The sequence below is a fragment of the Cryptomeria japonica genome, chromosome 3 (genome assembly GCF_030272615.1).
Source record: "Cryptomeria japonica chromosome 3, Sugi_1.0, whole genome shotgun sequence".
Lineage (NCBI taxonomy): Eukaryota > Viridiplantae > Streptophyta > Pinopsida > Cupressales > Cupressaceae > Cryptomeria > Cryptomeria japonica.
This window is the reverse complement of record NC_081407.1, coordinates 687,187,075-687,259,163: the sequence shown is the minus strand read 5'-3', so window position 1 is coordinate 687,259,163 and position 72,089 is coordinate 687,187,075. Positions and strand designations below refer to the sequence as shown.

Here is a 72,089-nt window from a genome sequence, read left to right as displayed (position 1 = left end):
TTGTTGTTGTTATCATTGAATTTGATGAATCTTTTGTTTGGTTTGAACTTTGCAAATGGTGGTTGAGCACTATCTCCCTTATCACTCAGATACATGGAAGGAGTTTGCTCCAATTGACTCACATTCAGTTGACAATTGTGAAGTACTGCACACAACTGTAGAAAGGAAGTAAACTCAGTTAAGAGAAGTTTATCCCTAATTTCCCTTTTTAAATTATCAATAAAATTTCTTTGAATATCTTGATTAGGCATAGGAAAAGAAAACTAAGAATACAAATGCTTATATCTACCAATAAAAATCAGTCACTTTTTCTTTAACACCTTGTTTACAATGCATCAAATTAGTCAAAGTAATTTTAGGACCAATGTTATTGTGAGATTGTTGAATAAAAGCATTAACCAATTGTTTAAAAGAGGTAATAGAATAAGGAGGCAAAGAACAATACCATTGCAAAGCTTTATCCCTTAATGTTCTAGTAAAAAATTCCGCTAACAATATTTGATCATGAGCAAAATCACTACATAAATTTTGGAATGAGTTAAGGGATCACCTTTTTCATTGTAAAGTTCCAACTGAGGGACTTCTACATGTTTGGGAGGGACAACTCTAATGTCATTGGATAATGGGCTCACTACATCAAATGTGAGCACATTATACTTAGATTGATTCATAGAAGCTATTTATTGTTGTAAGGAGGACACTAAATTATTGATGGTAGCTTCGGTAGAAGGATTGAAATTAAACATGTTGGATTGAGAGGGAGGAGTAACATTGTTGAATGAAGGAAGAGAATAAGGAGGTTGGACACTATGGTAGGTAGGTATTGAAGAAGATTAGGTAACAAATGGAAGACTAATAGGAGGATTGAAGAAATTATGATTGAAAGAGTTACCCCCTTGACTAACATTTATAGTTGGTGTAGGTGATTAGGTAACAAGGGGAACACTCATGTTAGGAGGAGTGAAAGAAGAGGGATTGCCCCCATGACTGACACTTGTAGGTATGACATTTTGTGTAGAGGTAGCTAGATGTTTGATGTAAAGTATGAATAATAGCCATAGGAGTTGTCAAAGGAATGGAATGATTAACTTGACAAGGAGGTTGTGCAAAATGTAGGGCTTCAGCACAACTCTTCATGGGCATAATATTAGAATCGGCAATATGAGAAATACCACGCAAGATATCAACACCATGTTTATCACTTTGAATCATTATTTTTAAACCTTCAATCAATGGGAGAAATTCACTTTATGGGTATTCTTGACTCATCCATTGTTGAGGATTGTCAAATTGATTACCCATCTTCGCCAATTGGTTAACGGATACCCTAGTTAGTGATTCATCCTCATCATGAGAATTATCAATAGGATAAATCAGGATATCTGTAGGATTGGAAAAACCGCCAATATCATTGAAAATTCTAGCCAAATTAGGCTCCATCTCCTCGGTAATTAAACCTTGGGTAGCCTTAATTCTACAACTTCTTCTTACAAGGATACTATAGGTAGGACTAATAGTAGTAAAACTCATGCACTAAGGGAGAGAAATTGGAAATTTGAATTTTGGAATCTAAGTTGCAAATTAATTGAATAATGCAAAATTCTAGAAAGAAATGATGCAATCTCCTACGAAATTGAAAATGAAAATTATCCACAAAAGACCGAATTTTAAAATTAGGGTCTATTGAAAATAACCTCTTAATTTCAAAATTGAAAATTGAGAGGGAAGATTTAAATTTAAAATTAGGGTTGTCCAAGACTAACCTCTTAATTTTAAAATTTTGAAATGTTGAAATATTGAAGAAATCAATTTAATTTGAAAAATTAGGGTGTATGTAATTAACCAATTAATTTTAAAAATTACTTTCTTTCGAGCTTAGGGTGACCTAAAATCAATAAAATTTCACAAATCTCTTGAATTGAACAGTAAAATACAGTCAAAACAGGCTCCCGAAATTTGGGGAGAAAAAGTTGCGGCCAGGTAGCTAGCTACTTGGTCTGAACACGTGGTCCGACCAACTTTTTACCAAATTTTCGGGGAAACAAAATATTGTGATTTTAATGTGAATTGCAAAAGGATATGGAAATTGGAGATGTCTAGATATGTGAAATCAAGCTTTGAAGGTCGAAATAGGACACACTTAGGATGTGCAATAAGATGATTAATTGAAAGAATGAAATGTAAAAAAGGGCACACTTAAGGTTAAGGGCCAACTTTTATGATGTTTAGAAGGACAAAAGAAATATTTGGATTTAACAAAACTGATTAAATGCTTAAAGGAAATTTGGAAATTGGACAAGATTAATTTAAATTAAACATTAGGGTTTGTTGCTTAAACTGGTTAATTTTAAAATTTGAAATTTGAAAATTTGAATTTTGCAAGGTGGGAATGTGAATTTGGAAATTGAAGCAAGAGATCAAATCTGAAAATTAATTCAAGATCTATACAATCCACAAGTTCAATTTGACAATTAAAAACTAGGGTTTTTTATCTAACCACTTAATTTTTGAATTTTTGTTGAAAATTGAACAAATAAAAGAAATTTTGAATTATAAAATTGAAGAGTACTCAGATCTTAAATAATTAATCCAATTTAGACAAATCACGAGCTCAATTTTGAATCTAAAAATTAGGGTTTTGTGAATTTAACCTCTGATTTTTTTTAAATTGCAAGGAAATTAAAGTTGTAAATGAAAATTTAAATTGTAAATTGCATAACATTTAGATTTGAAAATTAACATTCAAATTTGAAAAATAAAAATCAGAAGTAAGGATAATTCACGTCGGGTTCACCAAAATGTAAAGGGGAAAATTAGGTGACTTGGCAATTTGCAAGATAGAAGGAGAAATCACCAAATCACCTATTTTTCTCTCTGATGATGGGGAAATGCATTTACATTCAAAAGAGGGAAAAATCCACTAGATTCAGTCACAAATTAGATTAGGAGTGAATACTAAGTAGATTGACTGAAATTGAATGTGTTTGACCCTCTTTTGTAAATTGACTAGTTGAATTAAGATTAAGTGCAAGAAATGAGGTCAAATCTGAGAAAACAATGAGTTGTAAAGTCGATATTTCATCATGCGCCTGGATCTAAGAAGTATGAAATGATTCAGAATTGCTTTGTGAAAATTGTCAAAAGTAGGAGGGACTGTGTGTAGAGACAAGGGCGCCCCCCTCTTGGTCCTCTGAGATTCCCAATCTCCAAAAAGGGTTTTTTTGTCTCTATGTCTGAATCTTATCCCAAGAGTTACAGCTACGCACCTATTTTTCCGCACACAAAAGGAAGGGAAATGTGTTGGGGATAGGGACTTGCCTTTAGGTCAAACCCCAGTTTTGGAATTAACCAAGTGATTAAAATAAAGTAATCGAAATGACTGAAAGTAGAAATCCTCCTCTTTGAGGGGATGTGAATCGACTGAAAATAAAATGCTTATACCTCTTTGTGAAGTTTTGCTTGCCTTCACATGGAATTAGGACTTCATGAATTAGAATGATGATCTCCTCTTCAATGCTTGAAATCTTGATATTGTTGCTCCAAAGCTTGAAAGAAGACTAAAAATGCTCAATTTCTCTTGAATGTTTGAATGCTCGATGCTTGCACATGAATGTCATCTAATAATCAAATGAGAGTGGAAATCCCTCTTATATACTTTCCCGAAGGGAAAATAATTTAATTTTCCAACATGAGCCAACACAGAGGGGTTTTTCCCACTTAAGTTTGAGATAGGCCAGGGGGTCCAAAATAGGTCCCCATTAGGGAGGACCAGGGCACCATGCCCTAGTCCTGGTGAGGACCAGGGTGGCACGCCCTGGTCCTACCCTATTTTGGGACAGGATCAAGGTGGCAATGAGGTGCAACTTTGAGCTAGGTGTTATTTATAACTTGTATGAGCTTAATCAAGTCTCTGATCAAGCTAAGAGGTGCAAACATGAAGGCGAAGACCCAAATGCGATCAAAAATTGCAAGGGGTGCAATTTTAGGATGCTAAAAGTTGAAATTGGGAAAACAAGATCTATGCACTTTATATTGGTATAGATCTCGTTCTCGGATTTTATTAATAATATATCTTATTCTTATTCAAAGCTAGATCTTCCTTTTCTACTTTCAAGCTCATAACTTTTTTAAACAATATCCATTTTTTATGATTCTTGCAAAATTGGAGAGATATTTTAGACCTCTTCAAATCTATGCATGCACTTTTTACAAAACCTTCCCCAATTATATTTTATTTATTTTTTTGTGATTTCTCATGTTTGTCAATTACTTGGATGTTTTGACACTTGGAAAGGATTTGTTTGGATTAGATGACTTCATTTGATCTAATTTACATGCACACTAAGGTTATTCGTCTCTAATTATTACATTTGAGGAGCTATTATGAGTTTTTTTGTTCATCCTTCTATTGTTAGCCTGGCAAAGGATAATTATGTCTCGTCTTAGTGAAACGGTATAGAAGGCACATCTCGAGTGGTTAAATCTTCTACCTTATTTCTATGGACTCGTTATTGAACACATAAGAGTACTAAGAGGGGGGGTGAATTAGTACTTAACAATTTGTTTAATTTGATCAGCATCTATAGATGTAATCATCTAATTGCAAGAAGAGAGACATGGAGGCAAACAACCATAACACCAAATTTACATGAAAAACCCAACAAGGGAAAAAACACGATGATAAATTTGCTTGCATCTATTATCCAAATCCAATATCACAATTTAAAATAAACAAAAGTACAACTTTTTTAGGGCTACAACCCAAGGAAGAAAAAACTCCTTGAATTACAAATTTGTTTTAGAGTAACAACTCAAGGAAGCAACAACTCCCTAAAATATATTTTTTGGTACAAAAGGAATAATTTATATTGATGTATTTATTCCATAGGTTAGTCAACAATTATTTTTTCTCTACTTCATTGGTTGCTTCCAACTTACTGTCTTCAGCATTCACATCTGCTCATTATCAATACACACTCATACATTTCATCAACCTTGATCTTTTATACATGAATATTATGCAATCTTCAAAAGATAAACTAAGGCAACTTCAAGATAATGTATGGATGAGACGCATATTAATTTCACCAATCAGTGACATGATATGCCCTACACAAGTATTCAAAACATCAATTATATCAGTTGCAAATGAAACGTGTAGTGCACTACCAGCCAACCACAGAACACATATGTCAAGAGATATAATACTTTGCAATGAAAAACAATATTCAATTGGACCCAAAAAAATCTTAATAAAACCTCCATAAGTGGTGCAAAAACAAAGAAACGTGGTGCAAGCTCAAACAACCTTCGTTGTTGGCCCATCAACCATTAATCACCTAAAGAAACAATATTGAACATTTTACAGATCGAGAAACATGGATAACCTTCATGTTCTTCAAACCTTGAGCATCTATGAGGTATGTGGAGATTCTACATGCTCTCATAAACCTAAAATACACAATCTTATATTGGAACGAGTACATAACCACTTATACAGGTGAAAACATAGCATACCAATTCAACTGTATCACTTTGACACTTTGATTAACAGTGGAGCTTGAATATCTAACATACCTTAGACATTCTTGAAAACATCCTCAAAATTGCATGACCATGCCGATCAATATGGTGGAATGCAAAGCATTATGGCTTGTCCTCTGAGACCCTTTACTTTGTCTTAGCATAGTCTAATACACAATCATTTCTTTTTTTCTATGGAAGGCATAGTGACTTGAAAATTTGGGTATAACACCCTTTTAGCTTTACAAAATTAACTTCTGAACCACAAGACAATATCTTGCTATGCAAAATAATGTGGATGAGATTATTGTGCCTCTACCTTACAATATAAATTGTTAATCCCTTAGACAACTCTTATATACTTTGTCATTATGTCGGATACATCAAACTAATAGAGGATCACTGCAATTCTCTTCAAACATGTGTATTCATTTCCACATCTAACTTAGTCATCAAAATTGACTATCTTTGATATGGAACTCATCAAAACTCATCAATGATACACTTATACACAATATGGATATGAACTTCAAAAGATAAGGTACAGTTGTGTGCAATAAATACTTTCTCCTTGTCTTCCTCATCATTACAAAGTTGAGTTGCGCCATACTAATAGCATGTTGATATCATAACTGCATTTGGCATGTCATAGGTTGCCTGTACTAATATCCCCCTTAGTCACACAAGTATATGTGTATAGATGTATCATGGGTTGGAATCAATGAAAACACACTAATCTATATCTACAACACTAATACCTAAACTATCCACTCCAGGGGGTAGATCAACTTGGGGTAACATCATTAAGCATGTTGTAGGGTTGATTTGTTCTAGTGTTGATCTTGACATTGTGTAATGTAAAAAACATTAATTGTCCCCACACACTTTGGAATAGACTTTGGGAGATCCATGGAGGCCATCATTTTTCTCCATTCCCAAAGGATCTTGCAGCAGATTATCTCATTCCTCTTACAAATAAAAATTCCATGCCTTATTATGATGATATTGTAGAGAATCTTGACTATATCACATGTCTTACATGTCCTGATAGATCATAGGCTTGTCTCCTAGTTACTACTTCTCACATTGAGACCCAATAATCATCTTTTGTTGTTCTTGATCATCTTGGTATTGCCACTTACATGGATACCATTCATTCAACTCAATGGCACAACCATCTTCATCACTTCCAAACATAGCTACTTAGGATTCATATATTGCAAACATATCATTCGTGTTTATAGAATCTCATATTGCAAATTAGGAGGATTATTTTGAGGACATTCATCTTTTCTTTGTCGATAGCCACATCAATGTTGTTAGCCTGCCATCATCACAATCATTGGATCTTGTTCTACATTAGTCTTCATAGGTTTATAGATTGGTATTATCTTTTTTTGACATGAGAAATTTTGAGAAATTTTCAAAGGTACACATCATTTGGATTTAAATTCTTGATTCTTTATTTTATGAGAATGGTTTCTCTGATTACCTGTGCATTTATTTCTTCCTAAGAGGAGAAATATAATTTTTTTATGCTTTCATTATTAGCATAGAAGCTACTTATTTATATAAGGATTCATATCATAATTTTCTCTCTCCCATTGGGGAACATCTATTGTACATGTGTGATTGAAGTAGTCCTTAGGGGTTCACATTGAGTCCTCCTTGTATCCGTCTTTCACTACTGCAATTATTTCATTTTCCTCTTTTGGAGAGGATTTTTGCCCCATGTGGTTTTCTCGTTTTCTCTATTATGAGAGATTAGTTTGTTTGTATATGGGTACCATATTAAGTCTTGCAATTGGGAGCCATCCATGCATACATTATTGCACTTGACATTAGGTTTTTAGCTTCTCCCTAAGTTGATTTTAAGGGGGGGGTGTTGAAGTAATTTGGTAATCACCTTAAAAATATTTAATCAATCATTAGTTATGTAAGTGTAACACCCCACTAGGGAACCCCAAAGTATTAACAACTACTAACCCAAATACAAAGAAAATACTATTATTTTTAAAGGAAACATAATATATCATCCATCTTTTAACTCAATACAACACTAACTAAATGCATTACATAACATGGATGATTACAACAATGTTAAGCGAAAAAATTTATCACATCTCATAACAAAACTCTAAGGGTTCCCTAATTTCGCTACTAAGAAACACTAGATATCATTCATTAATCACATATATCATCATATAAAGGTCTATGCTAAGTTCATTTTAAATCACCAAATGAAAGATTCCTATGATAACATTCATAAAGAATAAGAACATAGATGTAATTCATACGTGCATAATCACTTACAAGAGATCCACTGATACAAGTGCATCTACTAAAATAGTCCTAATACAATTCTCTTTCCACTTGGAAAATTCATTTACAAATATCCTTTCTAATATGAATACAAATATACAATTACGCATTATTTACATTGCTTTTGAAAGATACATAACAATTACATTACAAAGGTGGAATAATATACATCTGAATATAGAACCACTAGTACACAAGATAAGATCCATCTATTTGCTCACAAACAAGAACTCTATAGACAAACCCCAATGGATGGTAAAACACTACTACCCGACCATGTGGAACCCAGAGATCCACCCCTCGTGTTGGAGATAGACACAAGGCCCAAAACAACAAGGAAGAAGGCTAGGGATAAAAGAACCAAACATAACCACAATCAAGATACACAAGATACCATTTCACAAGATAAAGAATTAAGGATAACAACCAAATAAACATCTAAAAATACTTCTAGAATTTTGGTTGTCCTCCCCTTCATCATCCCCGAGGAGCAAAAAGGTTTTGTTCCTGGTAGGCAGATTTTGGACTCTATCATTCTGGTGCATGAGAATATTCACTCCCTCAATGCTGCCAATAAAGAAGGATTTCTGATAAAGTTGGATATGGCGAAAGCTTATGATAGAGTGGATTGGCAAGTTCTTTTCAGAATCATGGAGGCTTTTGGATTTGATGAGAAGATAATCAAAATTATTAGAGAGTTGATCTCCACTCCTATGTTTTCAATTCTCATTAATGGATCTCCTACTAAATTCTTTAAGTCATCGAGGGAGATCCCATATCTCCTATTCTTTTCTCCATCTTGGCAGAGAGTATGAGCAAATTGATCCAAAAAATGAAAGTGAATAAAATTATCAAAGGTCTTCAACCTTCCTCTGCTAATGTTTTTTGTTCTCACCAACAGTTTGTTGATGATACTATCTTGATGGGATATTCTTCTATTGGGGAGGTTGTTGCCTTAAAAGGTGCTCTTAATTCTTATTCTTTGGCTACTGGCTAGCAAGTCAATTGGGACAAATCGTCTATATACTTCATGAACACTCCTATCATAAGACAACATAGAATTGCTAAAATTATTGGTTGCAAGGTGGAAATGCTCCCCTCCACTTATCTGGGTCTCCCCTTGGGATTAGCTCCCCCAAACTCCTTTAGAATATGTTAATTGACAAACTCAACAAAAAACTTGTTGGCTGGAAAGGATCCATCTTATCTTAGGCTGGAAAGTTGCAGCTTCTTCAAGCTACTCTCCAGAATCTCCCTATATATGCTCTCAGTCTATTTGGTATCCCGGCTAAATTTGTTGAAGCATTAGAAAGAATCCAGAAGAGATTTCTCTGGTCGGGGGTTGAAGAAAAAAAGAGACTATCCTTGGTTGCTTGGGACAAAGTGTGTAAACCAAAGAGCAAAGGAGGGCTTGGTACAAAAGCTCTAAAAAACTTTTAATAAAGCTCTCCTTGCTAAACAAATATGGAGAGCTTATGACATTAATAAATATTGGAACCAGATCTGGTTTGACAAATATATTCAAAATCAGCCTCTCTAGGATCTCCTCAACTCTGAAGAAATCCCTATTGGGTCCTTCATTTGGAATAGTATTATCAAATCCATAAAAGTGGCCAAAGCTAGAGCTAGATGGGTCCTTGGAAAAGGTGACAAAATAAGGTTCTGGGAGGATCCTTGGATGAACAATGAACCTCTCTTTGATCAAGTCAACAGTCAATTTATTAAGGAATGTTAAAGGAGGTTTGGGTCTATGGTGTGTGACCACTGGAAGGAGAACAAATGGGTTAGGCTTGATGTTATATATGTTGGATTTTCCCTGCTCCAGCAAGAGTTGTTGTCCTTTTCTATTAACAAAGATTATGATGATGTTTTCCTCTGGAAGAGTAATCCAAGAGGTGACTTTACAATTGCTTCTGCCTACAAAAACACTTTCACTCAGATCAGTAACCCTATATGGGGCAAAGTTTGGAGCAGAATTCTTATCCCTAAAGTCAATATGTTCCTTTGGCTTGCTACTCACAATAGGATCCTTACTATTGACAACTTGGTTTGAAGAGGTTTTTATGTTCCCTAACAGGTGTGAGCTATGTCAGAAAGAGGAAGAATCGGTTGATCATCTGTTCTTCAATTGCTCCTTCACTTGGGAAATCTGGAGTAAGTTTTGGGTGAATTGGAAAGTTGATTGGGTCATGCACAAGAGTCTCAAGGAAATTATTTGGCAATGGACCTTCCCCACCAAATTTCCTCTTATCAAGAACCTTTGGTCCCTGATCCTCCCCATGAGTTGCTGGGGAATCCGGAAAGAGAGAAATAACAGAATATTTAGGGAAGCTAAGTGCACCTCTCAAGTGGTCTTTGAAAAAGTTTGCAGGGCTATAAAAGAAAACATAAATATTCCTCACAGGAACAATAAACAATGGTCTTTTACTAATATGAATGAAATTGAAAAAGGCATCCTTACTGAATGGAACTTAATCCACAATGTTTGCAAATCTGACAATAAGACTAGGAGAGATAATATTGTTTGGCGATTTCCTGATCATGAATGGATAAAGGTGAATTTTGATGGGGCGGCTAAAGGCAACCCTAGGAAGTTTGGTGGTGGAGGAGTCATCGGAAATGCTCAAGGTGTTTGTATTGTTTCTCCTTTTGGGGTCCAAAATAATCATGTGGTTGAAGCTCAAACTATGCTAAAAAGCCTCCAGCTTGCTCAGGGATTCAAATTTAAAAAAATTTGGCTGGAAGGGGACTCCCTCAACATCATCAAGGCTCTTAAAGGTACTAGTTATGTATCTTGGAATATTACTAATTTAGTTGAAAGTGCTAAAAAGTTATTAAATGACTATGTTAGTATTCTCATTACTCACACTCTAAGGGAAGGCAATAAGGTTGCGGACCTCTTAGCTAATGAAGGGGTCAATTTAGAGGTGGAGGTTAAATATATCGAAGAGACCCATTGTAAAAGGGATGTTAGAGAGCAATTATTACTTGATCGCATCAATGGGTCAATTTAAAATCATGATTATCTTTTGGGGTCCAAAAATCAAAGATAGAGTTTGGGGGCAAATGAACTGTCAGTTAATGATTGCTTTTAGGCATCGGTTTTATGATCATATGTGTGATGGGGATTATAATAATAAGTGTTGGTTTTGTGCGGCCATTATTATTATCTTTAAAACCACGGATGGGACTCTGTTCTGTTATTCCAAAATTTTGCTCAAGAACTTGTGGTTAAATATGCAGATTGTGAGATACACCTTTGGGTACTTCGACATGTTGTTCAATATGGGAGGTAACTTAAACAGGAATGAGCCCTCTGGCTGCAAAAACTGGAAGAGTAAGCGGAAACTGTGGAGGAGGCTTCATAGAGATGGATTCACCGACTATATGGAAAAGCTGCATGGAAGCAGAAATTCGGTGTCTCGTGGCTTTTCTAGGGGATGGAACAGCAACAGAGTCACCTTGTTTGGGGAGACCTGGAATATTGATGAGGATCTGGTTGCAGAGGTCTCAGGTCTTCAAAACAAGGGCACTAAATTCTATAGAGACCAAAAGTATGTTGTTGAAGCGATTAAAAACTTCCTAAAATCTGAGGATGAGAAGGTTCGACTTGCTAAGAAAGACAACATCTCCTACTACCTCCCCCGGCAAGTAAAGTCTTTTTGGCAGAAAGTGTTAAGGGTTTTGATGGAATTCCTTACTGTTGATGGTAGATTTACTAAAATCTACAACCATCATTTTGCAATTCTTAATCATTTCTGCCATGGGGTTAATATTTCCCTGCCCTTTTACTTAGCTTCTTCTCTGAATGAGAATTTGGCTGACCACGCCAAAAAGCCCAATTCTTACCCAATAGCCCATCAGGGGCTTATTTTGCTCATTTATGAATATCTGAAGGAAAAAGCTAGGGCTAGCAAGGATGATTACCTGGCAACTAATGCACATGTTTCTAAGAGTTGTAATGATTCTGAGTCTGATGATGACCAGTCTAATGCCCCTACCCATAAAAAATGGAGAATTGATATTGATAATGTGGAAATGGAGGTGCATTATGATTTGGAGGAGGAAAAGGGGAAGGATATTGAGACAAAAATGGAGAGTGAGACGGAAGAGAACGCTGGAGAAGAGGAGGAAGGGAAAAAAGATGTTAATTCTGAAAACCCTTATTCTAACCCTATGGGTTCGGATAGTAGGAATGTCACCTCAAACTCTATGGAGGAAGACAACTCTAATTTTGTGAGCACTGAGTAGGGTAGGGATTCAGCGAATACTATTTTGAATACTGCCCAAAATTGCACACTGGAGTCTTTCAATCTCTAGAAGTGTGTTATTGACAACATAACAAGCATTCAGAGCAAACAAAGGGACCTGGAAAATAAGATACACAATTTGATTAAAGAAACAAATTTGGGGAAAAAGAGTGAGGAGATGGAAACCAATGAAGCTGAGGAGGAAATTGAGATGCAGGACTAGTCGAAAAAGACCTGATAAAAGGGGATTTCAAACATCTGGAGGATGTTATCAGAATTGTAAAAGAAAAGGTTGAGGCGGATAAAGATAGCATCATCACTCAGGTTGCTCAAACTGAGAAGGTTTTGAAAAGCTTCATGAACCACAGTCTTGAGGTCTTAAGAGTTTCGTCGCATAATATGAATGCCTTGGTGGATCACTTAGAGAGGAAAAATTAGGATAAGAATTTGGTAATCATTGAAGATGTACCGACCTCTAGCTCCACCCATCAAATCTCCAGGCGAAGGACCAGGCAAACCACCACTAATATGGAGACCAAAACGAAAGACATCCAGCTAAAACAGGAGAGCAATGATCTGAGAGAAGCCACTAAGGCCATGATGCTTTTGGTTCAAAATGCTGAGGAGTCTATAAAATTTTTCATTTGAAATTTAATGTTGGGTTTTGGATATCAATTTCTTGTTGGCTCCTTGTTGTCCTTTTGTCCTAGCTGCTGGTTTTTGTGCTAGTTTTTGTGCTGGTCTTTTGCAGTTGTTTTGTCTTGGTCTTATCTTCTCTTGTTTCTTTCTTGCTCGTCTTTCGTATTGTAAGCAAGTTTCGGGTCCCTTAAAACCTGATTTTCCTTAATCAAAAACAAAAGACATCAAAGAAACTTCCAAAACAATCAAAAGACTCCCAGAGACTTCCACATAAAATGAACAACCCAATAGGATACTAGGGTACATAATGAAAGAGTGTCATTGTATATCCTCTCATGAGTTAACCTATTAGTTTGACCCTCTCATAACTCCATACCCCAGCCCCCATGGAGAACTCATGTGGTATTGTATCATCCTTTCATGAAGACAGTGTATTGCACAACATGCTTGTTTCAACGTCTCCTCAAATGGAAAGGCCTTCCCAATCTCATCCTCTATCCATACAAACACATGAGGCAATGAGTGGGGCACAAAACATTATCTTATTAGTGTGTGAAACCCAACCCAATTTTTTATTATTAATGTTATCACTTATTAATCTACTCTCCTCTCGCAGCCACTTAGGGGTCTAGCCCCCATAGAGATACACTCCCCATTAATTCACCTAGATATCCTAAAACATAAGGCTCAAATAGAATTAATTCCAACATAAAATGAACAAACATGAGTCTAATATCAATCTTAGTTTACATAACTGAAATATGACTTTCTATGCAAGACCCAATCAACAAGGGTTAAGTCCTAAAACTGAAATTTAAGCATAATACTTTGAATCTTTCCATAAAAAAGAATGGGAATGGGAAAATAAACACCAATACAATCCAAAAAGGTCTTAAGCACTCAAAATCACGTGAAAAATAGAGTATTGGGCCTACACAAGCCTCTAAAATTGATTAGAAACAAAACGGAAACTTACAACTCAATTAAAACCCAAAATAAGTGATTTTGTGCATCCATTCAATCCTGTTGCACATCTGTTACATCTTGCTTCACATATGAGTCAAATTTATATGCGTATGTGTCATTTTTTTGTGCATATACACTCTATTCTTGTGCATACATGACAAAGACTACTCGTCAAAACAGGAAGACTTGACACTCAAAAATAGGTAATGGAAAGACTCCAAAGAAAAAATATGATCAAAACCCATTTGAGAAGGGTTTGATAATCTTATGAAAGAACTTATAAATCAATCATAAGGATTCATATAATAATCTAAATCAAGAATTTAGCAAAATTGAACAAGTAAAAAGCTCAATCCCTACACCCGATTTTAAAAAAATCTAATCTTTCAAAACATAAATTAAATAGCTGACTCCAAATAGTAAATACAATCAATACACATCCCCAAATCCTCCTAATGATCCATTTTAATCAATATTATAAATTAAACTAAAATTAAAACTAGGAAATGGGGACCTACTTGGAAATCTATGAAGAAAGGTAAAGAAGAGAGAAAAGATTTGCAGATGAATTTTGAACCACGAATATTTTTCCAATCAGAAATAAAATATCAGCAATAAATCTCAATAAGCCAATCCACGTTACAAGAAAACTGAGAAAACAATCTTCAATCAAAGTTGCAAATCCTTCTCCATTCCCACGACACAAAATCTCCTTCAAAAAATTTCACAAAATTACAACTACAATTCTTCCCAAAAACTTCATAAAGTAATGTCAAATAATTCTCATAAAGAATAAATAAAAATCAATTATCTGCTAAATAAAGTTCACAAAATTATGCACAAAAATCCTAATTCGAAAATTATAAAAAAATAGCATTAAATAAATAATATTAAATTAATTCCAAAATTAGAATCCCCACAAAAAAATTAAACAATAATAATTAAATATTAAATCACCAATTAAAAATCCCCTAAAAATAGTTAACTTCCCACTTGACAACCAAAAAAGAATAAATAATTAATTAATTGATTCCAACTAAAATATAATCATCCATAAAAATAAGACTAGTTCCACCAAGATAGAACAATCAGTTCCACTAAAATAAAATATAATATAATTTCCACTCTAAGGTAATTTCCACAATAAATATCATGTGCATAATAATTAATCAATTAATAAATATTATCCAGTAATTTAGGAATATATTTATTATTTCAAAAATATAATTAGAATAACAATAAGCAATAATTAATTATTAATTTATTTATAACACTCAGATTACAATTAATATCAGTAATTAAAATAACATAAAATCCCACACACTTAAATAAATCATAAAATAATACCGATATCAAAACAAGACTTATCACTGACAACAAATTGATCAGACATTGTCTAGATGATACATCTAGCGAGATAAAATAAAGACTAGATAATTGTCCTTAGGTTAGGACAATAGCTAGGGTTAGATACATTTTCGGCCTTGTATTATCTCATGTACCACCATTGGGATTTAAAGACATGCTCAGACCAGGTGGACCAGGTGGAGTCAATGTCTAGTACTTACAACCTACACAAAAGTGTTGCACACACACACACACACACACACACACACACACACACATGCATGCATACATGTATGTATGCATGTGTGTGTGTGTGTGTGTGTGTGTGTGTGTGTGTATTGTATATGTATATATGTGTATATGTATATATGTATATGTGTGTGTGTGTGTATGTATATATGTATGTATGCATGTATGTGTGTGTGTATGTATGTATGCATGTATGTGTATATACATATGTATATACATATATACATGTGTGTATATACATGTATATATGTGTGTGTGTATACATATATACATATATATATATACACATGTATATGTATATGTATATAATCTCATCTAGTAAAAGGAAATTTTGACGTCGTATGGAGCTCATGAATGAATAATACAAAATCATTTATTTTACCCTAACCCCAAGCAAACAATGCAGTAAAGATCTATTCTACACATAAAATCCATAAGCATCAAAATTGTAAAATCCAAATAACATTTGATCATAGATTAACATCTCATAAAGCATCATAATGAATCACCAATATAGAATTCATGTCATAAGTATACCATCACTAACATCAATATGTCCATCTCAAATAAAGTATAACAATAATCATGTCCTTAAACATATAAGCGTCATAAAATAGTCCAATAACATAGATCACATGAATGTACCCACACACACAAACCTGTGAAAATAACTACATATAAATATTTGAAGCAAAGCATGGAGGGGTACTACAGTAGGTCCCTTATTACTTTTTTACACTTAAGTTAAACTTAGGAGCAGTTTTCTATTATTAATTTGAGTTAATTATAGGTCATATTGTCTCGTTACATAAGATGAGGACACTTATCATGCTCAAATTCAATCCACACCTAGGATTTTAGATCTAGGGTTTTATCTTTATACTTTTATAGGTATTCATTATAATATTTATAATCTATCTAAGTTTAATATAATTGTATTCCATTCAATCAATACAAGCATATCTATTATGCTTTCTTGGATGAATCATTATATCAAAGTTGCATAGCACAATCATGGCTTTTTCTCTTCAAATGTGATAGGTGTTTTGATTGTAGCTGATTTCTAAGATTTGTGTTGTTAACTATCAACTACACCATGGTATCAAAGTTAGCTATCAACTCTTATAATAGTGACTTTAGAATTGTAAATGATGCCTTTAGTATGTTGAGTGCAACAAAATTGGAAGGAGACATAGGACTTACGATCTCACCTAAATCATCATAGTTGATCACCAAACAACCTAGCCTTTAAATTCAATATGCTAATTTTTTTATATTTGAGGATAAGTGGGTTTTGAATGTTCTTCATACAAGTTTTCTAAATATGTGAGTGATTACCTCATCATGATTGAATTATGTAGACAAATGACAATAGACTACTACACCTACAACTCTTATTTTGAAGCATAGAATATATAGAGGTTGGCAATAAAAATAAGTGCATTTTTATGCAACTAAAATAGCTTTTGATAAAAAAAATGCTATGTTGGGGATAACTTATATCTTCCATATAATCATGTTCCACACATGGAAGATTTATAGGACGGCTATGCTAATGAATTTGAAGTAGAAAAAGAGACTAGATGAGGAGGAGGAGATTGAAAGATATGATATGTAAGAGAATTTAAAAGGTATAGAAGATGATAATTCTAACCTAGTGGGTGTTGTTTTTATTTCTACCATTCAAACACAACCTCTTCCATTAATCAACTAGGCAAAAAATGAGGTTGTAGTGTTGGAAGCATGAGCTTGTTTGTTTCTCATTGATGTCAAACCTGGTTCTATGGATGGATGTTGGTTTGGATATGTTTTTGGTTGTTGCAGTTGTGCTTTGCGTTGCAAATTGAGTTTAGTACTTTTTGGTGTTCATTGTGGCATTTTTTTATGGATAGTTATCTTTGTTCTCTAGCAGGGAGTGTTTGTTAGAATGGTCTGGAAATCTTTTGGTGCCCTCCGGATATGTTGCAAATTGTGTTACGGTTTAGTACACGTTGTTTGATGGCATGTGTAGTATTCTCGGTATGTTTCTCATAAGATTTCTTTGTTCCACAAGAGAGATTTTCTTGATTTATGTTTAGGATATTCAATTATGTTGTGACTTGATATGTCTGATTAATTTATATTAGTTGGATCATATTATTTTGGTTTGGATATGAAAGGGAAGTTGTATTGGGATGTTGTTATGGGTCTCACCTTGGCATGTGGAGATCTACATTTTATTTTGCATCAGGAGATGTTTTATGGCCGATTGATTGCTATAGCTACACATTAAATTTGGTAACAAATTTGGAGAATGTATTAGCATGTGTTGTTCATTGATAATCTTGGGAGGATATATTGTAATATATTTTGGTTCCCTCTTTCTCCTAGAGTGGACTGTTTTGAGAATTTTTGGTCTAGGTGGCTTATTTTGTTTTGGTCGACCCTCAATTAGGTTTTCAATGTTGTATCTCATAGTTAAGGAGTGTAGATGGATGAGTTGAGTAGTGATGGAAAAGTGAACTGTATATGAATTGTATGTGAATGATATGCAAACAAATCTGAGATTGTGAATATGATAAGAGCTTTGAAGGTGATATATTTAGTGCGGCAGTGTGTTATTATAGTAAAAGATCATATTTGTTTGTCATGATGTTGGTCTCTTGATCCAGTTGTTCAAGGACAATTTCATATTCAGTAGAATCCTTCTTGTTGGGAAAATGGTGTCTCAACCTTGAATTTACATGAGGTTACTATTTATAGTAATTTTTTATTTGAGCATGTAATGGTGCAAAATTATCCTCAAAGATTTTGGTTGGCTAGATAAGCATTCCAGTAGAGTTACGTCGCAAGATCACAACTAGTTTTGAAGATATTAAATTTTCCATTTTGGAGGGTATAATGAAATGTTTAAATTTGATTTTGAAGACATTAGAGGCCCCTAAATACCCTGAAACATGGGCATAAACGGTGTGGTTTTTTATGAGGCAATAGAGAACTTCGCGAGCTTTCCAGCACTTCAAACGGTTCGTCAATACGACACATGGTTCTCAAGTTATGGCCTTCGAAAGTTTGTACTCCTGAAATAGGAAATATTTAATACATTGGACACATAAATGAGCTGTAAAAAGGGAGGGACACGTCATAGGGCATCTAGAAGGGAGATAAGGTCAGCTACACCTTATTGGCTGGTTTTAGCCCATAGTTTTATAATACCGTTTGATGGTTTCTTATATTGTATCTCCTATATATGAAGTGTGTGAGATAGAGGTTGGGTGTAAGAGCCTTATGGCTATTGAGTTACCTCTGAATCTCTGATTAGTGGTACTCCTACGAAGAGCTTGCAATGCAAGTATATTGTAATATGTTTTTATTGTGGAATAATATATTGGGCAGCTTTTCGAGTGTGGGGTTTTTCTCCCGAAAGGGTTTTCCCCACGTAAATCACTGTGTTATGGTTTGAATGTTATTATATCTATTTATGTTTTTTGTAACTATTGTGACGATCTGTAAAAAAATTTGCATTATCCTCCTCTCAAGGTTACTGTAGGAATTTGTTCCGCTACTTAACTTCCTTACACTTCTCTATTTCAATTTAGCTATTTTCTTCGTTGTTGGTTGATAGTGATTCCTTCAGTAGCAATTTGTATCTTGCCCTAAAGAAGTGATCTTCGTTTGTGCAAGTCCTGATTTTGTATCTTACCTAAGGTTGTGTGCCTTAGTCTGCAAGTCTGTAGCAGTGAGCTCTTTGGTAGGAAGCCATGTTCATTGTAAATTGTTGATATATATTGTGAGTTAGATTCTCACCGTGGTTTTTCCCTATTTGGTTTTTTCACGTAAATCAAGTGTTCATGTGTTGATTGTTGATGATTGTTGTGTTGTTGTTAAGTCAATTGATGTTGTTTATAATTGATATGTTTTTAAGTTCTAGACTAACTCACCCCCCCTCTCAATATTATCGTGTGTTCAACAATTGGTATCGGAGCATTGGTTCCTCTTTGGAAATCTTAACCGCTTGAGGTAGATCCAAAAATAGCAAAGGAACTTTAGGTTAAACAATTGATGTTTGATGGAACACTTTTTCTTATTAGAAGGAAAGAATAGAATCTTACTTGGAGACATTGCAGATTGGAATCTGGCATATTATTCAAACTAGTTACCAACAACCTTAGAATGGACCTTCGACTCTAGATGAAATTAAGGCTCGGGAGACAAATGCAAAAGCTTGAACAATACTTATCATTTGTCTAAGTGATGAATTATTTGGTAAGGATAAACAATTGAAAGAAGCTAAAGAAATCTGGAACAAGTTATGTTATGCATATGAAGGTGACTTGAAGACCCAACAAGCTAGGCTTTTGAATTTGAAGTAGAAATTTGAAGGTTTCAAAATGATTTAGCTGATGAAAGTGTTGAGAACTGCATAGATAGAGTGAATAATGGCACAGAGGCTATTCGAGTTGTTGGTGGAATCTTAGAAAAAAGTGATGTTATTAAAAAGATCATGTTTATATTGACCAAACCCTACAAATTGGAGAAGTGTACTATTGAAGAATGTCATGATCTGGATAACTATTTGATTGATCAACTTATCGAAATGTTGTTTGCCTGTGAAATTGGAGAGATGGAAGATATAAAATCCTACTGAAAGAAAGATGCATTCAATGTGTCAAGGATATCAGGGGATGAGCCGAAACAAGTGAGAACCTAGATGAGATTGAGGTGAACTTTGTAAGAAGACTAAATAGAGGAACTAGAAAGTACAATGGTAAATTACCCTTAAATTTTTTAAATTATGGAAATATTGGTCATTATGCTTCTAAATGTATATATAAAGAAGACTAGAAAATCTGATAATGATGAAAAGAAAAGTAGATATCGAAGAAATGATTTTAATAAAATGATAGATGATAGAGATAAAGGTAAAAAGAGTTTTTGTTCTATGGAGGCACATTCATTTGAAGAAGAAGATGGTGAGGAAGTGAATGAAGAATCTTATTATTTGGCTATAGAGGAGAAGAATCAGAATAGGTCTGGAAGACCAAAAGAGAAGACTACATTGCATGCTAAGGTAGAACCAAGATTGTGGATCATTGACTCTAGATATTCAAATCACATGATAGGAGATAAGGACAATTTCATTAATCTCAATAAGTATGATGGTTGATCAATAAAGTTTGTAGGCGAGGAAGCTACACCAATTTGTGGAATAGGAAGTATCTTGATTGATGGTAAGCATAAAATTGATGATTTTTATTATGTAGAAGGTTTGATACATAGTTTGTTAAGTGTTGGTCAAATGTGCAATAGAGGTTATGAAGTTGTGTTCGCCAATACCGGATGTATAATCAGAAAAGGAAAAACTAGAAAGATTGTAGCAGGAGGCATTAGAACAAGTGGAAATGTTTATTACATAAAGGATAGAAGTGGAAATAGATGTTTTCTAATTCAGAGTAATGAATGTCGGTTATGGTGCATATAAGGATGGGACATGTTAACTTTGACAACATTATAAAGATCAGTAATACTAAATTAGTGAGAGATTTATTGAAGATTGTCAAGCCTATTGATATTGTGTGCAAGGAATGTTAGTTAGGGAAGCAGACAAAGAGAAATTTCAAGAACAAGGAGTATTCTACTTCATATCTCTTGGAGATGATTCATACATATATGTGTGGGCCTAAAAGGACAAGTAGACTTTATGGAGAAAGGTATTTCGTGTTATTTATTGATGATTATTCTTGGATGACATGGGTTACATTTTTTAGAGAAAAATGTGAAGCTTTTGAAAGGTCTATAGTTTTCAAATAAATGGTAAAAAAACAAGTTGATGCTAAAGTCAAGGGTTTAAGATCTGATAGAGGTGGAGAATTTACTTCGAATGAATTTGACATTTTTTGTGAGAAATGTTCTTAGAAGACATTTTTCTACTGTGAGAACTCCTCAATAGAATGGTGTAGTAGAAAGGAAGAAGAGGATTGTTTTTGAGATGGTTAGAACTATGATGAAGGATGTTAACTTGGTTAATATGTATTGGAAAAAGTTGTGCATATTGTTATGTACATTCTTAACAGGGCACAAATAAGAGTAAATCATACCAAGACACCTTATAAGTTATGGAATGGAAGACCTCCTACTTTGAATTATTTCAAAATAATTGAGAGTAAGTACTATATCATAAGAGATGAAAATGATTTTGGAAAGTTTGATACCAAAGTGGATGAAGGAATATTCTTGGGATATGCTACGAATAGCAAAGCCTACCAATGTTACAACAAGGGACTAAACAAGATAATGGAGAGTACAAATGTGAAAGTATGTGAGACATGGGATCAAACTACCCCTAAACATGTTCAAGAGACTAAATTTGAGAGCATTCCAGTTGTTGCAAAAGAAAAGAAAAATCCAGAAGAGAACAATGTAGAAGAGACTGATGAAGTTGAAGAAGATAAGGAAGAACCAAATAAAGAAATCAAAACTTTTAAATAACTGTAGAGGAATCATTCAAAAGATCAAATAATTGGAGACAAAAATAGAGTTTAGACAAGAAGTGTTACAGAGGTAAATGAGCAATCAAATTGCTATTTTCTTTCACTTATTGAACCTAAATCATATGAAGAGGCAAGCAAAGAAGAAAGTTGGGTAAAAGCAATGGAAGAAGAATTGAATCAAATATTGAAGAATCGGACTTGGGAGCTAGAACCTAGACTAGTGAACAAGAATGTGATAGGAATAAGTGGGTGTTCCAGAACAAACTAAATGAACAAGGAAAGAACACAAGGAAGAAGATGAGATTCGTATGTAAAGGCTATTCTCAAGTAGAAGGTAGCTAGGATGGAAACTATTATAATGTTTCTTGCTTTTTCTACCTACAAGAATATCAAGGTATATCAAATGGATGTTAAGTTGACATTTATGAATGGAGAACTGGAAGAAGTGTAATTGAGAAATCGAACGAATTTAGATTGTCAAAGGATCTGGATGTGGTTTGCAGGTTAAAGAAGGCCTATATGCTCAAACAAGCACCTAGAGCATGGCATGCAAGATTGGACAGATATTTGTTACAGTAAAATTTTAGGAAAGGTATTGCAAAGAGCAATCTTTATTTTAAGGTTGAAGGCATTAAGTTGTTGATTGTTGTTTATGTTGATGACATTACCTTTGGAGGAAGTGATGGTTTGTGTAAAAAATTTGTAAACAACAATGCAAAAAGAATTCAAGATGTCTATGTTTGGAGAAATGTCAATTTGTCTTGGTCTACAAGTTATTTAGTTGGATGGTGAAATTTTTATTTCATAAGCTAAATATGTCATTGAAATGTTAAATAAGTATGATATGGAGAATTGCAAACCTATTACTACTCCTTTAATTGTTGGTTGCAAACTAGGAAAAAATTATACATCTTCAGCTGTTGATCAGAAAAAGTACAGATCTATGATTGGAAAACTATTATATCTTACTACCTCTAGATCAGATATTATGCAGGTTGTATGTTTAGTTGCAAGATTTCAGGCTAGTCTGAAAAAAACTCACGATCAAGCAGTGAAGAGAATTTTCAGGTATTTGGAAGGAACTCGAGATTTTGGTCTCTGATACAAAAAAGATGAATATTTCATGTTGAAAGCATAGACAGATGTTGATTGGGCCAAAAGAATTGATGATAGGAAAAGTACCAATGGTGGTGCATTATTTTTGGGAGATAGATTGATTTGGATAAGTAAGAAGCAAGAATCAGTGTCATTTTCTACTGCAAAAGCATAATACAATGCAACAACATCTTGTTATACTCAAGTTATGTGGATGAAGAAAACTCTTAAGGATATCAAAATGATATATGATGAAGTTATTCCTATTATGTGTGATAATACCAGTGCTATAAACATTTCAAATAATTTGTTTATGCATTCAAGCACAAAACACATCTCAATTTATAATCATTTCTTAAGAGAAAAGATTGCAGAGAAAGAAGTCAAATTGGAATACATTTCTGCAAAAGAACATGTAGCAGATATTTTTACTAAAGCATTGGCGAAGGATACTTTTGAGTATCTCAGGGAGAAGCTAGGGGTTATTACCCCTCCTTTTTCTAACCAGATGCATTTCAGTGGGGCATCTTTTCAGGGGGAGATTTGGCACTTATCCTTTATCCCCTAGATTGATGTTGTTCCTTCTCTCAGGGGGAGCAGTGGTGTGTGTGTTATACAATGCCCTTTATCATTGTTGTCAAAGAGGGAGAGAGTTGTTATTTGATTATGGGAAAAAGTTGTTGTAAGATTTGCTAGATTTTTTCAAGTTGTTGAAGTGTTATGATCAAATGTTGTCATCAATGACAAAGGAGGAGATTGTTGGAAGCATGAGCTTATCTGGTTGTCATTGATGTCAAACCTGGTTATCCGGATGAATGTTGGTCTGGGTATTCTTTTGGTTGTTGCAATTGTGCTTTGTGTTATAGATTGAATTCAATGCTTTGAGTGTTGGTTGTGGCATTTTGTTTTGGATAGTTATCTTTGTTCTCTGGCAGGGAGTGTGTCTGTTAGAATGGTCCAGAAAACTTTTGGTGCCCTCCGAATATGTTGTAGATTGTGTTGTGGTTTAGTGGACGTTGTTTCATAGCATGTATAGTATTCTTAGTATGTTTCTCAGATGATTTCTTTGTTTCACAAGAGAGCTTTTGTTCATTATGTTCAGGGTATTTGGTTATGTTGTGACTCGATATGTCTAATTAAGTTATCTTAGTTAGATCATATTCTTTTGGTCTGGAAGTTGTATTGGAAGTTGTATTGGAATGTTGCTATGGGTCTCACCTTGGCGTGTGGAGATCCACATGGAGTATTTTCCATCAGAAGATGTTCTATGGTCGACTGATTCTCATATCTACATGTTACGTTTGGTAATGACTTTAGAGAATGTATTAGCATGTGTGGTCCGTTGAATTAATCTTGGAAGGATGTATTGTAATATGTTTTGGTTTCCTCTTTCTCCTGGAATGGACCATTTTGAGTAAAGGTAGGAACAATTGAGTGGCAATGCAATCGTAATGATTTGACCCAACATTGCTAGTGGCAAACAAACAAAGACACGACTACTTTAAAAGGCAATTTGTCATTATATGAAATAAAAACAACCTATATGTCACGTGAGATCACTATACGTTTATTTGAAATCAATTGTAAATAGTAAAATGCAATGATAATCACATGAACAAATCAACCCAAGTTATAGCTTATTTCCAAATGCTTATAATATCTTACTACAATACCTATAATACCCCTGAAAAATCTATTTTTATAAAGGCGGCAGCATCGGAAGTGGCTTTGAGCTAAGGTATCATTATTCTTCAGAAAAGCCCTCGGTCAGCTGTGTTATTTTCCCTCTTGCTTCGAGGTTTCGGTTCGCTAAGTCAAAAAAGTAGACCGGCTACTTTGTCACACAATATTCCTTTTGGGTTAAGAGGGAAATGGATATAAACATGGACGAAAATGCAACCCTAATGGAGTGAATGGGGAGGGGGAGCTTTGAATTCTAAGGCTGCAGCAAAGTTGGTCGTATGATTGAATGAAAATGATGGTAGGCGTCATGATCAAGGCGATATAGTGATTGTGATTCCGTCATGCGTAAAAAAAACCTTATCATTGCCTCTTTATTAAAAGGAGAAGAGGGCTTCAGGAAACATAGTAGGCAATCACATAGATTTAGGTAACAGAGCACGACGTACGTGAAAAAAGAGTTGCAAAAAACAAGCAACGCTTATGAATAGTCTAAATAGCACTTATAGCATCATGTTGTATGCTTGAAGCAACACATAGACGACATTAAAGCAACCTATAGATGACATGTAGCTTAGTCATAGATAGGTCTATGGCCTAAGGGAAACCTATCAACAACCTATAACAATTTTCCAAGTTCATGTTTGACCAAAAGAAAACTTCTAGACCAAACAACCAAAACTAAAGAAAGCTAATTATTTATTTAATACATATCCTTCTTTTGTTTTTGTTTGCTCGTGAATCTAAATGTTTCTACATTAGTTGGCAAATAATGACTAGCTGGAACTAAATCATCCTAGGGCCAAAATTAATTTTAAAATTGATCAAATTTGCATCTACAACCCTAAAGCTCGCAGAGGAAACAATGATGTAAGACATAATAGTGTTTCTTATTTAAATCTAGTTCAGGGTTAGTAGAAGCACGAGAAATGTTACTAGGATTTCTAAACAAAATGATACAAAACAGAGGGAAGGTCCACGGAATAAACTTTTCTTCCTTACAAGTTTGTTCCTTACAAATACACATTATACTTTTTTTCTCAAGAGATATATAAATGTGAGAGACCTATGCTTTCAAATATAACCTACATAAATGGAATTTATGTTGTCAAAGGGTACACAGAATGATAATTTATAATAAATTGTAGTTTTGTTCTCTATGCATTCTAGTGGTGAGGACAAAAAAATAAAAAGCAATGAAGCATAAGTCTCACTAGCTCAAAGATATGATATTCTATGATGCTTCTAATTGATCTAGTTTAGAATGTTTTAATTATAAATCAATTGCTGTATTTATATAATACATTTTGCTTACATAACAATTTAAAACATTAAAAATGCTATTAATATCATGTTTACCTTATCTTCTAATCCAAAATGTACAACTTAAAGTCACAATTGAACGTCTTTATTAATTTATATTAGAACCACTTATGCGGTGAAAAATTGTACAAACCAGAACTAGAACAAAATTTTAAAAATGAAGTACATGAAGATTATTATTGACATTGAGTGAATTGTGAATCCAGTGAACAAGTTGAAACAACACACTAAATGCATTTTGAACCCCTAAAATTTAGTTTGAAATGTGATTTAATTTTATCATCTTTTGCTTGGGTAATTTTGGGCACATGAGGTGCATATTGAATCTCAAGCGTCGGAGTAGGAGGTTCTCTGCACTGTTACGCAAAATTTACCAAGCAAGAAACATGGTATCACAGCATGCTCTAAAAATAACAACAGTAAACGCTAAACACCACCTCCAAAAGATTGCTCCAAATATGCTTTGGATAACCCAATGTACATAAAAATAGTTACAAACAACGCCTTTTACATAGTTTTAATGAATTATATTCCGCATTTTCAAAAGCAAAATTTGTGAAAATACAAGTTCAAATTTACACAGTAGTTGTACAGGCAAACCGAAGTTCTCCAAACTCCAAATTCCATGTAGCACCGAACCATGCTTTCATATAAACTGTACTATTCATCCAGGAAATAGTCAGTTAAGGCTTCGACCTGATACTTGAATGTGCATCACCCCTTTGACCATGCACAGAGTTAATTGCAGAAGTTTCTGTAATATATTTCTTCCATTCTATGAAAAGTGCAATCTTCCATCAACCAACACAGATATATGCCAGTATATTAGTTTGATGTTCAATCTTTCTCAGTTATACTCATTCATTCACTTAGAATACATGTGCCAGACATATGATGCGATCATAAAGTGGCTCTGTAATCCTTGCTAAAAATTCAATCCAATCAGTAATCCATCTTATACAAAACACGATATTTCATATTCTACTTCTCACCTATAATATTATCTAGCCGTTTCAGTTCATGCAACTTCAAGGAATCTAATGAAGCATTTGCTTCACTCACAGATCCATGAATATCCTGAAGCTTGGCTAGAACTTGCTGTGTAATGAAGTAGTGCTCAGGTTCCAGCTCTTGATTGATTTTGTCCTTGTTTTGCAATTCGCATAGCCTGTTATATAGATTTTGAAGATACTCCCTTCTATCATTCAACTCTTCTTCTTTGCTTTGAACATCGAACTCTGAAGATTGAAGCTCTAAGATCAAAATATCCAATTCTAATCTTGCCTCTTCTTGAGAGTCAATTATCATTTTCTTTTCATTGAGAGTCCTCTGTAATACAACCTCTGCCTCCTTCAAAGCTGCAGATTCTGCATTTACTTTTGATTGTACCTGCTGAATAGAAGACTCTACCAAATCCAATTTTCCTTCCAGCTTCTTAATGCTTTCCCTATGTTCCTTTACTTGCTCCATAAATTCTTTTAGACTACTCAAAAGTTTTATTCTTTCTTCTTCACCTTTCAACAAGGATGCAGCCTTAACAAACTGCATAGGAGTATGTTCTGCAGATGATCTTAAATCTGAGCATAGAACAGCTTGCTTGTCTTGGACCACCATTTTCTCAGCATCAGCTCTCTGTTGTTCAGCAAGCTTAAGCTTATCTTTCAATTCACAAACCTTAGCTTGGGCAGTTGCCTCCATCTCAATTGTCTGTTCTATAGCAGCTTCTAGGGCCTTTTTAGTGGTTTGCAGATCAGTTAGTTCTTCCATTTTTTCCCTCATAAGACAAGTAAAGGTTTCAACCTTTTCGTTTGCTCTTGATTCTTGAGACTTCCAGTATTCTTCTGATGCAGATAAATCAGACATAAGTGATTGAAGAGCACTTAGTTTGTTGAATATCCGAACCCTCTTTGCCTGCATTTCATTACTGCATGCCTGAAGAGCATCAATCTGCTCCTTTTTGTACGTAAATTCTTTCTTCAGAACCTCTGATATCTTTCTATTGTCCTCCATCTCATTGTAAGATTTCTCTAGTATACTCAAGCCATCAACAAGCTGTGTAGCTTCTTCTACTCTCTTTTGCACAATTACAAGCTTGGATCTTGCCAAAGTCAATTCCTGAAGAAGAATTTTCTCCCTGTTGGTCATGCTTTCAATCATCGGGTCCTTAACCCCGTGCACCTCAGCTTCTTTTTCAACCCATTTGCCTTTTTCTACTTTTGAGAGATGGGCAAGTTCTTCTCTGTGTTGCTCTGATTCTTGCAGCCTCCTTACTAGTTGCCCATGCTCTAACTGCATAGCTTGAAGTCTTGTCTCCTTCTCTGCAATGCTGGAGACAAGCTCTGCGGCTTGATCACAAACTAACTCCAGATCACCTTCTAGCTTCTCCTTAATCATGTTTAGGTTATCCATTGATTCTCCAAAAAATTCAAGCTTGACGTCCATCTCCTTAAATTTGTTTTGCACTTGCTGCTCTTGTTCCTGCAAAACCTTTAGTTTCTCTTCATTCTGTGGACTCAAGCTAGAGATAAATGCCCCAGATCTCCTTTGTCCTTTTGATTCTTTTTCAGTCTCGTCACTTTTTCTTGTCAGTTTCTGATATTCAATTTCATTTTCTATTGGTTCTTCTTGAAAACCATAAGCCTTGTCATTTTCCTGGGACTCGGTTTGTTGTTTCTCAACCTCATTTATTAAGTCTTGAGATTCTATTCCATTCTTGACATTTGCCATGAATTTAGAAGAAAAATTATTTTTCACATTTTCATTCCACAATTTCCTAATCTCATCCTTTTCTTGCATTGCCTTCTCATACATGTCAATTAATCTTTCATTCTCTTCAAGTACGTCCTTAAATTTCATTTGAATCTCCTCAACCTCATTCCTAAGGTGGACTACCTCTTTTTCTGCTTTATCACTCCTATATTCTTGGATTTTTTCTTTATCATTACCAACAATCAATGTTTCTGGACTTCTTGGACCTTCATATGCTCCTGCTTGGATGTCTGTAACATTCTCTACAGAATCCCACCACATTTTTCTTATATCATGTCTATCTTGCATTGCTTTCTCATAAAGCTCAAGTAATCGGTCATTCTCTTCAGATGTATCATGCAACTTCAGCTGAAGATCACCAACTTCTTTCCTAAGGGAAATTGTCTGCTCTGCTTCAGCACTCACCACATTATCTGCGCAGTTGTCCTTAACTGTACTGTTCTGCCCATCAATCTCCTCCTCAAGTTTTTCCACCTGATTTCTGAGTAGGAGGACCTGTTCTTGCAACTTTATTTGTACTTCCCGGGAATCTTTTTCAGCTTTTCTGATTTCATCTTTTTCTTGCATTGCTTTCTCATAAAGCTCAAGCAGTCGTTCATTCTCTTCAGATGTATCATGCAACTTCAGTCGAAGGTCATCAACCTCTTTCCTAAGAACAACTGTCTGCTCTACTTCGGCATTCACCACATTTACTCCCTCTGGCCAGTTATTTGTGTAATCATCCTTCCTAAATGTATCACTCTGTCCATCAATCTCCTTCTGAAGTTCTTCAACCTGGTTTCTGAGTAGAAGGACCTGTTCTTGCAACTTTTCTTGTACTTCCCGTGAATCCTCTTCAGCTTTTCGGATTTCATCTCTTTCTTGTATGACTTTTTCAAACATATCAATTAATCTTTTGTTATCGTCCACTGATTCCCTCAATTTTTTGCGCAGATCCTCAACTTCCGTGGCCAAGAAAATAGCATCACCCTGAGCTTCTGCTTCACGCTGACTTGCCACACTGATTGCTTCAACTAAGTCTTTTAGTTCTCTTTGTGCAGATAAGCCTTCTACATCAGCCTCCACTTCTTGTGAGTAGTTAACTTCAGTTGCAGTGGCCATTTCCTCCATTCCTGTATTGTTAGACACCTTCATCTTCTCGATTTGGAACATCAAATCATCAACACGCCTGCAAATACTTTGCCATGTCAGTACAAAAGTAGTACAGATATTCTTGTAGATGAACAAAACACAACAGCATCATAAACTGAAGCAACTCTACCTTTCTAGTTTTTCTTTGGCTTCCAGGCAGAAGCTCAAGTTATTCCGAAGAGCATCTGCTTCCCTTCGGTGTTGATCAACCTTAAAAATAAAAAGGGTAGTCAGAGCATGAAGTAATGTAAATATATATTCCAAAGAGGAATTAAACCATACATTCAATGTATAAAGAAATAAAAAGATATTCTCACTTGTTTTTGAAGAATTTCACACTCTTCACTGAAGAATTCTGTCTCTGACAGTTCCTTCTGAAAAACCAGAAACGCAGTTGGATCAATAAAACTGCTAGCAGTTTAAATTTTGAGCCTAAGTTACCAAGCAGAAAAATCTCGGTTACCCAGAAACGCAGTTGGATCAATAAAACTGCTAGCAGTTTAAATTTTGAGCGTAAGTTACCAAGCAGAAAAATCTTGGGTACCCAGATATGATTCATCCCAGAATAGGCCTCAGATACAAAACATCTGTGGAATCAGGCAGTAATGGTTTTTTTGGGTTGGAATCATTTTGAGTTGTCAACACACGTAGCCACTGGATATTCCAGGCTGAATGTCATATTTCCATACCAATTCAAGTTGAGAGATTGATACCAAACTAGTATACAGTAATTCAATTTGTCATATTTATGGTAGTTTTGTTTGGCATATGCATGATGTGAGATTAATTCCTGTTTTTAGGCTTATGATTTTAACTCATAACCGGAAAATACCCAGCCCCAAAACCAAATTGCTATACTGATACCAGCATACCAAATGCATGCACCGTAGAACTAAATTTCAATTCAGTAACTTAGTTTTGCACTAGTCCAAACTGTGCATAGAACATGCGTCTAATACAATATTTTTAACCTTTTTCTATCAAAAACTTGTGCACAGAATGTGCATCTAAAGAATGAATTATTAAAAACATAAAATGCTGACCTGGTTCGCAAGATTAGGGTCCAGTTCATGCATAAGTTTCCAGTCTAGAGCTTCAAGTAACTACACAAAATAAGAACTTGATCAAGAAATATAAACATTTTAGCCAGATTAAAAATATTAGAATATTTCACTGAGAATGCAAACCTGATCACGTAATACTGCTATTTGTTCTACCATTTGCTCATGCTGTCCACCTTCATAGAGTTCTTGGAACCTGGGAAACATCTAGTTATCAGTCAACAAAAATATATTACAAAAAGATGCCATGCTTTATACAAGAAATAAATACAGTATATTACCTACCTTCTCAACTGTTCCATTAACCTTATATTCTCCATTGCAAACCTAGTCACCTCAGGATTTCTATCAAGACGGTTTCGCAGAATTTGTAACTCCTCCATTAATACAGTCTTCTCTTCTAAAAGGTGTGCTTCTGCAGACATCTTATCAGAAGCTACAGCTTCCAATCTCTTAATTCTGTCTTCACGAAAACGGAGCATCATCTTTCCACACTGTGCATCTTCCTCACGCTGTTTAACCTATCATGTCACAACAACAATAGCATTAACCAATATAAAGATTTCTTAGCCTATAATTTGAAGAGTAGAAAACTAGAACACTTCAGAAATAAAGCAACTCCTACTATCAACAATTCCATGAATGAAATCTTAGAATTCTCTTTTATTTCAAACAATCTGAAAACTTACGAAGTATTTTAATTGTTCAATTTCAGCAGTCATAGCCTTCATTTGCATTTCCATAGCTCGCTCTCTTTTCAGTGCTCCGACCAGTGCAGATTCCAAATCCCTTTTCTGCCAGATAAAGCAAAAATATTTGATTACTCAAAATTAGAAAAAGCAAACAACCTCATAAATATCTGAAAAAAAAATGCATACTCGAGGAGCCTTCTTATAACCAAGCGATGGGCTTGCCACCCCCCTTGAGTCACATGCATATGCTCCTGGAGAGCTTAGCAAGTTCATATTTCCATAATCTTCTTCTTGAAGGTGTTCTACCTCCCCTTTGAGCTTCCCACGCAATCGAGAAACTTCTTCCTGTAAAGAAAGTTAAAAACAAATATAAGAACATAAACATGCTACGAGATTAGATAGCAAATATATCTTTTGATAGAAGAGTTAACCTAATTAATAATCCTGAAAATGATTAGTGGCAATCTAGGCATGCAATCATGCACTTTAGCAACTGGTTATCTAACATCAGTACCTTCAACTGTTGAATTTCCATTTTTAATGTTATGACATCCCCTGTAGCATTTTCATTGACAGTAGCCTGCAAAATAGTCACAAACAAACACATTAAAGAGTTGTCTTATCAGCAAATATCCACAAAAAGAGAAAAGAAGAAACTTAAAAAGATTTTTAAATCAAATATATATGGGATCATCTTACATTATTCCGTATAAATTTTGCCCGTTGTGCAAACTTTAGTGTGCTAAGTGTCTCCATTCCACAGCTGTGGAAGACAAAAAATATCAAAGACACTAAACCATAGAAAGGTCTATGTATTTATGGATACTTGAAAAAAATTCAGAAGATCTAGAAAGATGGTATACCAGTTAGCAGGGCTGACATTGGCAATGATGATAGTTTTAGAGTTTCCACCAAGAGAATCCTGAATCAACAATTAGATTGTATCTATGTTAGCTATTATAGAAGCAAATGTGCACTCTGACAATATATATCTGAAGAAAAGTGTTCTTCCCCTTTACTGACAAATGCTTAGAGGTGCCTGTGGGCTTTGTAGGTCATCTTGCTTAATTATACATCAATATAAAAGGGTTATAAGGCCATAGAGAACTGGCTACTCATTGAAAATATTATCAACAGGACTTTGCTAATATTATCAGACATCCTATTCTTATATTATTAGGTTATCAATTATAAAGGAGCTATTGGCTATCAAAATATACAAGGCAGTGGGCACTAAAACTCTTTCTTCACTCGCATCCATCCCAAATTCTGTAAGACACATATTTTCATGTTTGCAAGTTTTATCCTAGCTAGGAAAGGATACAATTCATGGTTACCTGCTGACAAATTAAATTTGTATGATTGTTCAAATTAAGGCAGTGCCAACGATAGTCATGATTTTCCCACTGCCCATAAAATGATTTAAAGAGCTTTTTGGGATTGCACTGTAAGTTTTATTGCATCAAGTTTTCAGAACACGTTCATGATTTGTCATTAGGGAAAGGACAAAAAATGGAATGAATTGCAGACCAGTCTGAATAAATACTTAGTGTGGCAGTGGGAATTAGAAGGGGCACAGGAAACAAGAGAGAAAATAATAAATTAGAAAACAATGGAAAAAATAAGTCAAAAAGGGAAGAAATTAAAAGAAAGAAATATAAAGGATAGTTACCAACTAAGTCACAAGGTTCGAATTCGACAGCCATGAAATTCGGATGAAATTCGACAAGGGAAAAATTCAAAAAAAAATTCGGATATAATTCGCCTTCTATAATTTTGTTTATTTTTAAATATATGTATACTTCTAATAAATTATCAAAATAGCGACCCTTGTTGGAGAAAATCCGAGGGTGACCCAGCAGTTGCAGAGACCCATGACCCAATAGATACAAAGCATATACAAAGAATACCCATGACCAGCTGAGTTGTGTTTACAGGCAGATAGCAGTGCTTTAGAGAAGAAATTCAATTAAATTCAATTTTTTTTATAGAAGTTTGAAATTCGATTAAATTCGAACCTCATCCATGAAAATCGCCATATCCTGTGACTTAGGTTACCAAGACAATAGGGGTTATAAATTAGATAATATTAAAAAATTAAAAAGTGCATAAGAGAAAAAGTCAACTGAAACATATTACTAAGGTTGTATAAAATTGATAGAATGTCAAAAACCATAATACAAAAAAGAATTAATAAAGAACCTTAAAAAAAAATCAGAAAAACAACAGCTGCTTGAAGTTCAAAGCCAAAAGCCATTTTTATAGGTATTGTTACCAACCTGGAGGAGAAATGTAAGTTTTGAGTCACGATATGGTACATGTTGTGTCTTCCCATTGGCAATATTTACAAGGTTCATTATCACAAGCCTGCACATTTTTTACTTGATTCAAATCAGATGGATCTCCAAAAAAACATATATACAAGAGACGATTCATTTAATAATGGTGTAACTGTAAACAGTCTGAGCATCAAAAGGAAATGCAAATCTACTTGATTTCAGTACCCAAGAGTTGAAAGTGACTTATTAATATTTGTGGCCTCTTTCAGACGTTCACCCTCAGCACCTGAACTCTTCTGCCTGTTAAAACAATTATTATCATAAGTTGTTCAACTGCCAAATTATCCTGCATTTATTTATACTTACAAAAGCACAATCAAAAATAAATAATTTAGAATTTTCTACAATAGATACTGTACCTTTCTGAACCTGCCAAGTCAACCAGATTCAAGCGTCCAAATCTATGATGAGTCACAGATTGACATTCCCACTAGGAAACAATAACAAATATACTCATCAAACTGATAAATGAAAGCATATACACCATTTTTTTTAACGCACATAATAAAGATATCCAACTAAAACAGGAAAGCCCTACAAGCCTTATATTTACCATTATAAACAAAACTTTAAACAAGAGGAATTTTATATTTTCTCAAAGAGAGAGAAGATTTTAATTTTTGATTCAGATCATTTGAAGTTAAACATGATTTGCGGACCTTTAAAATTTTTGGTTTCAAGGGTTGATTTCAGCCAAAAAGTGGCATGACTGACACGAAATATTAGAAAAATAGGAATCCGTTTTACCTTGCTTTCAATGATACAAGTAAATACACTATGAGAGCGGCTGCTAGCACGATTCATATTTGTTGCTGCAACTTTTCTGTTTGCAGCACCCTGAAGTGAAAAAAAAAATCAGCTTTGCAAAATATGTCTTCCTTAAGAATCAACAATACTCGTTATGCAGAAAATCAGAAAAGGAACCTATTACAATATATGACCTGAAGGAGCAGCTTAATAACATCGTTGACACCTTTCACCTCAATTTCTGACAGATTTTCAACATATACTCCCTTCTTAGCATCTTCCCTCATCTTTGCATCAAAAGACATCAGGTAAGATTGCATTGTAAGTAACCACCACAATGCTTAAAGCAGTTGTGTCAACAATAAATTAAAAGAAAGATGTCACTTTCTTGCCTGCAAATTTGTTGATGATGGCTCTAGGAGATCTGCAACCTGCTCATTGTATATCTCTAGAAAGGAGCACTTGCAAACAAACTTCAAATTTTCTTCTCTTCTAGTGTCCTCTTCCTGTGGGATACTTGAAATGAGTGAGCTGTCAACAAGTAGGTTGCCTATGAAATCCAAGCGCAAACCCAAATCCAAACACAGATTTACAAACCCTATGAATTCTTGTGAATAAATGCTCAAAAACACGTGGTGTCATTCCACGATTTGCACTCAGTTTTTGCTCTGCGTCCTCAATATCACCAAGCATAGTATGTGTTTTCCCACTACCAGTCTGAATGAGTCAGAAAACAAGTCAAATTTATGGAAGCAAAATGAAAATTGTCAGAAGGATCAAGCAAGAATTTGAAACAACTATAACTATATAGAATCCAATATAAAACATTTTTAAAAGAACATGATAACAAACTAGAGGAAAGAATAGTCTAATGTCAATTACAAAGAAAAACCAAAAGAACAACAGTGACAAGATAAGTAAGAATAGTTAACAAAAAATGGTCTTGCCTGGCCATATGCAAACATGCAGCTATTATATCCTCTCATGCAATTCTCAACCATGGGCAATCCAGCTACTCTGAACAGTTTGTCCTGCATTCACTCATAATTTTAGATGGTACAAAAATTGGGGTAATAGGATAATGACATACAATAGATTACCTTTCATTCTAGCTAAGAACTAAGTATTGACCTGAGTTATCTTTTCACCAGCTACAAGATCAAATGTAAAACGAGATTCTGGGTTCCCCAACCAAGTTAAAGTGTGGGAACTATCCTGTCTGAGACATCTCGAATGACCTTGAGAAGCAACTTCAATGCCACTAAGAGGACGAATTCGAATAACAACCTGGAAAAGCATAGGTAGTAGAATTAATTTTAAAGAAAAAAGTTATTATCAAAAACATAACGGAAAGGCAAACAAAATATTTTTCGGGCTTCTCCTCTCTATTCCAAATCAGCCAATATACCTACTGCTATGACTTGCTAAGTCCCTAGTACACACAAAGCTGAGCACTAGGTGACATCTATAACCACTAACCCTGCTAGGCCAAATCGAAGATCAAGTATAGTTAAAATGCAGAAATGAACTAAAAGCTTTCATTAAGTTTCAACAATCATGCATGATATAAACTTTAAACTTTATGATCCAAATACCTGAACATTATGGTCATCCCAGAAAGAGGGATCCTCTTGAAGCTCAAAATGATGTTGCACAAAGTTGTTTTTTGACTCCAACTGTAAACTCTTGAGTGGAGCAACAATTTGACTCTCTGCAGGAGGAAGTGCTGGTAGACTTCCAGTGCTTGCAGTAACAGACTGGTTGTATTTGAGAGATCTTGCTACACCATTTGAAGTTGCAGATGCATTATCTGAACTGCTAACCATAGAAAAAACTACAGGCTCACACAAAAAGCCCATTTCATGAAGACTTCCTTGGGAGGGATATTTTGTCAAGCCTGTGGAATGTTTGGCAAAATCCATTTCTGTAGCACTCAAAGAATGACTCCTCGGCTCCTGCCATCCAAACCTGTTCTTCGTATATGAAAATCCTGTTGAGCTATTAAGGAGCTCACTATCAGGTGTGCTGCAATTCGATCCCCTGAACATATTGTCCCCGGACTGACTAAAACCATGTGCACTCCCTGGGCCAGAAAGCTTCATCAGAGCAAAATGTGTGGTGGAATCTAATTTTGGTCTAGGAGTAATTAAATCATGCTCTGCATTTGTGCCACCTGGTAAATTCAAGCTGCCCTCTGGAATGGGGCATAATGGAGGCCGCATAGTAGGAAAGCTGTAATCTCTGGCATTGATTTCTAGTGAATGGTTAGCATCGCCATTGTTAGTAATCATGTCTGAAAACATTTTCCTTGGGGAGTTCTTTACAGGTATACGGAGTGGAGATGCAGCTGTTTTCTTCATTTCTAACTCATTCACTAATTCACTTCTATTTCCAAATATATAAACTCAATTGTTTACAGATTTATATTTCAAAAAGATGAACCTATTGAAATAACCTCAAAAATCAAAAGTATCTAACCAAGTAAATTTTGCTTTCAAACCGTAATTAATCAATCTTCTTTTTCAATAACTAAGCAGTCAATTCAAATTCTTCTTAACTGAGTTCCACAACCCATACAGTCAATGCCCATTCGTTATCTGCAACTATTCGGGTTCCAAAGCTAAAATCGGCTAGTACTGAATGCTCCAAATCCAGCACAAACAACCAACTTGGACTTGGAAAGAAAACTGCCAAAAACCCCTGGGCTTCCTCAAACCCTGCAAGAAAAAATTTCCTCGGCTGTTTCTTCAAACCTTAGACTTCAAATACAAAATTTCCCCCGCCAAAACTCTGCCCTAACCCGATCAACTTCAAAATGCTCTGCTTCTGCACACAATCAACGGCATCCACTGAATAATCCTCGCCTTATAAAACAAAACCGTAATCCTTCAAATTCAACAAACCCTGAAAAGACACTTGGACAAAGTAAGACCCTATCATTCTTATCCCTATAAACAGCGATGGCTAATCCTGAAATTTTCCGGAACATTAATAATGAATCCCAAGAAAAAGAAACCCAAACAACAACACATGAAAACTACCAGCCTGATTTTTTTCACTTGATTTAATTCTTAAAAACACAATTATAAATAAACATTTCAAATGTAAAAGCCTTACCTCAAATTTCACTCTCGCAGCTGCAGATGATCGGTTTGAAATCCGTCAAGCTCGCCGGTAAAAAGATGACACAAAATCTCTGGAATTTTTGGCCGTGATTTCCCAAAACTTGTGGTGGGTAGTTTTAATTGAAAAGCAGGTATATGCGAGCGGATTTTAGCCGTGAAAATCAGCTGGTGGTATAAGTCTTATTAACCTGATCGTAAAATCTTTCTATGTTTTCTTCCTTGTGAATAAGTTGTGGAAGGGGTTTTATTCATGCGAACAAAATGAAATAAATCTTCTTTTTCTTCGACTCCTCATTCAAAATTTGAATGCCCAGAGCGAGGGAGAATCTTTACCGTTGGTTACTTACACCGCTCCATCCGACGGTGCAAGTGGACTTTAGGACTAACGGTCATTCGCTTTTGAGACGTTACTTTTGATATTTCAAATAAGAGAGAAAATTTTGTTTTCTTAATTTGTTGCGATTGAAAGATCGTAGGTTTTGTTTTCTCCATTCATGAACTTTGTAAAAACTATGAAATGGTCCCATCCAAAGGTTAAATTTGATGGTTTAATGATTATAGTTAGACTTGTTTATGTATTTTGTTTATGGAAAATATTTTAATAAATTTTATTAAGTAAATATAAAAGTTTATATAGAAGATTTAAAGAAAAAAAAATCAAATAATATATAATCTAAAATATCAAAAAATAATTATAATTTTGAAAAAAGTTTAAATGTAAATAGGAGTTTTGAGAAGTGGTCGAGGGTCATCACACCATGACACCATCTATTGGGTGTTCTTTAGGTAGATTAGGAATGTAATGTCTCTCGTGTTAGCATCCCGTCAGTTGCTTATTTTGATCCAAGATTGACTCTTCATATGCTTTATCGTGACTATGTGTATATCATTCTTTTGTATTGGCACCCGTGAGGTGAATCCTTATTACAATTTTATTCTTTTGTTCATATGATATCACTATGGATGTGGTTAGTAGACTATATCAGTAGTTCAGTGATGATCATATATGCATGATGACTCTACGATGATGTGACATGATGTTATATGATGATGTCTAGATATATTATGAGGATATTTTGGTTATATGGATGTTATGTGATTACTTGATGGTATCTTGTTGATGTTATGTTGATTCAATGAGATATGATGCTACTGACCATGATTATTATTGTGACCCCAATTGGAGAATGTATATTTACGCTTTTAGTTACATTATATTATATGTATGTGTATCCATGGATCTTTGCATGTTTTGGTTGATGAAGGTACCAATCATCGACTCCACCTAGCTTCACAGGTCTGAGCATGCCTATATCCCCGACGATGGTTACAAGGGATAGCACATTGGCCAAAATGTCACTTACCCCAAAAATCGTTCCTAATTTGGATGATTTTTCCCATATTTCATATAATTACACTTCTGGTTACCATTCTAATAATGTCCAGTTTCCCTTATGCATCATTATGAAAGACCAGTAAATATTGTTTGTGCCTTGTCAGTAAGTCGTTAACTAACGTTGTTATTATATGCATGTTAAATGATATATAATGATATAGTGGTATTTTAATAATTGAATGTGAATTATGTCTTATTTGTATTTAATTTAATGAGATTTTAGTGTATTATCTTTTGGGAGTTTTGTGGAGTTTAAGAGATTTTATAATTTTAATTCTTGTCAACCCATCTATACTTGATATTCTTATGTAGCAAATGTGTGAATGGATGTCATTTATCTACAAGTTGAGCAATGAACTTGCAGATTGACTTGAGTTTTCCTTGTGATGACCTTAGCTAACTAATGTTCTTTAGAGGAGGCATTACTAAAATTGCTTTAACTTTAGCTGGATCCACTTCAATGCCTCATTGTGACACTATGTATCCTAGGAGTTTTTTAGAGCTCACCCCGAAGACACACTTCTTAGGATTAAATCTGACTTTATATTTCTAATCGATCAAAAAATTTAGCTAGGACATTCAAATGATCTTCTTTGGTGATCGATTTCCCCAAAAGGTCAGCTACATAGTCTTCCATCAAAACATGTAAGGTAACATTGAAGATTGTGGTCGTAGCTCTCTGATATGTGGCACTTGCATTCTTTAATCCAAAGGGCATGATATTCCAACAAAAGGTTCTCCAAGGACATGTGAAAGAAGTCTTGTGTTGGTCTTCAAGTTCGATCTTAATTTGGTTGTGTCTGAAGAATTCATCCATTAGTGATAGCATTGCATGTCCAACTGTGATGTCAACATTCAAATCTATGTTAGGCAAAGGAAAATCATCCTTGGGACAAGCCTTGTTTATGTCTCTAAAATTTGTGCATATTATGATATTGCCATCTGGTTCGCCAACAGGTACAAGATTGGAGATCCATTCAGGGTAGTCAATAGGTCTGATGAAACCAACATCCAACAACTTCTCAAGTTCAACTTTGACTAGCAATGCCACATGCAAATGCATCTTTCTTAATTTTTGTTTGATTGGTTTTGCACCTAGTGTTATGACAAGGTCGAGATCTAATCCAAGCATATCATTGAAAGAAAATGCAAAATTGATCTAACATTCCTTGAAGAACTTCATAAATTTGGGTCTCTCGTGCTCTACCAATGATTTTGCAAGATAGATTTTATTTTGTTCTTTTCCAATCCCAGTATTTGTCTTTATTGTCTCTCCAATCAACATGGATGATTTCTCCTGAGAGGATGTTGTTGGTGTAATTAATTATTCATGTTGGATATTATTACACCTTACTTAAGTTTACTTAGGATAATGCATTTCATAGTAGTTTGGGTATGAGACACTTGGGTGTTTGTGTCACATTGGGATTGTGTGTAGGAGAATTTCCACATTTTGTGGTCTTATCTTGTTGTTACATTCCACATTCGGTGGGTGATCCACCTCATGTGGAATATTATATTGTTTCTCTTACCTACCCCTACTTATCCCTACCTACCCTTGTTTCTTATTGAGCCACATGTCATGTTTGTGTGCTCACTTATCCATATTGTCTTGTCTATATAAGCAGGCTCATCTACATTGTATGTAACAACTATTGAACAATTGATCATTTATCTACTGATGAGAATACAGTTTATTCTTGTCCTATATTTTGTCTCTCTATTTTGTACTTGTCATTGAGCTCTTGATCTTGGCAAAATCTTACATGGTATCAGAGCCATTAGAGCACCATTGATTTGTCTTTGAGAGGCATTATTGGAGGCTTGCATTTTCGGATCTGAGGAGCAGCATATTTTGGAGGCGTCCTAGACCAGGTGTGACCTCGCCATCACGTTCAGGTGGTCATTTCCATGAATTTTGACTATAAATTTGCCTATATTGGGTGAAAGTGCAATTTGGGGCTTGGAGGAAATAATATAGCCAATTTGGCTATATATGGTACGGATTTTCAAAAAAAAAAAATTTAAAAAAAAATATTTTTTGCGAAAATACTTTAATTCTTATTTTTGAAATTTCGCAATTTTTATATCGTATGTAAATATTTTAAAAAGTTTTATTTTTTTAAAATCAAAAAAATTATATTTTTGGGGGGATCTCGTGACAACCCCCATACCATACTCTGTCATTGTCAAAATTTGTAGGGTCGTACTGGTTGAGGGTACCACCGTCGTCGACCGCTTCCTGCAGTTCCTGTTGGCACCCTTCTATCGGCGTCACTCAACTTTTGTCGTCCTCGACACCGTCGTCGCTCCCATCCTCAACATAGGCCTCCCACTTTCTCATGTCAGTCGGTTGTGCCTTCTCTCCCGGTGATCCTTTGTCGTTGGTCATCCTCCCACCATCGACCGCTCTACTACTTTCAGTGACCTGTACCAACCTATCAACCCCTCCTCCGACCGGCCCTCGCTTTCTAGCATGCTCCATCACCTGGCAATCTCTTTCTCAACGACATGCAAGACCCCACCACTTGGGCGTCCAGTCGGCACTGTCGAGTCAACGCCCCAACACGTAGCCTGACAAAGACACACAGCAGATCCGTACACACAGTCAGCGTACGGTGCTGACTTAATCCTACCACATAGGTAGTCCTCGTCATCCGACACATTAGCTCTGTACATTGACACATCAGCAGCCATACAGACACATCAACATTTTTCAGCGAATCCAGTTCTGCCACGTCATCAGTCAGTACTGTACAGACACCACGCAGGCAAGGAGGCGAAGTTTTGGCGATGGCCATACGATCATCAAATTTAAGACAATGCTTTGCTGACGTCGTCACTTTTTTGAAAATTTAGTAGGCCCCTCCTATTGAGCTTTTTGATTTTGTAGTTCTACTTCAAATGGCCATATCTTGCTCATTTTTGCTCCTTTTTTGGTGCCATTTTTTTTTAAATGGGCTAATTTTTTGTGTACTTTCTCGTGGTGGCATTATTTTATGATTTTTTTATAAACATATTTTTCATAAATCTCAATTTTTGGTGATTATACTTGTCCAATCCCCGCTTCTGCAACTTCTGGGACTCTGTTTGGGCTCATACAAACTCCTTTTCAGGTGTCATTTTTTTGAAAGTGCATAATTTTTTGTCTACTTTCATAATTTGCTATCCATTTGTAGTGATTTTGATTAGAAATAGTACTTTCATCATATGGTCTTTTCTGGCCAATTTGGCACTTGTATTGCATAGATCTATCTTTCTGGTCTTTTGCATTTTAGTTCTTAGCCTATTGGGGCAGTTGTAAAACAAAATCAGAAGTCCACCTTACCATTGTTTGCAAGTGGCCTATTGTACATGCGCTACATATAAAGTGCTAAAATCGTCATTTGGGGGGGGGGGGTACTTTGATTGAGTGAATTTGGGGGAGTGTCTCTTATGCTTTTGTGCTCTTGTGTTCCTTCCTTTTGCTGCTATGGGTTCTCCTCAGTTTACTCTCTTAACTCCTCATAATTATGCTACTTCGAAAATTGATGCATGGAGTAAACTTATGGAAAAAGGACTAACTCATTACAATGATGGAACTATTGTTGCTCCCGCTAATCCTAAGATTGATCTTGTTGCTCACTTGGATTGGCTCACTAAGAATATCATGGCAATTGGTACCTTAAGAAAGTATGTATCAAAGGATCTCATCTTTCATATCGAGAAATGTACCTTAATCAAGGATGTTTGGAAAAAGTTTCAAGACTTGTATGGTCAAGTTGATGAAATTAGGGGATATCAGATTGATAGTGATCTCACCATGTTAGATCCCAAGAACTTTGATACTACACAAGATTGTGTCACTAAGGAAAAAGAGTTGAGGGCACAACTCAAAGATTGTGGCATTGATAAGAAGGATACTCAATTGATCTTCAATTTGATGGGCAAACTTCCACAAGAATATGCAGCATTTGTTTCTAGTTTCCAAACCCATAGGATGATAATGGGTTCAAGCTACATAATGCCTACATTTGATGCTTTCACCAAAATGTTTATGATGGAACAAACTAAGTTGATAAGCATGGGCATTCTTAAGACTTCTAAGTCTCAAGCATTAGTGGCAAATCAAGGGAACAAAGGAAATCAAAGAAAGGACAACTCAAACAAGAAGAAATGGCAATCAAAGCCTAAGGACAAAGCACCACCTTCTCCACAACAAGGAGATTCATCCTCTTCCAAGAAGGACAATTCACCAAAGAAGGAGAGACATACTTGTGCCTATTGTAAAAAGGTTGGTCATGAGGAGTGTCGTTGCCATTCAAAGAAGATTGATCAGCTCACACACATCCTCAAAAATCACAACATTGATTTGCCTAATGCCTACAAGAAGGAGGATTCATCAACTTCCACTTCCTCACATTCAAAAGGGAAAGGGTAAGCATTCATGGCCTCTACAAGTGGGAAGACTCACTCTTTTGGGACAAGAAAAGGAAAATCTCTTTGTGCTACTACAAGTCATGATTCAGGGAGATGGCTTCTAGATTCAGGGGCTTCTCATCATATGGCATCTTCACAGTCTATGTTTCTACATTTGAGCCTTGCACCATGTCGCAGATTTTGATGGGCAATCATACATACATGGATGTGATTGGGAAAGGAACTATTTCTATTAGGGATAAATCCTTCAATGATGTGTTGTGTGTACCCCACTTGACAAACAATCTTCCTTCCATCTATCAAATCACACATGGGGCAACTAAGAGAATTGTGGAGTTCACACCTGAGTCATTTTTCATTAGAGACTTGGAGACTAGAGCTATCATTGTGATTGGGGTGGTGGATCATGCATCTTGGTTATACTCCTTTTCAGATTTTGTTGATGAGGATGATTTTACATATGATGATTCTTCTCATGATGATCACACTTCTTGTGATGATTTAGATTTTGAGGAGAACCTTGGCTACTTGAACTTGGGGATCCTCACATGTGACCCCATTCTTGAGCTTTGCATTTCATCTCCTCCTATTGATATCACATCACCTATTGCACCTGATGATGCAGATGATGTGACAGCTTTGTCTTCTTGTGATTCAGTGCAACGGGATATATCTTGTCTTCCAGCTTCAGTTTCATGGGATGAGTACTTGACAGACATTGCAAGTTTGTTTATGGAATCCTACATTACAGATTTGGGAGACATTGTTGATGATATTCATCTTTTCTTTGATGAAGATGATCCTTCTTCGATTGTTGTGAGGGAACACTCTGACTCTCTTGTTCATTCTCTACATGATCATTCTTTTGAGGTTGACATGATTGTGGATTCTTATGTAGAGCAGTTGGAGGAGGTCTATTTATCCTTTGAGGAGACATGTGAGTCTTTGGATCATGTTCTACATTCATCTCCACTAGGTCTTGGAGTTCCTTTTTCAGCTATGTGGAGCAATTCACCACCTTTGGAGGGGGTACCTTTCAGCATCGACATGGGGACACTTGAGCAGTTTTTAGAGACTTCATACCTCATGAGTTTTTTTCCTACTTCTTCCCTTCATGATTGGGGAGACTTTATGGATACACCTTTGGTTTTGTTTCTTCCCAAGGAGAGGAATGTTGTTCGACATTCATGGAGCAGTTTCTTCATTCATTCTCGAGCTTCTACCATTGGTGCATATTCTACATTGAGGGGGGGCTACCTATCTTCTCTTCTTCTCTCATATGGAGAGGACTTTTTCCTCACATGGGGTTTGTCCTTCAAATACTTCTATGAGAGTTCTCTTGTATAGTTTTCATCTCTCTTTTTGGGGAGGGTTTTTTCCCATTGGGTTTTTCTCTCTTTCCCCTCTTTATGAGAGATTGCATTGGTTTGCTTTGCATTTGCATTTGTACATGGGTACCTAACATGGCCTAGTAGTCGGGACCCATCTTGCATTGCTTAGTTGCATTGTAGACTTAAGTGCATTTCCCTAAGTTGCACTTAAGGGGGGGTGTTGGTGTAATTTTTTATTCATGCTGGATATTATTACACCTTACTTAAGTTTACCTAGGATAATGCATTTCATAGTAGTTTGGGTATGAGACACTTGCGTGTTTGCGCCACATTGGGATGGTGTGTGTAGGAGAATTTCTACCTTTTATGGTCTTATCTTGTTGTTACATTCCACATTCGGTGGGTGATCCACCTCATGTTCATATTGATCGTCAAGTTCAAGGATGGATATGAGGGTTGGTATCTTACCCAATTGATCATCAAGTTCATAATATTTTTTAGATGAGGTTTTTGTTTAGTATTGGACAAAGTTGTTACCGAAACCTCACATTCAATATTGTAAGAGATGTGTTGGATAAATGCTTCAACTAACTCACCCCATGAACTAATTCCAATTGGTAATTGCGAAAACCATTCCATGGCTTGTCCATTCAAACTTTGTGGAAAAATACGCATTAGGTACGACTCCTCGTGAGCCACTTCTATACAAGTTGTGAAAAAAATTCTAATGTGTGCCTTAGGATCACCTTTCCCTTTTCAAATTTAAGCATAACAAAATGTGGAGGGAAAGGTGGCATGGATATGCTCCTAACAAAAGGAGAAGGACAAATGTCCTCAATTGTGTAGTCCTTGATAGGAGTTCGCATACTAGCCATTTGTTGTTGCAATTCTCTTATCTATTGTTACAAATCACTGCTAAGTGGTATTTTGTTTCTTTGAGGTACCCCTATCCCTGAGCCACCGGGAGGAGGAGGAATGTATTTATTGTAATGTCCATCAAGAGGAGGTGCATAAGCATGATATTGGTCATGGGTATCTTCAGGAAGTGGTGGAAGAGGTATGTACTTGTTATATGGACCACCTACGATATCATTTTGAAGTCGTGCATTAGGTCTTGGACAAGTGTAAGCATCGTGACCATGAGCATAATTGATATTATAGGCATGTTCTTGAATATGCTCATCAAATCTAACACAAGGCCATCTGGTATGTGCATTATCATGATTATAACCTTGGTTAGCATCTTGTTGTTGAGTATATGCATGGGTCTCTCTTCATCCATGAAGGGTATTAGCACGAGGTTTTTCATGGTTTTGACAAGTATAGGTTGAATGAGTACTCATGTTAGGCATATCCGGTTTTTGCAAAAGGGATGAAGGTGACTTGAGCACAATGTTACGCTCATATCCATTTCCACCATTGTTGCCATTAAGGTGATTCGAGTCTTCTTCCAAAATCTATGATAAATAAAAATCATGGGGTAATCTTGCACCATCTTGAAGCAACATGTATAAATATCATTGGGGGTCCTTTTTCAAAACGGTGTCAAGAAATCTATTGAATCTAGCATCAACCATGTGATCTTGAATTTTTGTCAACATTAAGGACTTATTATCAAATTCTTGTGTATTACTGTGATTCTCAAAAGATCTAGTGTTGTAAAATTCCTCTTCATCGTACTCAAATGTGTCCATGTTTTGAGATCTTGGAACTTCTTCAACTTGTTTTCTAAATCTTTGGGCTCAGGATTCAACCACGAAAGTGAAAGGACTTGACTTGGATGGAATCGAAAGAAATGACAAAACTAATGATGGAAGCTAAGATAATGATAATGAGGGGGAAAGAATCTAAAGTTGTCTTGCAAGATCCTAAAATGTTGTTCCAAATGGTATGATAACTTTAGCAAGGTATGGCTTCCTATGAGATTACGAATTCCAATAGACAAATTGACCCTAACTCAAGAGACTAAGATGGCACCCAAGATGATGAATCTGATGTTAGAACCAACTAGTGATGTTTAAGATGTATTGCAAGATATATGAGGATAACAAAACAACTCTTTGACTCTTTTATGGAAAATCTTGGTGTTGTGAAATGAATGAAAATTTGAATGTGTCTGAAAGTGGAAGGAAAGCAATTGCAAATGGTGGTTGACTAAAAAGGAATACTAAGTAATCAGCCTTATAAGCTCCTCAAATCTTTGTGACCATATATGCAGTAAGAAACCGCAGACACGTCAAAAAGTCTCACAAACGCAATTTCAGATCCAAAAACATGTTTTCAAATGTTGAGAAAAAATGTCCAAATACATAGCAACAACATTCAAATATGTGTCTGGATGCACCAAATATGCGACATAATGCCTCAAATGTGTATTTCCTAGTTTTTGTTATGTATTAGATTTTGTCTAAATACGCACCAAAAAGTTGCACATATGCAATAAGATTGCTCAAACATGCATCAAAAAGTTATCATAGACACTAAGTCTCGTAAATGTGGTGATAAGATGCACAAACATGACTAGAATGATCATATACGTGCTAGAAAGTGACATAAACACGTTTTTGGTGAAAAACGGTTTTGTCTAAATTTCTCTGTGTTTTCCAATGTTTCAAGTGTGACCAGATCTGAATGTTTTAATGTTTGTGATAAGAAAACATAGCAACAAGAAGACATGATCTTTATTTTGTGTGTTGTCTAAAATTTTTGAGCGTAATGTGTATGTTCATAGGCCAGATTCAACCCAATTTCTATGGGTCTAAACATAATCAAAGACACTTCAAACACTTCTTATCCCTAAGGTCAAGGCTTCATTGTGATAACTTCAGCCCACAACTTGGAATCTTCATCGATGCATATGTAGGGACACCTAAAATGGGTGTGTACACTCTTTTATTTGTGAGAGAGGACAAATAGGGGCCTCCAAGACTAGAAGGATGACCTAATCACCCTCTCCCCAGAAAGCTACATGTAACGTATGCTAAGTCGAAGATTTTTGTCTCATCTCAAGGGAGTCATATGGTGAGTATCTTGGGGGAAAAACTAGCTATGCCCTTGCACTAAAATTAACACAATGTTTAATCAAAATAAGGGTAGGCCACTAAGAACGTTTCTAGTCATAATTCAAGGGACCAACACCTTACAAGCATTTAGCAAGCCACTTAAGACTTTAATCAACCCTACTTGGAGTGTAGAATACCTCACATAAATGTGTGGTACGAGGTCTCCTTTTGGATTGACATTGTATGACAAAGGCTAATGTCAGTTAGATCTTCACTTTCATCTCAATCGATCTATATAGTGGCCCAAAGGAAAGATCCACTTAGGTTCGTCCCTTTGTTTCTAAGGCAGGCTCTTCTACAAAATATAAATAAGATGTTTAATGATTTCTCTTGCACCCAAGATCCACAAAGGCAAGGGGAGAGGATACTTTCATTAACCACCTTAGGATTCTACAACAAATAGTGTGCAAAAACACCAAATACTTCAAGCAAGATTTCTTTTAAGTGCACCACATCGAAATGTTATCTAATCTATGACAAATTGCAAACACACTCCTATGTTACCCCCACAAAACCATGAATTAATAATTTCAAAATTACCCCAACTTCCAAACACAAAGATCAAGACAACAAATAAACAAAAAGGGGTCTTCTACAAACAAATTAAAAGCTTCAAGCCTTGGGAAACTTGCAGAAAGCATAGACTAGAAATGCATCAAGAGTTAGCAAAAACATACTGAAATAGAAACCCTATGCACAATACAAAGAGTCGTATACATGCCAGAAACAAACACAAACGCACCAAAATAATCAAATATGTAGAAAAATCAAAAACCCTAAAAAAATAGAGACGCATCAAAATACACTAGATATGTGCTAGAAACAGACAAAAATGCATCAAGACAAAACCAAATACATGCTGAAAACTGGAAACTACAAGAAATCAAACTCTAATTAAATCAAAAACCCCATTAGAATAAATCATATATGTTGGCATTATGATGCATCTTGTATGACCGGTGAAATGGTTGTCATTGTTGGCAACATCATCTTCTAAGTCTTCATAGTCCATCGGTAAAAGAGTAAAGTGTAACTAGTGAAGAACAAGAGTCCTTATTCCTATCGACAGTGAGTAGACCAATATATAGGGGTTAACCGGCTAAGCAGTGACTCGATCGGTATATAGGGATTAACCGACTAAGCAGTGAGTAGATCGGTATACAAGAGGTAACCGGCTAAGCAGTGAGTAGACCAGTATACAGGAGGTAACCGGCTAAGCAACAGTAGACTGGTATATAGGAGGTAACCGGTTAGGAAGAATTGGACCGGTACATAGGTGACAACTGGCAATACAAGAATCTCAACTAACAGACTTAGAAACATCCAGTTGAACTCGTAGTTGTCTCTTTTCAACCGGTGAACTTTTCAGCATGAACTATTATCTTGATCGATATTCCCAGAATGATTTTTAGAGAGCAATTTGAGATGCGATAACATATTTTTGAATTTGATTTTTGGAGGGAAAGTTGGCGCCAAAACTAAAGGCTAATATATTCACATCATTCATTCTGATTGTGTTGTTGTCAATGAGAAAAAGATATGTGTGAATGTTAATGGGGGGAGCAACACAGAGTGCAAAGCCGAGGGTATGAGCAGAGGACCGACAGAGTGCAGAGTCGAGGCTATGAGCAAAGAACTGGTGTAGTGTAGAGCAGACACAACCGATGCAGACAGAGTATGAGATTCATTGTGATCTGATCAAGCTATCAGTAACTATTCTAGCATATCAACTTCATGTTGCTTTCTAACCATTGCAACTCAAAACCCCTTAACCGAGTGGACTTTAACAGGTCCCTTTGTAAAATCCCTTAATCGGGTGACATTTTAATTGATGATCCTAAGTCCTTTAACAAGGCTACCTCTAACAGGGTAAAGGCACTAATAGGCCTTAAAGTAAACCCCTTAACCAGGTGGCACCTAATAGCATCTTTGTAATCTCCTAACAGGGATGGCTCCTTACAGGGTGTGCTCTAGAAGAGTACAAATTTTGTGAGCATCAACTCACACCATGGTTTTCTCCCATTTAGGTTTCCACGAGATAATTCTTGGTGTTATTGTGTATCTTTTCATGCATGCATGTTCTCCTGTAATAACTATTTGTATTGATGAATATTAAGTTAGTGCAGACTTGAGTTAAAGGTTTTTAATTATGTACAATCGGTAGGTAACTGATTCACCCCCCCCCCTCTCAGTCACTGGTAGGGACCAACAATATACACATTGGAACCAAACAAAAACACGTCATAATAGGTCAAAAATGCATTAGAAACCAGAAACTATAGATTCAACGAGAAAAACATAAACCCTATACGTAGCAAAAATAGTCGTATATGTGCCAAAAATAGACAAATGTGCACCAGGAAGGTTCAAAAATGTGACAAAAACTCGAGTCTAACAAAAGAAACAAAAATGCGGAATTGACAAAAAATCATCGCAAAACACAGACCTGCAAGTCTGCAAACGCTAAAACAACAATAAAATGTTAGAAATAAGGGACAAGTGTCCCACCAAGAGTGACAAAATGTCTATGCTAAATTTGGATGCTATAATATTGTAAGTCTAAACTAGGCTCAACCACTAAAACCCTATACCTACAAAGAAATCCAACATAACATCAATGAAGAACCATAAACTTATAAACAACAAATTTAACAATTATACCATTCACATGATTCATGGGTTTGATCTCCATTATCTTCCTATCTGCATTGATCTTGCTTGATATTGGTGCTCTCGTATTTATGTGTGCACATGAGCTCAATAGAGAATGGATGTGTTGTAGTATGTAATTCGACAAAGTTTGGGTACTTGCACTTGATCGATATGGAAAGATAGGAAAAGGACCCTCTTTTATAGAAAGTACCCTAAAAATGGAGGGCTAGGATTAAAAAGTGGAAGGATAAATGGTCAACTCAAATTAGAGGGTAGGTATAGGAAATAAAAAAATATTAGTGAGGTAGTTAAAGGTGGATTAAGAGATGATTGACACTTGTCATGGGAGGAAAAAGCTAATGAATTAATTAAATAAATAAATAATTATTTAGTTAATAGAAGAGATGGGGCCAATTAAATAAATAAAATATTTATTTAATCAGGCTAGGACAATTTTAGGTATCTATAGAAAGAATCACAAACTATTTGGCTTACAAATACTCAAAAGAAAATTTCAACACCTAAAACTAAATGAGTGTCAATCTTATAGAAATCTAGGAGTTTTATTAAGTTAAACTTTTTCTTTATTGTGGTATTCAAAAAATTAGGAAATCAAAATGATGCCAAATTAAAGATGAGGTGTAATCTTCATGAAATAATTGTCTATGAACTTGTTTTCATAACAAGGGATTTATCACGCCTTACCAATTGGCATTGCTCCACTATTACTAGAATGGATAACCCTAGTGGAGTTACCTATAACTTCTTCTATATAATTACCATGATGCATTCATACTCCTAATGGAGTTGCAAGAATCTTCATTATGGCTTTTTGTATAAATTTCCTTAAATTATGGTACTTGATATTCTATTTGTTGTTATTGAGGAGAAGATTTAATACTTAGAAATTGAAATTACATGGATGGCATATATAGGTTCTTAAATAGATTTAAGAAATATTTATTATCATTTTACATCATATACTTCCAAAAGTACTGCAATACTTTTAATTGTATAGTTTGAGTAATACCTCAAGAAAATATACAATCTCTCTAAATTAAGATTTCAATCAACTATAAACCACTTGACTTTAGACAAACACGTCATGTTATCAAAATATATAAACCAAAGAAAATGGGTTTTCACAAGTTAAAATCATGAGAAATAACTTCATTTATTTTACAACATTCCAAAATTTAACACAATTTAGAATCATATTTGATGAAAAATACTCAGGCTATGAATAAAACCAAAAAAACTAAGAAAGAAGGTTGTGATTGAAGTCCATAACGATGTTTTATGAAAGGGGATAAGGATGGCATCTAATTTATGTTGCGTGAAGCCAATTTGGTGAAGAATATGTTGAAGAATGGGATCAATGGGAGAGTGGGAAAAAAGTATAGACATGATGGCTTATAAATGCAATATAAGTAAAAGGAAACGAGGTAAACATAGTGGGGTGGATAAAACCTAGTTGGTTAAGGCCTAAAGAATGGTGAACAAGAGTTGGTGGGTTTCGATACAAGAGTGTGTCTCACTTTTCGGCTTCTGTAGGTCACTAAAAAATTATGTTTCTAAATTTTTTATTTTATCAATTATAATGAGTAGATGCCCAATCAATGTTTTGACCTACTTAACATCTATTGAAGTTTTGGGGGCATGATTATTTCATTTGAGGAGGTATCATGTGTTTTTTTGTTCGTCCTTTTGTTAACAACTTGACAAAGGGCAATTACAAGTCTTGGCGACATGGCATCCTAACACATCTCAAGTAGCTAGATATTTTGTCTTATTTGTATGGACTCATATCTAAATCACTCACTCTAGGAGGTAGATTTTCTTGGGGTAATATCATAGACCATGTTGTAGGAGTGATTTTTTCTAGTGTTGATCATGATACTATGTGTGCTATATCAAACCTTGAGTACCCCACGCACTTGGACTAGACTTTGGAAGATGTATGGAGACCCTCATATCTATCCATTCTTAGAGGATCTTGTAGTTGATTGTATTATTTTCCTTGCACATGCAAATTGTATGCCCTTTGATAATGATATTTTAAAAGAGCTTGAGTGTATCACAGGTCTTGCATGTTCCAATGGATCAAAGGTTTGTCTTCATGTTCCTACTCCTCACATTGAGATAACATCTCAATCATCTTCACTTTTTGTTGTTCCTAATGTCCTTGGCATTGGCACATGCATGGCTCTCATTGATTTGGTGCAACAAGACATTGTTTTTACAAACATGACTACTTGGGATTCGTATCTTACAGACATGTCATCATTGTTTTTGGAGTCTCATATTGCAATTATATTTGTCTACCTCTTCCTCTCACATATTGCTAAGGTACCTATTTAAAAAAAAAAAAAAAATCATGTGTCATGGAAAACCTATTTTTCTTGCAATTAAAAATAGATTGAAGCCACATGTAGTGCCCCTACCCTAGTTAGCTTTGTAAACCCAGTTTGACCTTGGTTGAATTTTCTATGTGGCATTCTTGGGTGGTTGAGTTACCATTATGTAATGTTGTAGTAAGATATTATGATTATTGTGTGTACCTGTTAATGTGCTTTCGCATCGATTTTTTTATGTAAGTTTATTTGTTCTCCTGATTCATGTTATTAATCTCAGGCTAACACTTTCATTAAATATATATATATATATGCTTGTGTGACTCATGGTTGCAAGAGATTGCAGGTACAGTACCACCTAGGTGTGAGGTTCGTCTTCACCTGGATTCGCAGGTTTGAGTGTACCTCTTTGGTCCTTAGAGTTTGGATTAGGTGGTCGTAAAACCCTCATTTTACCCTAGTCGTGTTGAAGTGAGCGTCGTCAGTCGTCTGTTGGTTTTCCTTTTTGTTTGGGTTTGTGGGTCATGTATCTGGTTGGCTTTCTTGGGTTGCATGCTTTGCGTGTGGTAAAATTGGGTATTTAATCCTAAGTATTTAATTTGATTTAATGTGCGCTTACGCATTTTAATTAAGAAATTAAATTAAATAGGTTTCTTTTATGTGATTAATCATTAATTAAAAATTGCTCTATTCATGTTTGTAGCAAGTTCAATTTAATGGTTAATTTTAAATAATGAATTTATTCAGTTTATGCATTTTGAAAGGAAAGATTTAAATTTATTTGAAATAGAAATAATTTAATCTCTTTTACATTTTGAAATAGAATGGTTAATTTCAATTATCTAAGAAAATCAATTTTAATTAGAAAAACAAGTTATATATATATATATATATATATATATATATATATATATATATATATATATATATATATATATATATATAGTGTGTGTGTGTGTGTGTGTGTGTGTGTGTGTGTGTGTGTGAAAGATTGATTTTGGGATTTTATTTTATTAAAAATATTTTACCCTCATTAATATTTTGAAATATAAATGTTAGTTTTGTAATATTGAAAAAATTAGAAATTAAATGAAGAAGAGAAAGTATTTTGATTTTTCTAATTAAAAAAGCAAGTTAAGAATATTTGAATAGTTTGAAAGGAATGATTTTTCATTTTATTTAAAAGAAAGTGTTTTAAGTTCAAAGATAAGAGATTAGGTCAAATATTCTTCCATTTTGAACCTAGGTTTGAAAACATTTTGGGGGGTTTTTTTTTAGAGCATTTTTTTAAATTTGGAGAAGGACTTTTGGAGGAAAATTTTGCATTCCAAAATTTATTTATTTTTAGTTTGGTTGAAGGATTTCTACACTTGGGAAAATTGGTAGCTCTTTCCAAATTTTTATCTAGGAAAGTTTAACCAGTTTGGTTGAAGGATTTCTGCAATTGGAAAAATTGGTAGCTCTTCCCAAACTTTCATCCAGGAAAGCTTAACCAAGTTGGATTTTTTGATCTGTTGTTTTGTTTAATAAAAAAAATTAAAATGGGAAATGAAATATTCTCTGTGAATTCTTGTTTGCTTCATTGTTTTGATTGTTTGAATTTGTTCATTAAATCTGCCTGGGAATGAAAAAAAAAAAAAATCCAACTGATATAACATATTTGGGGATTTAAATTTAATCAGTTCCCATTTTTTAAAATTTGCGGAAAATGAAATGGAGAGGAAATTTTTTCATTATTTTGTTAGTTGATTTCCAATTTCTGGTTGAATATAGTTTTGATTAATATTTTATTTCCATTAAATTTAAGCTGGAAGGGATTATATTGGTTTAAAAATTCTTCCCTGGCATGATGTTATGTGCCAAATTTTGTTCCACAATGAAACCCATGTAGAAGTTTTTATTATGCTATTTTAGAATGTCAACGATATCTCCAAATTTACAAACTGGGTTTCTACAAAAAAATTTGGGTTTCTTGGTGACTTTGCATTCTAAATTCTGTATAAATTTCGTAAAAATAAAGTTCTGGGTTTTTGAGAAATGATAGAAAAACCATGTGACTGTGTTTATTTATATATTTTTTTATATATATAAGGACTTGAGATTTTTATATGGCTGATAGAAAATGAAATTTAAGTTGATATGATTTGTTTGAAATTTATAATGATATATGGATCTTATATTTAATTTTGCATTTATAGGCAATTTAGTCAATATGAGTTTATTGGGAAACCAAAATCTTTAATTAGATTAATTTATGGCATTTGACTATTTTTTTATTTTTTTATTTTTTTTAAAAAAAGGGTTGTTTGGAAATCATAATGCTTATGAACCTGTCTTCAGTCAATTCTGAATTGAAAGCTATTTGGTTCAATTTTGTGTAAAAGAGGAAATTTTCTTGTATATGTCGTATGGATGTAACTATCATTGTTTTGCAAGTTAAATAGAATAATTAGTGATTTTTGAAATTATGTATTACTTTTATGTTTTTTTAAAATAAAAAATAAATAAGTATAGATAAATTGTGTTAAGATAAAATAGAAATGATGTTTTGTTTTGAAAATGAATATCATATGTTTATGTGATTAAAGAATAATTGATTTTATAACACTGGGTGCTCTGCTTACTATATTAATGTATTTATGGTTTGAAAACTCATGATGATGTATTTATGTTATTGTATGATGCAATCAAACTTTAGGGAGTTAGAAAACCATGAACGCCTATACCTAGACAAGGTAGATTACTGCAATCAAACTTAGATCCTCTAGAAAATTGGATCGATTGTAATGTTTAACCAATGTGGAAAAAGATTGTCTTCTCTGGGTTATGCATGTGCATGTTTAAATTTATGTTTTCACATTTGCTTAGGGAATGGCAAGTCCTTGTTTGTAATTGTTGGTTATTGTCGTTTGTTGGTTTGGGTACCAATTTATGTCCTTGATCCCAAATCTTGATTGTTTTCATGTGATGGTTTGTATTTGATCATGTCCTTTGTGCGAGTGTTTAATATTGGTTTGTGGTAGACCAGAGCCAGTCGGGTCTCTAGTTAGAGTACCATTAGTCAATGCACCCTGTATGAAGTTCAGTTTGACCAAATGGGTAATCCTACCATATTGAACTATGTTTGCTTGACCTTGTGTATTCCTGGGTTTTAGGAGTTCGCTTGAATATGTTTGCTAGTGTGTTGTTGTGTTGCCTTTGATGGAAGCATGGTTGTGGAGTCGTCCTGATGTTTATTACCCTCGTGAGAACTTGATATTCATGTGAGACCATGGGATGCTTATTATGGGTTGCGAAGATTTAGTTTCGCGGATGCTCAAGTTGACCTTTTATAATTGCTTCTTATTATGTTCAGTTAGATCCTTTCTTATTCAGAGATCATTCAAGTATTTATTTGACCAATGTGGTCGTATGTATTACTGGTTATGTTTGCCTTGATGGCAGGATTGTAAATGATGTGAACCTTATGTATTCTTCACTATTGATTAAGTATCAGAGGGGTCTTGCAGTTGAGCAGACTCAGAGATGTAACGTGTAGATATAGCAATTAGTCGATCATAGAACATCTTCTGATGTAACGTGTATATGTCGTATGGATGTAACTATCATTGTTTTGCAAGTTAAATAGAATAATTAGTGATTTTTGGAATTATGTATTACTTTTATGTTTGTTTGTTTTTTAAATAATAAGTATAGATAAATTGTGTCAAGATAAAATAAAAATGATGTTTTATTTTGAAAATGAATATCATATGTTTATGTGATTAAAGAATAATTGATTTTATAACACTGGGTGCTCTGCTTACTATATTAATGTATTTATGTTTTGAAAACTTATGATGATGTATTTATGTTATTGTACGATGCAATCAAACTTTAGGGAGTTAGAAAACCATGAACGCCTATACCTAGACAAGGTAGATTACTGCATTCAAACTTAGATCCTCTAGAAAACTGGATCGATTGTAATGTTTAACCAATGTGGAAAAAGATTGTCTTCTCTGGGTTATGCCTGTGCATGTTAAAATGTATAATGGGGATTAGATGAAATTAATCATAAATGCATGTATGTAGTCATTTTATTAAATGCAGTAATAGGGATCATAAAAGAATGTAGATTTGATTAATGAAATATATTCAGTTATCGATAGCGCAATTAAGTATGCATGGAAAGTATTCATTAGTTTATGATGAAGTTAAAGTACATTATGGAACTAGATACATGGCATGTGTTTAATGTAAGATTGAATGTAATGAATGGTTAAAATTTATTGGATGAACTTAGTCATGTTATCCATAGCTTTAACTCTAATGGATGAACCTCATTGTGCCATCTATATTTTAACCTTAATGGATAAACTCATCATGTAATCTAATTTTAACTTTAATGGGTGAATTTCCTCATGTTAGCTACATCTTCAACCATAATGGATGAATGCATCCTATTATCTATAATTTTAATTTGCTGAACAAATTATATCTTTGTTTAAAGTAATAACATGAAATTAAGTTAACTTGCTTAATTGGATCAAATGTCGTGAGTTGAGTTAGATGTTAAATTAAGTAATCACGTTGGGAAACTCCTTAAGTATTGTTTAGTCTTCTGCTATGTTATCTGAGATTTTGATAACTCATTGTATCATTATGTTGTGTCTTTTTTTTTAATAAAAATTATTTGCACTCCATTCGTGTGTTTTAGCTTTATCCCTTCGGGGTTTCCTGTTGGGGCATTACACCAGAACTATAAGGAGATTAGTTTTAATTCATCTAATATTTTTTAAATAAAAAAATTGCTTTGGTAGAGTTTTGAAATATTTTTCTTGCAAACTCTACCCATTTTTCCTTATTGGCATCATTGATAGGACACAATATGTGCAGAATATTAAGGTAAGACACTTGCCTTAGTTTATTATATATAGTATAAATTATATTATTATTACATACCATATTTTCTATAATATAAATTCATTTTTAAAATATTATAGTTATATTTATAATTATTTATTCTATTTTATAATAGAAATTATAACTATAAATATAATGTAATATATAATTAAGATATAATATATTTTTTATATAGTACACATTACATTATCCCTCTTTATCTCTCTATATCACCCTTTATCTATATCTCTCCCCTATCTTCTCTCTCACCCTCTCTACCTCTCTCCCCTTGTCTCTCCCTCCACTCCTCTCTGTCTCCCTCTCCCCCTTTCTTCCATCCTTACACCCTCCATCCCCTATCCATCTATCTCTACCTCTTCCTCTCTCCCCCTTTCCCTCTAAACATGTTTCCTTCTCTATGCATCTATCTCTCTCCCTCTCTCCCTCTCCCTCTTCCTAAACCTATATATCTATTACTTTTACTTCCCTCGCCTCTCCCTAACCCCCTTCTCTCTCTCAAGCATCCCCCTCCATCTCTCCCTCTTTCTATTACTATCACTCCCCCTCACAATCATGGAGTTGGATTATCTTCCTCATTCAAAGGTTTTATTTCACTTTTGTTTAGATCCATATGAATGGATGCATAATTGATTTAAATTATAGCTCTTTAATTGAGACCTTTGTTGTAAAAATGAAATCATTTTCTAAATGGCCTACTAATTGACCATATGTACTACACAAATGTATGTAAAAAATAGACCATTTTTTCTCTAATTGACCAATCATGCCTCTTCAACATACCTATTACACACCACGATGCACTAACAAGTAGTCATTGTCATCTTTATTAACAAAATCACTAGAAGTGAGTGTTAAATGAGAGGGAAAGTGCTAAAAGCAATATTTACATTGATTGACTATGAAGGATTTTTTTTCTCTTCTTTCTTTTTTGGCAAAGTTGAAGAAAATCAAGGACAGGTTGAAATTACAGCTTGAAACAATAATTAAATGTGAGATTGTCTCCATCTCCACACAAAATAGCCTTCCAAAAAATCTCTCAAATGTGCAAAACATAGCATTTTTTCATTCGATTTTTTGTGGTTTGACAATAATGAGGATGTAGAGCATGAAGATTTCACTCATGAAAATTTCACGAAAATTCATTGTATTTTGTGGATTGTAAAAATTGTACGGAGTGTTGTTTTGTGTGGAGATTAGCCCGCTTCCTTCTTTACAAATATATTCATTCAAGAACACTTAGGGTGGGGTCTTATGAGGGGAGCTTCATAATCCATTTTTATGAAGTGGAAGGTTCCATGAAGTCAAAAAAAAAATTGCTAAAGATTAATTGGAATCTTTTCCTAGCCCCTTCTTTTTAAAGTTGCAGATTTAAGCAAGAAGTGGGGGGTTAGAAATTGCCCCACCAGCTTTAGGCCTTTTTTTCCCACTTATCAATCCTCTTAAGTTTTTCAATTTTTATCAATTAATTATTTTTATTTTTATATTAGTTTACTCACCTGAATTGAATATGCTAAATAACAAAATTCATGAGACCACATCCTTTTTTTTTTGTTTTTTGCCACTTACCAATCTTCTTAAGTTTTTTAATTTTTTATGAACTAATTTTATTTTTTTATATACGAGGTTACTCACCTGAATTGAATATGCTAAATGAAAAAATTCATAAGACCACTAGCTTTTTTTAACTTGAATTACGTTATAAAATTCATGAAATTGTCCCTTGAAATCATCCAAAAATACTCACCAGCACTGCTGAATTTTTTTAGAAACCCCCCTCCATATGGGCTATAGCTATTCTGGCTCCAAAACGGCATGCCTCTATATGATGTCGAAGGCATACCATTCAAGTACGACAAGTCCATGAGAGCGACGTTCCTGGGACCCACAGATGACATGGAGGAATTTGCGGCGGCGATGATGTTGTCGGTTTGTGTTTGATGAAAAAGCTTGCTCGTGGTTAACATTTTCCCGATCGTTGTCACCGCGATGCAACGGTTACAACGGGTGAGGCGGTTAACATACCGTCAGCCAGGTGGTTTACATTTTCGGTGACCACCAGTTTTTATTTTTTTATTTTTTTAATGGCCACGCGGCCATTTTTTTGGCTAACCCGCTTTATTGCGTCCACGAGTCGACTAACATCGGCAATCACGTGTTTTGGGCACAATTTTCAATTAACTTTTTTTAAAATTTTGAATGAAAACTCGATTTCGTGAAAAATTGAAAATATATTTCGTCCAGGAGCTGCATGCAGAACGCACTAGTGGAGGCAAAACAAAATATTTGACGGTGTAAATTCATGTTGATTGTGGCATGACAATGTCCCCTGTTGAATCACTGAGCGAAGGAACTACGCTTCAATTGTAGTTATAGGTGTGCATTGTCAAAATATTTGTGGCTCCAAAGGGGAGGACAAAAGCAGACCGCATGCATAACGTGAGTTGTCTGGGTATATTGTTATCATTTGTTAACACGCAGGTTTTTTCATGTGCAGGGAGGAGGTATCGTAAGGCTCGCATAGGGGGGTGGTACAATTGAAGATTGTTGTTTAGGGTTATGGCGGCATCGGTAAATTCAAACCCTAACAAATAACGATATTTTTATGATTCCTTCGTCAACCCTGTGTTTTCGATTGTAATTTTTAATATCATTTTTGTATCGCAGAGGTGGTTGTGAGTGTGGCCTCGGGAGGTGTCAAGAGTACAACGGTTTGGGTGGAGGCTTCGACGACTACGGTAATTTTAAACCCTAAGACATTCAATAATTTTTTTTTATTTGTTGTGTCATTTTATGATCTATCTCTGAAAATAAGGCATCATTTTGCAGCATGGTCGTGTCAGGATACCAAGGTTCCCTTCTTGTGGTTTGGTGGAGTGAAGAAGATCTACAAGATTTAAAAGGTATGTATATTTCCATAATTATATGTGTCAGTTTTCCATAGTGAGAAGAGTTGTTAAAGATGAAATGCTCGTTCTTATACATGCACATTAAAAGCCAGAAAAAAATAAACAATCGTCGGTGTGTGTGTGTGTGTGTGTGCGTGCGTGCGTGCGCGCGCGCGCGTGCGCGTGTGCGTGTGTGTGTGTGTGTGTTTTTCTTCATATTCATATATATATGGGTTTGGCAGGCTGCGTATATTTTGGCTCATTGTTGAAGGGCGTCCGATTTTTGAAGGCTTGATTGTTGATGGCTCATTGTTGAGGGCTGATTTTTGGGATTTTGTTGAAAACCTTCAGGGTTTGCATTGTTTGTTTGCGGTTTGGCGTGTCCTAGTATATATATATATATATATATATATATATATATATATATGTCAATATGAAGCAATATACACACACACGCACGCACACTCACACACACACACACACACAAACATGTCCTTTGCAATACAGAAGAAAACGACATAATAAAACATAGATAAAAGAAACTATGGAAATATTATGCTTTATTTCCATTATTCTCAGATGCTCATTAGATGAAAAAAAAGAAAACCTAACCCTAGCGGTCTCTAACCCTAATGCGACGGTATGCATCTATTCTGGCTCCAAAACAAGCAAATATTAGAGATAGGTTGAAGCTATTCTGGCTACATATAGAGGCAAATAATAAACGCAAACAAACAATGCAAACCCTGATGATTTTAAACAAAATCCAAATTGAAACGGCAAAAATACGAGTTATAGAGGCGGATTTCAACATACCCCAAGCCGTAGCATGACACAGAAAACTGCAGTCCCATAAATCCCCCTTCAATAATGAGCCAGAATAGACGCAGGCTGCTTCAACAAGGAGCCCTTCAACAATAATGTTTTCGTTCGCACATTAGTCTTACTTTTTCCACATTATGAAAATTAAAAGGGCGACATGTTTGCTATCGTCAAACTAACAGCATATCAACTCCTAATTGTCACCAAACAATAGATCAACTCCTAAACAAGAGCAGGGCACGCACAATCAAGGAATGGTTGCATCAACCAGGCAACAACCTGATTTTGAGGAGTCTGTTTGCATCAAAAGGAAAACCATAACATGTAAACGAGGTCAAGACCACGTAAAAGAAGCTCAATTTGAAACATGATATTTTACCTCACTTTCTCTTTCATGTAGCTATTAGGTGCTTGCCACTTGTATTTGCATATATATTTATTCTCAGACATGTATGTTGATGCATGTCATTGGTACGATAGGTCCTTTTTGGAGCCAGAATAGACACGTCTTATGTATGTTGATTCATGTCGTTGGTACAATCTCATTTTGAAGCCAGAATAGACATGTCTGACACAAGTTGGAAGCACATAATCACACTCAAAAACTGCAGAATAAACATATATGCAAATATATGTGGGAGGCTATGTGTATTGTGGCTCGACAGCAAACCTATCGTACCAACGACATGCATCGACATACATTTCCAAGGCATGCATACCATGCCAACTTGTCGTGGTGCTCAGACCCATGGTATGTGATGTGGAGTGGTTGTCGAGTTCTCGGTTTCACTCCTCGGGGCCCACGCAAAATTATGTGGACATGTCGAAGGATGGTTGTGGCATGCTTTATGGTTACCGTTAGTTTATTGTGCATAACACACACATTAAAAGCTTGCGAATGAAGGAATCGCATTCAGACAGCATCCTGACAAGAAGAAGAGGTCATGGGCTGCAAAACTTGGTACGTTTGTCAGAGAAAAGACTAGCACAAAACTCAAGTTACTCTCACAGCGGGACGCCTCTATTGTGGCTGCAAAAAATAGTATGGGGGGACTAACACCCCATGTTTGTGGCAGGTTTTTGATCATAGGTTTTGCATTTGATGGCTTCTTTTGTCTAACACGACGCTATTAGTCTGTACGATTTGTCTATTTTGGAGCCAGAATAGACAACCTCTCGGACCATTGTTCATGTATGGTTTATGATTTGTTGCAGCTAACAATGGTAAAGCCAAAGGCTAACACGTGATGCAATTTACAATTAGAGTTGGAGTTAGTCAATAACAAGGCTCGAGAATAGACAAATGCTACTACGTGTTAGTGACATGTTATTCAATTGCAACCGTTGAATGTAAAATATAGTGTAAAACGTGTGACTAAGTTGCGTGTTAGTCAGACCATAGCGTTGATTTCGAGTCAGAAAAGAGGCGTATGTCCTTAAGCGCATAACAACAGTACGAAAATAGGTGGCTAATATAGACAACTCTGGCACAACTCTGGCACTATGGCAAACTGACACATATAATTTAGGTGATATAAATTACTTAGTGGTAGTTTATATTGAATGTTAAACTGCATTTTCATATATGAACATGTAGGTTCCTTTTATGTCTTTTGAAATGCATTTATTTCCCAATGTAGACTACCACTAACATTAGTTATCCATGCAGGTTGTTGATTTTCAAGGACTATTGAGTAGTCCCCCGGCAAATGTCCAAACGTTCCCAAGTTGTTTCTCTCTCTCCCTTCTTTAATACTACTTGCATTGTAATGTCCCCTTATTAATAATCTTTGGGCTTGTGCAACTTTTTGAAAGGGGCTTGTATATATATATAGTTTGTTGTATATAATTTTTTTATGCGATACAAATGTATGTATAAATTCCAGTTCTTGATCAAGTAATATTAATGTCCTTACTTTTACTGAATTTGATAATAATGAAAATGAACAATGCAATTGGTTGATGCCTTATATTATATGCTATAGATGCACCATATTAGACAATAAGATATATTTTCCAACCTGAATGCAGTATGATTGTTATTTATGGATCTTTGAGTCATGAAACCAATGTTGAATATATGAACCAGAAATCTCGATTCTTGTGAACTATGTGTTATAAATTTGTATATATTCTGTTGATATGCATGAGAGTGTTTATGTTCATCCCAATGTATTTGTATATCTAGACTATTGATGTTCGTGATGTTTGAGAAGTACATGTGTTCGATGATCCAACTCCAATGTGAAATGTTATTTGGGCTTCTGTTTCAGATGTCTTTGGTTGGCATGACGAACTCCTCATGTGTATATCCTTCACAGTGTTTTTTTTTTCATTTCGTAACTTAAGACTAAGTTTTTAATAAATAATAATATTCCCATATCAACAAAGAGATGGAAGCTTTAGAATAGATACTCATTTCAAAAGACATGTGTCTTTGGAATAATGAATTGGAAGTCTCTGTACCCATTAATTATCATCAAAGACTTTGTTAATGATAATGAATCCCTGTGTATTCTCTAACATAGATTGACCATCTTAATTGATGCACACTCGTTTTACACTGTCGATTTTGCAATTAGCGGCTGCGATTGACTAACCTGTCGCTAACACGTTGTAGGAAAGGTCTGTTTTGTAGCCAGAATAGATGCAACTGATGCATTAAGTGTGTTTTGCATCCTTCTTTATCAATCCTTAACAAAGTCTAGTTTTTTGTGTTGTATTTTGGATGGGGAGAACACAGGAAGCTTTTTTAACAGTGTTGGTGATGGATCATAGTCATTATTTCATTGCAATTGCAACAAAATGTGTTCTATAGTGGAATGTCATGGATAGTTTATGGCTAAACTGTTAGCTAGGTTGTACATAACACAGTGACATGTTGACTTTATATTGCAATGTGGGAATAATCGATCGTGTGTTGGTTATGTCATTTGTGGTGAATGTGTGGTGTTATTGATAGTGTGAAGAATTAGAATTGCATTTTTTTTTGTTTCAGTTCAATCTTGTCAATTGTGTTGCGAAAAAGGTCGAGGAAAACTGTTGATCATGATTATGGGTTACTAGAGCTAAAGGAAGATGATCTCCTGGGAGTTGGCCACATTCGCTTCCCAGTGACACATGACATCGGCCTACCTGTAAGCTAAGTAGTTTTAATGGATTATGCAACATGTAGTATTTCTTGGTGTTGTCACTATTAATTGCTTGTGACTAGAGAACCAATTTGTATACCCAAGAGAGAGTTGGGCTTTCATATGTGAGACTAGTTTGACATTCATATATGAAAGATTCAGGAGTTGGGCTTTCACATCTGGGAGTAGTTGATGATTCAAATCCAAAAGAGTTGGGAGTTGGGAATTCAGATGCGCGACCAGTTGTATATTCAAATCTGAAAGATTCAGGAGTTGGGCTTTCGCATCCAGGATTAGTTGAGGATTCAAATATGAAAGAGTCGGGAGTTGGGCTTTCAGATGCGCAACAAGTTGGGGATTCAAATCTGAAAGATTCAGGAGTTGGAGTTTCACATCCACGACTAGTTGAGGATTCAAATCTGAAAGAGTCAGGAGTTGGGCTTTCAGATGCGAGACTAGTTGGGGATCCAAATCTGAAAGAATCAAAAGATGGGCCTTCAGGTTAGGGACTAGTTGGGGATTCAAATCTGAATGAGTCACGAGTCAGTCTCCAATTTTGAACCCATTGTCAAGTCGTCTTCTCAGTGACTGCACAACCACACTGGTAATTATTTATCATTGCATTATATTTTTTTTCCATCATCGCATGGCATGGTTGCTGGAAGTTGGGATTTAAAAGTTGAAATGTAGATATATACATGGGCATAAAATGCATCGATGATGTGTGCTATTTCATTGAACAACATTATGATAGTGGTTGTGCTGGTGAGGAAGATGAGACCATTGGAAATTTAGATGAGGGAGATTATACAGATGCTCCAGGTGGTGAGAGTGAAAAAGGGGATGTTCGTAGTGAGCACGAGGTGAGCATAGAGCAGGAGACTGAATGACAACGTGATTCTGTCAGCGCTCACAAACAAGAACAAGGAGGAGGGGCGAGTAACAAGGAGGTCCACTATTAGTCATTATATATTGGATTATCTTTATAATGCTTGATTAGTGCAAAATTGAATGTGACTCTTTGTCTCTGTTGGCTATGCGTAGCAATAGGTCAATCACAAAAGAGAACATATTAATGGCAGGTTGCACTACTTTTGTCTCTTCTGTTATTGTTCTTAAAATGGAGGTCATCAGTTTTGGGATCTGGGGAGGCTTAATATGCATAGAGCCAGAGAACATCAACTTCCATTATTGGGGATTACACGACATAGTCATCAACTGTGTGGTAGTGGACAACACAGTGCAGATCATACGAAGAAATTGTTGATGCACTTGAAAAAGAGGGAGTCTAATATCGAATAACAAATGTGTGTACGACATAGTATGCAAAAAAATGTGTCACTGACCGGGTGTGCATGAAATATGGCAAGAAAACACGTGATGAGCTTCCTACCGAAGGGAAGGAAGAGATAAAGGAAGGATTGCAAGTGTATGATAGCAGTCTGGTTAGGGAGGCAAGAAGGAAGAAGGTTTTAGAGTTACTGGAAAGAAAGAATATTGCAACAGAGGTAATTTTTAGTGATCGTAATGTTTTGTAGTTTACTAAATTCCTTTAAACATGTGAAGAATGACTTATTGACCTATCTTATCCTAGTGCCCAGATTTTAAGTGACAGTGTAGGCCATGGCGAGGAGGTTCTGGCATCGAAGGCTAATCACGAAACAAACATGCTAGTGAATGAGGTTGCATTTGTTTCGTTGGGGAAGCAAAAAAAGAAGAATGCTGCCGAAAAAACAAGGCCGACTTCAAATCCTGAAACAAATGAGGGTGCACCTGTTTTGTCAGGGAAGCAAAAAAAGAAGAATGTTGCCGAAAAAACAAGGCGAACTTCACATCCTGAAACAAACATGTCAATCAATGAGCCTGCATGTGATTCATCGAGGAAGAAAGAAAACAAGAATGTCATAGAAAAAACAAGTCCGACTTCAGATGAGGCAACATGTTTGTCATTGAAGGTGACTGTCTGTTGGCCTGTCCATATGTGTGTTTTCATTGCATGGTATGCTTTGCACTCCATTGTGTAGTATGTTGACTATTTTGTCCATGTCATTGTAGGCTGATTTTGATGGGGTCCATGGAGGGAGCATGGACTCTCCCATGGTATTGGATGACATGGAATGCAGTGTGCCCAAAAGATTAAGTCGAAAACCTCGATCGTCTATTAGGTATAAGTTTGTTTCGTCAAAGAAGCTGAAGGAGACGTCGAATGAAAAATTGGGTGCATGCAGTGGTGAGAAGATTACGGAGCAGTCTCCTGAGTTGGGGCAGACGATGGATGATAGGAGCAAAGAACAGTCAATGTAGTTGCCTGATGACACCGTGTGTAGTGTTCCCAAAAAACCAAGTCCAAAATCTCGGATGTCTGTTTGGAGGAAGAAGTTGAAGGAGACGACGATTGAAAAAATGAGTGCATGCAGTGGCGAGACGATTGCAGAGCAGTCTCCTAAATTGGGGCAGAGGTTGGAGCATAAGTGCAAAGATGAACAGGTAATGTGGTGCCATTGCGCATCACATGTAGTGCTATATCATCACATAGTGTGTTATACTATAGAGTAACTCTTTTTGTATGCAGTTGGCTGCGGTATTGGACGAGAAACTTCAAAAGTTTATTTCGAGGGAGAAGCTGAAGGAGACGCTGAATGGAAATTTGAGTGCATACAGTGGTGAGAAGATTGCAGAGGAGTCTACTCAATTGGGGCAGAAATTGGAGGATAAGAGTAGAGATGAACAGGTATTGGGCTCTTATTTTGGATAACAGGCGGTGAGAGGCAATGTTATACTGCAGAGGATTTTTTCTGATGTTGTGGTTTATGTCCATTATCTGTGTTCTTTTTATTGCCTTAGTCGTGTAAAATTCGTCGGCATTGGTCCAGTAGTGTTCGTAGGCATATGGGTTTAATGTGTACTTACACTCCTATACAACGTGTCACGTTTTGCAGCATAATCTGATAGAAGAAAGCATTGAGAAAGAGTCTGGGGGAAATGATGATGGATGTACAAATGCAGACCGTGACCGTGATGGGGGCAACGGGCTAGGAGAGACAGCTATTCTGGTACTATTGTACTGCATTGCCATGAATTGATTTGCCTATGTTTGATGGACATGTATAAAGAATTTTATTTAAGCGACCGCATCCACTCGTTACGTATGTAGGCAACCGTGGAAGACAAAGAAGAGTGTGTCAATGAAGATGCTCATGCTATTAATGTTGGAGTTGAAGTCCACCTACTAGTGGATGGGGCAGTGGTTGGGGAAGGCATTGTTGATGGCCTTGGGAAGAGTGTAATGTGTCATACTATTCCAGTCCCATGACATTGTGCTAAAGTTCGCATCGTCAAAGTCTTTGATGTGAATGCCTAGCTGCCTTGCCCAGGTCCTTTTGTCGATGTCTTGTTGGATTCCCTAAACTCGTGGGCGGTGTGGCCTATTGAAGACCTGGTCTGTTCCCCTCCCGCAATAAGTTTTGAAGATGACAAGATCCCTTCCTCCGTCTTCTCATTCCATCATTTACCTTATTCCAATGGAATGAAATAGGCAGCACTCGTATGATGTCGTTTGTATGTGGTAGGATAAAGTTGGTGAAAGTGTCCAGCCACAAAAAGAGGATGTTAAATGCGGCCCTGTGATCAAACGGGTAAGTCAGAGGCTACGATCACTTAGCATCACCCGAGTTGCATAAGAATGAGAAGAAGCATACATCATTTTATGGTGTTGTCAACTCCATTGCGCAATCCAGACAGCGGAGGCGATAATATTTTTCGATCATAGTTGTTGTTCCTCTTTCCTAATATTTAGAGCGAGATACTGTGGTGGAAGATTAGTCTTGATAGACTATTCAGATGGGATTTGGAGATGTTGAATTTAGATGGCTTTTACCTTACCATAGTTTAAACCCTCTCAATTATTGTTTACGTTTTAAATGAATTGTACTTTATTTTCAACCTTTCCTGCTATTTTAAGCAACATAACTATAAAGGCTTGATTTGTTGGATTGTTTGATGGTGATCCTGCACCATCAACTACCCTTCAATAACTTCAAACCTGTCTTTGGTGCACAACATTTTTAATAATGATAGTGGATGGTACAATAAAGTCGATGATAGTCGTGTGTTATTCAAGTTTTGTTCAAGGTCTCTAACAAGTTTTGTTCAAGGTCTCTTACATATTGCATATGCATAGGTTTTGTTATTGCATAGCAATAGGGTTCCTGCAACTCTTTTACGTATACAGATCAAGCAGAATGTTTGATTGAAATTATGAACCATGTGCTCTTTTCACTGTAGCTTATGACAGTTCAATATACCATTGTTATTTTTTGTTTTTGAACACTGAATCTGAAATGAATTAACAACAACAAAAATAACCAAAAAAAAAATCAATTAAAATACACCAGACTTTTGTTATAGTTTCATGGCAGATGTGTAATAAGTTGGATGCAGGATGAGGAGTGGTGACTGATGGAGTTATCTTCCCAAAACATGGATTCCCAATTGGTAGGTAACCTACCACCCAAGTGCCCAGTTTAGTGAACATGTCAACTTTAGTGAACACGCTAACTTTTGTATTGTACGTAATGTTATTCATGCAAAAAATGCAACAGATAGTTTTTTGTTTCATGTTGGCATAAACTATTGTTTCCTGCATTTTCCATGTTGTCTTGCCCACCTGTCTACTGATACTTCTTTTTGGCATTGTTTGTAGGGATGGCAATGGGAAGAGCACGGACAGGAAAAAGAAAGGGCGTCAAAACATCTGTTCCGCAGAATGGAACGCCTACTACGAATTCAAAAGCGAATGAGACGCCCGATGTTCTCACCTCCGACAGCGGTTTAGGGAAGTCTGCAAGACAACCACCACCACCCTTTGCAGACTAGAACGATGGGATGGACACAATGAAGTTTGATGCCATGTGTGTAGAACTGCTAACGCAGAAGGTCGAAATGGCCCACGCTAAAAATGAAAGGCTGAAGGGGATTGTTTCTGATTTTGAATGGAGATTCACTGAAGTGAAAAGGAGATGCATTGAACTCAATAAGAAATGCACTGAACTCAATAAGAAATGCATGGAACTCAATAACAAGGTCATGGACTTGGACGATAAGAATACGAACCTTGAGTTGGAAGTGCGTAGTTTGCAGATGGCGAATGAGAGACAGGAAGTGGTGTGTGAGGCATGCACTAAAAACAACAAAATCATAAGTGACCAGATGCAGGGCATGCTAGATGTTTGTGTGCAACGCACTTAGTACTAGAAATGGAGGTATGCGGAGGTGTCTACCTCCATAACTGATGAAGATGATGGGAATGATGTGCCTCCCCTTACTCCGACCACTAGGGAAACAAAAGTCATTTAAATACTCAACCTCTACCTCTATAACATGCTTGTACTATTACGAAAGTTTTCTAGATGTATATTGCTGACTCCTGTTGAATAAAACGTCAGCAGTGGTGCAGACTGTTTGTTATTCTTTCATTTAAGAAAACACTTTGTATGCTTCATGAATGGTTATTTTCAATAAATGTGATTGACCGAAATTTTTCTTTCTGGTTCTTTTCTTCAAGAGCCCTTCTTGAACTAGTTGTAAAAATATATTAAGTGGCCTCGCCACCTTTTCAAAAAAAAAAAATGTGATTGACTTCACTTAAACAGCTTCAATGGTTAATGATTGGTTTCTTGTACACTTTTTCATGCTTTCTGAATGGTTATATGTGGCTTTTCTACACGTCTTGTATGATGAATGGTTTTCGCACTTCTCTTAATGACTTCTGAATCAGTCTTGGCAAACCAAGACGGGTGAATCTATACCTGAAACCTAACTGTAGGTTAAAGGTTTTTATATAGCGGATTTAAAAGAACCAGTAATTGTATGATGGCAATTTTTCTTAACTTCCACCTTCTTATAATAGTTGCTTATTGAAGACTGAAAAATACTTATTTATAAATGATGGATAAACTGAATCACAAGTACATAAGATAGCCAGCTCAATGAGTATTCTTCTTCGTAAATATTAAATATAGATCAATGAGTATTTAACTATTTAAGCTTTAGCACACGAATAAGGTGGAGTATAACACGTAGGTTAGTTATACTTGTATTTCGCAAACAAAGAAACTCAAATTGAAAGTAACACTTCATATATATGTGACAAGTGTTAGTCATTTTCGCTCATTCGTTGATTCGCTGACTGGCTGCTCGCCAATTCCACGTCGTCGTCTCACGGAAAAATAGACTAACACGCCATGTTAGTCGATTTCGCCGTTTCGCGGGCGTAAAGGAAATGGTGGCCTGCCAGTCAGCAAATCAGCGAAAAGGACTAACGCGGCGTGTTAGTCTATTTCGTCGTTTCATAGGCAAAAAGGAAATGGCGGCCATGCATTCCGCGAATCAGTGAAATCGACTAACACGGTGTGTTAGTCTATTTCGTGGTTTCGCTTGGCAAAAGGAAATGTCATCCAGCCAGTCCTTGAATCAGCGAAATCAACTAACACAAATAGACTAACACGACATGTTAGTCTATTTCGCTGATAGGCAGACTAGGTGGCCGCCATTTCCTTTTGCCACGCGAAACGACGATATCGACTAACACGCCGTGTTAGTCGATTGCTTGCTCCAAAAGACCTTTCTTATAATGTGTTAGCGACAGGTTAGTCAATGGCAGTCGTTTTGGAGCCAAAATAGCTTCAGCCTTTCCTTTAGAGAAAGAATTATATTTATTAGATTTAAATTAACATATAAAGTGTATAGAGACAAACATATAAATTGTAAACATAACCGGCACAAACATATAAATCATAAACAATCGAGATAAATGACGTACAAAGATCGGCTATGTATTCATAGAAATGAAGTGTTTTATAAAAAGAGCATAGTCATACAGGAGCAATTATACAATTTTAATGAGAGGACATCCTTTGCGTTGGGAATCTACTCTATATCCTGACAAACCTCCATGTTGGCCGAGGACTACCATAACCCGTGAAAATGTGGGTGTAATCCATAATAAGGAGGTTCCATGAAAAGAATGTCATGACATCCTTGATACTCTCATCTGAGTATGGCACCAAGGCCCGTCCACGTCTCCAATGGGGTCTATCAACACACTGAATGTGAATCCGAGGGAGAGTGACTGGCTAGTACGCAAGGGCAAAATACACTGGCCATAGTCGCCTATACAAAGTGACCATCACCGGAGTCGACAATCTAGCGAACGAGATCACGTCTTCTATGTGGACAATGTATATATTGTCCTTGGTATAATGTCTTGCCATTCAAATGGTCAACTCACCGGCCCGTCTGGGAGTTATTGTTCGGATAATATTTGAAACAACGATATCCGGGAGGCGCTGAAATAAGGCAGACTCCTTGTCGTTCTCTGCCAACCTTTGTAGCAGTCTGCAGATA

At 35.5% G+C, this 72,089-nt stretch overlaps 1 protein-coding gene across 2 annotated transcripts; it reads right to left on the bottom strand.

Moving 5' to 3' along the window:
• Positions 1-26,311: 26,311 nt before the first annotated feature.
• LOC131070268 (kinesin-like protein KIN-12G) lies at positions 26,312-37,984 on the bottom strand. 2 transcript variants are annotated; one of them, XM_058005778.2, is made up of 22 exons: positions 37,721-37,984; positions 36,199-37,507; positions 35,735-35,890; positions 35,551-35,634; positions 35,201-35,320; positions 34,996-35,109; positions 34,798-34,890; positions 34,604-34,693; positions 34,216-34,286; positions 34,022-34,096; positions 33,797-33,884; positions 32,381-32,439; positions 32,217-32,280; positions 32,032-32,097; positions 31,704-31,862; positions 31,515-31,619; positions 31,111-31,346; positions 30,952-31,021; positions 30,808-30,867; positions 30,082-30,138; positions 29,895-29,974; positions 26,312-29,801 (listed from the first exon to the last, which is right to left on the bottom strand). In XM_058005778.2, the coding sequence occupies exons 2-22, from the start codon at positions 36,961-36,963 to the stop codon at positions 26,846-26,848; spliced, it is 5,568 nt and encodes a 1,855-aa protein (XP_057861761.2). In that variant the 5' UTR covers positions 36,964-37,507; positions 37,721-37,984; the 3' UTR covers positions 26,312-26,845. The 2 variants fall into 2 exon arrangements, with proteins under 2 accessions (XP_057861761.2, XP_057861760.2); XM_058005777.2 differs by having other exon boundaries at positions 36,199-37,429.
• Positions 37,985-72,089: the final 34,105 nt, after the last annotated feature.

What these genes read in the sequence shown, in the direction of transcription:
- LOC131070268 (XM_058005778.2), bottom strand. Translation starts at nt 36,963, where the DNA reads ATGAAGAAAACAGCTGCATCTCCACTCCGTATACCTGTAAAGAACTCC. An exon ending in TGGAAATTCAACAGTTGAAG is followed by an intron (nt 31,863 to 32,031) that starts GTACTGATGTTA and finishes CTTTCTTTACAG; the next exon opens with GAAGAAGTTTCTCGATTGCG. An exon ending in GTGAAATTCTTCAAAAACAA is followed by an intron (nt 29,975 to 30,081) that starts GTGAGAATATCT and finishes TTTATTTTTAAG; the next exon opens with GTTGATCAACACCGAAGGGA.